This window comes from Oncorhynchus nerka, unplaced genomic scaffold (genome assembly GCF_034236695.1).
Source record: "Oncorhynchus nerka isolate Pitt River unplaced genomic scaffold, Oner_Uvic_2.0 unplaced_scaffold_822, whole genome shotgun sequence".
NCBI lineage: Eukaryota > Metazoa > Chordata > Actinopteri > Salmoniformes > Salmonidae > Oncorhynchus > Oncorhynchus nerka.
Window position 1 is genome coordinate 104801 of NW_027040440.1, and position 69717 is coordinate 174517.

Sequence of the window (69717 nt, forward strand, 5' to 3'; positions counted from 1 at the left end):
ATCTAGGGTGTAATCATTAGTTCAGTCTTCCCTGCATCTAGCTGATCTAGGGTGTAGTCATTAGTCCAACAGTATCACCTCTTACCTGCATCTAGCTGATCTAGGGTGTAATCATTAGTCCAACAGTATCACCTCTTACCTGCATCTAGCTGATCTAGGGTGTAATCATTAGTCCAATAGTATCACCTCTTACCTGCATCTAGCTGATCTAGGGTGTAATCATTAGTCTAGTCTTACCTGCATCTAGCTGATCTAGGGTGTAGTCATTAGTCCAACAGTATCACCTCTTACCTGCATCTAGCTGATCTAGGGTGTAATCATTAGTCCAACAGTATCACCTCTTACCTGCATCTAGCTGATCTAGGGTGTAGTCATTAGTCCAACAGTATCACCTCTTACCTGCATCTAGCTGATCTAGGGTGTAGTCATTAGTCCAACAGTATCACCTCTTACCTGCATCTAGCTGATCTAGGGTGTAGTCATTAGTCCAACAGTATCACCTCTTACCTGCATCTAGCTGATCTAGGGTGTAATCATTAGTCCAACAGTATCACCTCTTACCTGCATCTAGCTGATCTAGGGTGTAGTCATTAGTCCAACAGTATCACCTCTTACCTGCATCTAGCTGATCTAGGGTGTAATCATTAGTCCAACAGTATCACCTCTTACCTGCATCTAGCTGATCTAGGTGTAATCATTAGTCCAACAGTATCACCTCTTACCTGCATCTAGCTGATCTAGGGTGTAGTCATTAGTCCAACAGTATCACCTCTTACCTGCATCTAGCTGATCTAGGGTGTAATCATTAGTCCAACAGTATCACCTCTTACCTGCATCTAGCTGATCTAGGGTGTAATCATTAGTCCAACAGTATCACCTCTTACCTGCATCTAGCTGATCTAGGGTGTAATCATTAGTCCAGTCTTCCATGCATCTAGCTGATCTAGGGTGTAGTCATTAGTCCAACAGTATCACCTCTTGCCTGCATCTAGCTGATCTAGGGTGTAGTCATTAGTCCCACAGTATCACCTCTTGCCTGCATCTAGCTGATCTAGGGTGTAGTCATTAGTCCAGTCTTCCCTGCATCTAGCTGATCTAGGGTGTAGTCATTAGTCCAACAGTTGCAAACGAGAGTTTATATTGGACCCATTCAGGTATGTTTATCCCTGTTTCGTTTCTTTCTGTTTAATAAGAAACATAAGCAAATGAATACACCCCCTGATTAGGTGTAAACAAGGTTCACTTTCATAACTCTCTCCTCTTGTCACCTTTTCCCTTCGCTTGTGGACTTCAGAACACATCAGCTGTATGTGACCAGAGGACATCTCTCCAAAAAGTACCATCTTTGTCCCCATGTGCAGTTACAAACCGTAATCTGTCTTTTTTATGGCGGTTTTTGGAGCAGTGGCTTCTTCCTTGGTGAGCGGCATTTCAGGTTATGTCGATATAGGACTCGTTTTACTGTGGATATAGATACTTTTGTACCTGTTTCCTCCAGCATCTCCACAAGGTCCTTTGCTTTTGTTCTGGGATTGATGTGCACTTTTCGCACCAAAGTACGTTCATCTCTAGGAGACAGAATGTGTCCCCTCCTGAGCGGTATGACGGCTGCGTGGTCCCATGGTGTTTATACTTGCGTACTATTGTTTGTACAGATGAACGTGGTACCTTCAGGTGTTTGGAAATTGCTTCCAAGGATGAACTAGACTTGTGGAGGTCTACCAATTTTTTTCTGAGGTCTTGGCTGATTTCTTATGATTTTCCCATGATGTCAAGCAAAGAGGCACTGAGTTTGAAGGTAGGCCTTGAAATACATCCACAGGTACACCTCCAATTGACTCAAATTATGTCAATTAGCCTATCGGAAGCACATACCAACACTAGATGAGGCTGAGGTACTACAGTTACTCCATACCAACACTAGATGAGGCTGAGGTACTAGTTACTCCATACCAACACTAGATGAGGCTGAGGTACTAGTTACTCCATACCAACACTAGATGAGGCTGAGGTACTAGTTACTCCATACCAACACTAGATGAGGCCGAGGTACTAGTTACTCCATACCAACACTAGATGAGGCTGAGGTACTAGTTACTCCATACCAACACTAGATGAGGCTGAGGTACTAGTTACTCCATACCAACACTAGATGAGGCTGAGGTACTAGTTACTCCATACCAACACTAGATGAGGCTGAGGTACTAGTTACTCCATACCAACACTAGATGAGGCTGAGGTACTAGTTACTCCATACCAACACTAGATGAGGCTGAGGTACTAGTTACTCCATACCAACACTAGATGAGGCTGAGGTACTAGTTACTCCATACCAACACTAGATGAGGCTGAGGTACTAGTTACTCCATACCAACACTAGATGAGGCTGAGGTACTAGTTACTCCATACCAACACTAGATGAGGCTGAGGTACTAGTTACTCCATACCAACACTAGATGAGGCTGAGGTACTAGTTACTCCATACCAACACTAGATGAGGCTGAGGTACTAGTTACTCCATACCAACACTAGATGAGGCTGAGGTACTAGTTACTCCATACCAACACTAGATGAGGCTGAGGTACTAGTTACTCCATACCAACACTAGATGAGGCTGAGGTACTACAGTTACTCCATACCAACACTAGATGAGGCTGAGGTACTAGTTACTCCATACCAACACTAGATGAGGCTGAGGTACTAGTTACTCCATACCAACACTAGATGAGGCTGAGGTACTAGTTACTCCATACCAACACTAGATGAGGCTGAGGTACTAGTTACTCCATACCAACACTAGATGAGGCTGAGGTACTAGTTACTCCATACCAACACTAGATGAGGCTGAGGTACTAGTTACTCCATACCAACACTAGATGAGGCTGAGGTACTAGTTACTCCATACCAACACTAGATGAGTCTGAGGTACTAGTTACTCCATACCAAAACTAGATGAGGCTGAGGTACTAGTTACTCCATACCAACACTAGATGAGGCTGAGGTACTAGTTACTCCATACCAACACTAGATGAGACTGAGGTACTACAGTTACTCCATACCAACACTAGATGAGGCTGAGGTACTAGTTACTCCATACCAACACTAGATGAGGCTGAGGTACTAGTTACTCCATACCAACACTAGATGAGGCTGAGGTACTAGTTACTCCATACCAACACTAGATGAGGCTGAGGTACTACAGTTACTCCATACCAACACTAGATGAGACTGAGGTACTACACTTACTCCATACCAACACTAGATGAGACTGAGGTACTAGTTACTCCATACCAACACTAGATGAGGCTGAGGTACTAGTTACTCCATACCAACACTAGATGAGACTGAGGTACTACAGTTACTCCATACCAACACTAGATGAGGCTGAGGTACTACAGTTACTCCATACCAACACTAGATGAGACTGAGGTACTAGTTACTCCATACCAACACTAGATGAGGCTGAGGTACTACAGTTACTCCATACCAACACTAGATGAGGCTGAGGTACTACAGTTACTCCATACCAACACTAGATGAGGCTGAGGTACTAGTTACTCCATACCAACACTAGATGAGACTGAGGTACTACAGTTACTCCATACCAACACTAGATGAGGCTGAGGTACTAGTTACTCCATACCAACACTAGATGAGGCTGAGGTACTAGTTACTCCATACCAACACTAGATGAGGCTGAGGTACTAGTTACTCCATACCAACACTAGATGAGTCTGAGGTACTAGTTACTCCATACCAACACTAGATGAGGCTGAGGTACTAGTTACTCCATACCAACACTAGATGAGGCTGAGGTACTAGTTACTCCATACCAACACTAGATGAGGCTGAGGTACTAGTTACTCCATACCAACACTAGATGAGGCTGAGGTACTAGTTACTCCATACCAACACTAGATGAGGCTGAGGTACTAGTTACTCCATACCAACACTAGATGAGGCTGAGGTACTAGTTACTCCATACCAACACTAGATGAGGCTGAGGTACTACAGTTACTCCATACCAACACTAGATGAGGCTGAGGTACTAGTTACTCCATACCAACACTAGATGAGGCTGAGGTACTACAGTTACTCCATACCAACACTAGATGAGGCTGAGGTACTAGTTACTCCATACCAACACTAGATGAGGCTGAGGTACTAGTTACTCCATACCAACACTAGATGAGGCTGAGGTACTAGTTACTCCATACCAACACTAGATGAGGCTGAGGTACTACAGTTACTCCATACCAACACTAGATGAGGCTGAGGTACTAGTTACTCCATACCAACACTAGATGAGGCTGAGGTACTAGTTACTCCATACCAACACTAGATGAGGCTGAGGTACTAGTTACTCCATACCAACACTAGATGAGGCTGAGGTACTAGTTACTCCATACCAACACTAGATGAGGCTGAGGTACTAGTTACTCCATACCAACACTAGATGAGGCTGAGGTACTACAGTTACTCCATACCAACACTAGATGAGGCTGAGGTACTAGTTACTCCATACCAACACTAGATGAGGCTGAGGTACTACAGTTACTCCATACCAACACTAGATGAGACTGAGGTACTACAGTTACTCCATACCAACACTAGATGAGGCTGAGGTACTAGTTACTCCATACCAACACTAGATGAGGCTGAGGTACTACAGTTACTCCATACCAACACTAGATGAGACTGAGGTACTAGTTACTCCATACCAACACTAGATGAGGCTGAGGTACTAGTTACTCCATACCAACACTAGATGAGGCTGAGGTACTAGTTACTCCATACCAACACTAGATGAGGCTGAGGTACTAGTTACTCCATACCAACACTAGATGAGGCTGAGGTACTAGTTACTCCATACCAACACTAGATGAGGCTGAGGTACTACAGTTACTCCATACCAACACTAGATGAGGCTGAGGTACTAGTTACTCCATACCAACACTAGATGAGACTGAGGTACTACAGTTACTCCATACCAACACTAGATGAGGCTGAGGTACTACAGTTACTCCATACCAACACTAGATGAGGCTGAGGTACTAGTTACTCCATACCAACACTAGATGAGGCTGAGGTACTAGTTACTCCATACCAACACTAGATGAGGCTGAGGTACTAGTTACTCCATACCAACACTAGATGAGGCTGAGGTACTAGTTACTCCATACCAACACTAGATGAGGCTGAGGTACTAGTTACTCCATACCAACACTAGATGAGGCTGAGGTACTAGTTACTCCATACCAACACTAGATGAGGCTGAGGTACTACAGTTACTCCATACCAACACTAGATGAGGCTGAGGTACTAGTTACTCCATACCAACACTAGATGAGGCTGAGGTACTAGTTACTCCATACCAACACTAGATGAGGCTGAGGTACTACAGTTACTCCATACCAACACTAGATGAGACTGAGGTACTAGTTACTCCATACCAACACTAGATGAGGCTGAGGTACTAGTTACTCCATACCAACACTAGATGAGGCTGAGGTACTAGTTACTCCATACCAACACTAGATGAGGCTGAGGTACTAGTTACTCCATACCAACACTAGATGAGGCTGAGGTACTAGTTACTCCATACCAACACTAGATGAGTCTGAGGTACTAGTTACTCCATACCAACACTAGATGAGGCTGAGGTACTACAGTTACTCCATACCAACACTAGATGAGGCTGAGGTACTAGTTACTCCATACCAACACTAGATGAGGCTGAGGTACTAGTTACTCCATACCAACACTAGATGAGGCTGAGGTACTACAGTTACTCCATACCAACACTAGATGAGGCTGAGGTACTAGTTACTCCATACCAACACTAGATGAGGCTGAGGTACTAGTTACTCCATACCAACACTAGATGAGGCTGAGGTACTAGTTACTCCATACCAACACTAGATGAGGCTGAGGTACTACAGTTACTCCATACCAACACTAGATGAGGCTGAGGTACTAGTTACTCCATACCAACACTAGATGAGGCTGAGGTACTAGTTACTCCATACCAACACTAGATGAGGCTGAGGTACTAGTTACTCCATACCAACACTAGATGAGGCTGAGGTACTACAGTTACTCCATACCAACACTAGATGAGGCTGAGGTACTAGTTACTCCATACCAACACTAGATGAGGCTGAGGTACTAGTTACTCCATACCAACACTAGATGAGGCTGAGGTACTACAGTTACTCCATACCAACACTAGATGAGACTGAGGTACTAGTTACTCCATACCAACACTAGATGAGGCTGAGGTACTAGTTACTCCATACCAACACTAGATGAGACTGAGGTACTACAGTTACTCCATACCAACACTAGATGAGGCTGAGGTACTAGTTACTCCATACCAACACTAGATGAGGCTGAGGTACTACAGTTACTCCATACCAACACTAGATGAGGCTGAGGTACTACAGTTACTCCATACCAACACTAGATGAGGCTGAGGTACTAGTTACTCCATACCAACACTAGATGAGGCTGAGGTACTAGTTACTCCATACCAACACTAGATGAGGCTGAGGTACTAGTTACTCCATACCAACACTAGATGAGGCTGAGGTACTAGTTACTCCATACCAACACTAGATGAGGCTGAGGTACTAGTTACTCCATACCAACACTAGATGAGGCTGAGGTACTAGTTACTCCATACCAACACTAGATGAGGCTGAGGTACTACAGTTACTCCATACCAACACTAGATGAGGCTGAGGTACTAGTTACTCCATACCAACACTAGATGAGACTGAGGTACTACAGTTACTCCATACCAACACTAGATGAGGCTGAGGTACTAGTTACTCCATACCAACACTAGATGAGGCTGAGGTACTAGTTACTCCATACCAACACTAGATGAGGCTGAGGTACTAGTTACTCCATACCAACACTAGATGAGGCTGAGGTACTAGTTACTCCATACCAACACTAGATGAGGCTGAGGTACTAGTTACTCCATACCAACACTAGATGAGACTGAGGTACTAGTTACTCCATACCAACACTAGATGAGGCTGAGGTACTAGTTACTCCATACCAACACTAGATGAGGCTGAGGTACTACAGTTACTCCATACCAACACTAGATGAGGATGAACGGCAACACCACCACACAACTGAAATGTTCGGTCTGTTGAATATTTCATCAATGGATTTCTTGGCTGAATGAAAAGGGACACACACACAATAATGGGAATTTATCCATTTAATGACTTCACCATCCAAAGGGTCATTAATAACTTCACCATCCAAAGGGTAATTAATAACTTCACCGTCCAAAGGGTAATTAATAACTCCACCATCCAAAGGGTAATTAATAACTTCACCATCCAAAGGGTCATTAATAACTTCACCATCCAAAGGGTCATTAATAACTCCACCATCCAAAGGGTAATTAATAACTTCACCATCCAAAGGGTCATTAATAACTCCACCATCCAAAGGGTCATTAATTAATAACTTCACCATCCAAAGGGTCATTAATTAATAACTTCACCATCCAAAGGGTCATTAATAACTTCACCATCCAAAGGGTCATTAATAACTTCACCATCCAAAGGGTCATTAATAACTTCACCATCCAAAGGGTAATTAATAACTTCACCATCCAAAGGGTAATTAATAACTTCACCATCCAAAGGGTCATTAATAACTTCACCATCCAAAGGGTCATTAATTAATAACTTCACCATCCAAAGGGTCATTAATAACTTCACCATCCAAAGGGTCATTAATAACTTCACCGTCCAAAGGGTCATTAATTAATAACTTCACCATCCAAAGGGTCATTAATTAATAACTTCACCATTCAAAGGGTCATTAATTAATAACTTCACCGTGCTCAAAGAGATATTCAACGTCTGCTTTTTGTTTTACCAATAGGTGAAGTCATTGGAAAGCCTCCCTGGTCTTTGTGGTTGAATCTGTGTTTGGGACTCACTGCTCGACTGAGGGACGTTACAGACAATTGTATGTGTTGGGGTACAGAGATAATTTATTTTAATAACTACCTCATGTTAAACACTATTATTACACACAGTGTGAGTCCCTGATGTGAATAAAAAAAACAGTTTTACTCTTGAACTCTTGATGCTTGTTCTAGGTCCCAAGAAACAAAGAGATCTTCTGTTGAATCTGACAATTAATCTTAATGGTTGTACAGTCGTCTCAAATAAAACTGTGAAGGACCTCGGCGTTACTCTGGACCCTGATCTCTCTTTTGAAGAACATATCAAGACCATTTCAAGGACAGCTTTTTTCCATCTAGGTAACATTGCAAAAAATCAGAAACTTTCTGTCCAAAAATGATGCTACTTTCCGGCTACCCGGATAAAGCACTAGATAAACTTCAGTTTGATTTGATCATATTACTCCAGTGCTAGCCTCCCTACACTGGCTTCCTGTCAAAGCAAGGGCTGATTTCAAGGTTTTACTGCTAACCTACAAAGCATTACATGGGCTTGCTCCTACCTCTCTCTCTGATTTGGTCCTGCCATACATACCTACACGTACGCTACGGTCACAAGACGCAGGCCTCCTAATTGTCCCTAGAATTTCTAAGCAAACAGCTGGAGGCAGGGCTTTCTCCTATAGAGCTCCATTTTTATGGAACGGTCTGCCTACCCATGTCAGAGACGCAAACTCGGTCTCGACCTTTAAGTCTTTACTGAAGACTCATCTCTTCAGTGGGTCATATGATTGAGTGTAGTCTGGCCCAGGAGTGGGAAGGTGAACGGAAAGGCTCTGGAGCAACGAACCGCCCTTGCTGTCTCTGCCTGGCCGGTTCCCCTCTTTCCACTGGGATTATCTGCCTCTAACCCTATTACAGGGGCTGAGTCACTGGCTTACTGGGGCTCTCTCATGCCGTCCCTGGAAGGGGTGCGTCACCTGAGTGGGTTGATTCACTGATGTGGTCATCCTGTCTGGGTTGGCGCCCCCCCTTGGGTTGTTCCATGGCGGAGGTCTTTGTGGGCTATACTCAGCCTTGTCTCAGGATGGTAAGTTGGTGGTTGAAGATATCCCTCTAGTGGTGTGGGGCCTGTGCTTTGGCAAAGTGGGTGGGATTATATCCTTCCTGTTTGGCCCTGTCCGGGGGTGTCCTCGGATGGGGCCACAGTGTCTCCTGACCCCTCCTGTCTCAGCCTCCAGTATTTATGCTGCAGTAGTTTATGTGTCGGGGGGCTAGGGTCAGTTTGTTATATCTGGAGTACTTCTCCTGTCCTATTCGGTTTCCTGTGTGAATCTAAGTGTGCGTTCTCTAATTCTCTCTCTCTCTCGGAGGACCTGACCCCTAGGACCATGCCCCAGGACTACCTGACATGATGACTCCTTGCTGTCCCCAGTCCACCTGGCCGTGCTGCTGCTCCAGTTTCAACTGTTCTGCCTTATTATTATTCGACCATGCTGGTCATTTATGAACATTTGAACATCTTGGCCATGTTCTGTTATAATCTCCACCCGGCACAGCCAGAAGAGGACTGGCCACCCCTCATAGCCTTGTTCCTCTCTAGGTTTCTTCACAGCCAGAAGAGGACTGGCCACCCCACATAGCCTGGTTCCTCTCTAGGTTTCTTCCTAGGTTTTGGCCTTTCTAGGGAGTTTTTCCTAGCCACTGTGCTTCTACACCTGCATTGCTTGCTGTTTGGGGTTTTAGGCTGGGTTTCTGTACAGCACTTTGAGACATCAGCTGATGTAAGAAGGGCTTTATAAATACATTTGATTTGAACTTGCCACAACAACAAAGGGTTTGAATACTTATTGACTCAAGACATTTCAGCGTTTCCTTTTTTAATGAACTTGTTAAAAATGTAGACAAACATAATTCCACTTTGACGTTATGGGGTGTTGTGTGTCTGCCAGGGAGGGGGTTACTACAGGATGGTGAGGAGGGGGTTACTACAGGATGGTGAGGGGGGTTACTACAGGATGGTGAGGGGGGATGGTGAGGGGGGTTACTACAGGATGGTGAGGGGGGTGACTACAGGATGGTGAGGGGGTTACTACAGGATGGTGAGGGGGGGTTACTACAGGATGGTGAGGGGGTTACTACAGGATGGTGAGGGGGGTTACTACAGGATGGTGAGGGGGGGTTACTACAGGATGGTGAGGGGGGGTTACTACAGGATGGTGAGGGGGGTTACTACAGGATGGTGAGGGGGTTACTACAGGATGGTGAGGGGGGGTTACTACAGGATGGTGAGGGGGGTTACTACAGGATGGTGAGGGGGTTACTACAGGATGGTGAGGGGGGTTACTACAGGATGGTGAGGGGGGTTACTACAGGATGGTGAGGGGGTTACTACAGGATGGTGAGGGGGTTACTACAGGATGGTGAGGGGGGGTTACTACAGGATGGGGGGGGGTTACTACAGGATGGGTTACTACAGGATGGTGGGGGGTTACTACAGGATGGTGGGGGGGGGTTACTACAGGATGGGAGGGGGTTACTACAGGATGGTGAGGAGGGTTACTACAGGATGGGAGGGGGGTTACTACAGGATGGTGAGGGGGTTACTACAGGATGGGGAGGGGGGATACTACAGGATGGTGGGGGGTGGGGGTGGGGGGTTACTACAGGATGGTGAGGGGGCTACTACAGGATGGTGAGGGGGTTACTACAGGATGGTGGGGGGTTACTACAGGATGGTGGGGGGTTACTACAGGATGGTGAGGGGGTTACTACAGGATGGTGAGGGGGTTACTACAGGATGGTGAGGGGGGTTACTACAGGGGGGTTTACTACAGGATGGTGAGGGGGGTTACTACAGGATGGGAGGGGGTTACTACAGGATGGTGAGGGGGTTACTACAGGATGGGGAGGGGGATACTACAGGATGGTGAGGGGGTTACTACAGGATGGGGAGGGGGGGTTACTACAGGATGGTGAGGGGGGTTACTACAGGATGGTGAGGGGGTTACTACAGTGAGGGGGGTTACTACAGGATGGTGAGGGGGGTTACTACAGGATGGGGAGGGGGTTACTACAGGATGGTGAGGGGGTTACTACAGGATGGGGAGGAGGGGGTTACTACAGGGGGGTTTACTACAGGATGGTGAGGGGGGATACTACAGAATGGGATGGGGGGATACTACAGAATGGTGAGGGGGGGTTACTACAGGATGGTGAGGGGGGTTACTACAGGATGGGGGGGGGGTTACTACAGGATGGTGAGGGGGGTTACTACAGGATGGGGAGGGGGTTACTACAGGATGGGGTTTACTACAGGATGGGAGGGGGGATACTACAGAATGGTGAGGGGGGATTACTACAGAATGGTGAGGGGGTTACTTTACTACAGGATGGTGAGGGGGGGGTTACTACAGGATGGTGAGGGGGGGATTACTACAGGATGGTGAGGGGGTTACTACAGAATGGGAGAGGGGGGTTACTACAGGATGGTGAGGGGGTTACTACAGGGGGGAGGGGGGATACTACAGGATGGTGGGGGGGTTACTACAGGATGGTGAGGGGGTTACTACAGGATGGGGAGGGGGGTTACTACAGGATGGTGAGGGGGGTTACTACAGGATGGTGAGGGGGGTTACTACAGGATGGGGAGGGGGATACTACAGAATGGTGAGGGGGGATTACTACAGGATGGTGAGGGGGGGTGACAGGATGGTGAGGGGGGGGTTACTACAGGATGGTGAGAGGGGGGGGGTTACTACAGAATGGTGAGGGGGTTACTACAGGATGGTGAGGGGGGTTACTACAGGATGGTGAGGGGGGGTTACTACAGGATGGTGAGGGGGGGGTTACTACAGGATGGTGAGGGGGAGGGGGTTACTACAGGATGGTGAGGGGGGTTACTACAGGATGGGGAGGGGGGTTACTACAGGATGGTGAGAGAGGGGGGGGTTACTACAGGATGGTGAGAGAGTTACGGGGGGTTACTACAGGATGGTTACTACAGGAGGGGGGGTTACTACAGGATGGTGAGAGGGGGGGGGTTACTACAGGAGGGGGGTTACTACAGGAGGGGGGTTACTACAGGATGGTGAGAGAGGGGGGGTTCGTGTCATCACTCTCCTGGAGCAGATTAATGCTTAAATGTTAAAATGACATTTTATTTGTCTTTAATTTTTTTATAAACAAATTGACAAAACATCTTTATAGAGGAAAAACCAAGTTTGTGTTAACACCATCCAGTCACCATTTGTCATCACCATAAACCATCATCACCATCATCATCATCACCATCACCATCATCACCATCATCACCATCATCATCATCATCACCATCATCACCATCATCACCACCATCATCACCATCATCACCATCATCATCATCATCACCATCATCATCACCATCATCATCACCATCATCATCATCATCACCATCATCATCACCATCATCACCATCACCATCATCATCACCATCATCAACACCATCATCATCATCATCCTCAGTGTCTTCATCGTCCACCTGTAAGGATCCTTAAAGGAGCTTCACATAGTGTTACGACCTCACTACGACAGCTGACATAACAGCCTCGTTGTTAATAAATAAAATACCCAGAGTTCAGTCTGGCGAGTCCATCTGAGTGCACGACCCTCTTAACCCCTGGCCAGTCTCTTGTTGCCATGGTATCAGCCAGTCAATTGTGTGTGTGTGTGTGTGTCAGTGTGTGTGTGTGTGTGTGTGTGTGTGTCAGTGTGTGTGTGTGTGTGTGTGTGTCAGTCGATGCGGTTTCCACAGATAGTGAAGCGGTCGATCTCCAATAGGAGATCCGTTGCCGCGGAGATGTCCTTGTCGCCGTCCTCGCCGTCGGGCGTGGTCAGGAAGTGATCGTCTGATTGGCTGGTTGGCAGAGTGGAGGCGGGACTCTCTTGCTGGTGGTTGGTTGGCTGACAAGTGACTGACGCTGAAGACACGACCCCCTCTTCTACGATTGGCTCACCTTGTGGGGTTAGCAACCGTTAGCATGAAGATTCTATTTTTCTTTATTTAAACGGTTCTGAACAACAATGATATTTATGTCAGGAAGACTAGAACAATCAGCAGGGAGGAGAGAAGAGGAGGAGGAGGGGGAGGAGGAGGGGGGAGGAGAGGGAGGAGGGGGAGGGGGGAGGAGAGAAGAGGAGGAGGAGGGGGAGGAGGGAGGGGGGAGGAGGGGGAGGAGGGGGAGGAGGAGGGAAGAGGAGGAGGAGGGGGAGGAGGAGAGAAGAGGAGGAGGAGGGGGAGGAGGAGGAGGGGGGGAGGGGGAGGAGGGGGAGGAGGAGGAGGAGGAGGGGGAGGAGGAGGAGGAGGAGAGAAGGAGGAGGGGGAGGAGGAGGAGGAGGGGGGGAGGAGGAGGAGGGGGAGGAGGAGAGAAGAGGAGGAGGAGGGGGGGAGGGGAGGGGGAGGAGAAAAGAGGAGGAGGAGGGGAGGAGGAGAGAAGAGGAGGAGGAGGGGGGGGAGGAGGAGGAGGGGGAGGAGGGGGAGGAGGAGAGAAGAGGAGGGAGGAGGGGGGGAGGGAGGGGGAGGAGAAAAGAGGGAGGAGGAGGAGGGGGAGGAGGAGGATGGGGGAGGAGGAAGGGGAGGGAGGAGGAGGAGGAGGGAGGAGGGGGGGAGGAGGAGGAGGAGGAGGGAGGAGGAGAGAAGGGGAGGAGGAAGGGGAGGAGGAGGAGAGAAGGGGAGGAGGAAGGGGAGGAGGAGGAGGAAGGGGAGGAGGGGGAGGAGGAGGGGGAGGAGGGGGAGGGGAGGAGGAGGGGGAGGAGGGGGAGGAGGAGGGAGGAGGAGGAGGGGGAAGGAGGGGGAGGAGGAGGGGAGGAGGAGAGAAGAGGAGGAGGATGGGGAGGAGGAAGGGGAGGAGGGGGTGGTGTGTGTGTTACCTGGAGGGGGTGTGTGTTACCTGGAGGGGGTGTGTGTTTACCTGGAGGGGGGTGTGTGTTACCTGGAGGGGGGTGTGTGTTACCTGGAGGGGTGGTGTGTGTTACCTGGTGGGGTGGTGTGTGTTACCTGGAGGGGGTGTGTGTTTACCTGGAGGGGTGGTGTGTGTTACCTGGTGGGGTGGTGTGTGTTACCTGGTGGGGTGGTGTGTGTGTTACCTGGTGGGTGTGGTGTGTGTTTACCTGGAGGGGTGGTGTGTGTTACCTGGAGGGGTGGTGTGTGTTACCTGGAGGGGTGGTGTGTGTTACCTGGAGGGGTGGTGTGTGTTACCTGGTGGGGTGGTGTGTTTACCTGGTGGGTGTGTGTGTGTTACCTGGTGGGGTGGTGTGTGTTACCTGGAGGGGTGATGTGTGTTACCTGGGGGGTGGTGTGTTACCTGGGGGGTGGTGTGTGTTACCTGGTGGGGTGGTGTGTGTACCTGGGGGGTGGTGTGTGTTACCTGGAGGGGTGGTGTGTGTTACCTGGTGGGGTGGTGTGTGTGTTACCTGGGGGTGTGTTACCTGGAGGGGTGGTGTGTGTTACCTGGAGGGGTGGTGTGTTTACCTGGAGGGGTGGTGTGTGTTACCTGGAGGCGTGGTGTGTTACCTGAGGGGTGGTGTGTGTTACCTGGAGGGGTGGTGTGTGTTACCTGGAGGGGTGGTGTGTGTTACCTGGAGGCGTGGTGTGTGTTACCTGGAGGGGTGGTGTGTGTTACCTGGAGGGGTGGTGTGTGTGTTACCTGGAGGGGTGGTGTGTGTTACCTGGAGGGGTGGTGTGTGTGTACCTGAGGGGTGGTGTGTGTTACCTGGAGGGGTGGTGTGTGTACCTGGAGGGGTGGTGTGTGTTACCTGGAGGGGTGGTGTGTGTGTTACCTGGAGGGGTGGTGGTGTTACCTGGGGGAGGTGTGTGTGTGTTACCTGGAGGGGTGGTGTGTGTTACCTGGAGGGGGTGGTGTGTGTGTGTACCTGGGGTGGTGGTGTGTGTTTTACCTGGAGGGGTGTGTGTGTGTTTACCTGGAGGGGGTGTGTGTGTTTGTGTGTTACCTGGAGGGGTGGTGTGTGTTACCTGGAGGGGTGTGGTGTGTGTGTTTACCTGGAGGGGTGGTGTGTGTGTTACCTGGAGGGGTGTGTGTGTTTTACCTGGAGGGGTGGCGTGTGTGTTACCTGGAGGGGTGGTGTGTGTTACCTGGAGGGGTGGTGTGTGTGTTACCTGGAGGTGGTGTGTGTGTTACCTGGAGGGGTGGTGTGTGTTACCTGGAGGGGTGGTGTGTGTTTACCTGGAGGGGTGGTGTGTGTTACCTGGAGGGGTGGTGTGTGTGTGTGTTACCTGGAGGGGTGGTGTGTTACCTGGAGGGGTGGTGTGTGTGTTACCTGGAGGGGTGGTGTGTGTTACCTGGAGGGGTGGTGTGTGTGTGTACCTGGAGGGGTGGTGTGTGTGTGTTACCTGGAGGGGTGGTGTGTGTTACCTGGAGGGGTGGTGTGTGTTACCTGGTGGGGTGGTGTGTGTTACCTGGAGGGGTGGTGTGTGTTACCTGGTGGGGTGGTGTGTGTTACCTGGAGGGGTGGTGTGTGTTACCTGGAGGGGTGGTGTGTGTTACCTGGAGGGGTGGTGTGTGTTACCTGGAGGGGTGGTGTGTGTTACCTGGAGGGTGGTGTGTGTTACCTGGTGGGGTGGTGTGTGTTACCTGGTGGGGTGATGTGTGTTACCTGGGGGTGGTGTGTGTTACCTGGGGGTGGTGTGTGTTACCTGGAGGGGTGGTGTGTGTTACCTGGGGGGTGGTGTGTGTGTTACCTGGGGGGTGGTGTGTGTTACCTGGGGGGTGGTGTGTGTTACCTGGAGGGGTGGTGTGTGTTACCTGGGGGGTGGTGTGTGTTACCTGGGGGGTGGTGTGTGTTACCTGGAGGGGTGGTGTGTGTGTTACCTGGGGGTGTGTGTGTTACCTGGAGGGGGGTGTGTGTGTGTTACCTGGAGGGGTGGTGTGTGTTACCTGGAGGGGTGGTGTGTGTTACCTGGAGGGTGGTGTGTGTTACCTGGAGGGGTGGTGTGTGTGTTACCTGGAGGGTGGTGTGTGTTACCTGGAGGGGTGGTGTGTGTGGTGTTTACCTGGAGGCGTGGTGTGTTACCTGGAGGGGTGGTGTGTGTTACCTGGAGGGGGTGTGTGTGTTACCTGGGGGGTGGGGTGTGTTACCTGGAGGGGTGGTGTGTGTGTTACCTGGAGGGGTGGTGTGTGTTACCTGGGGGTGGTGTGTGTTTACCTGGAGGGGTGGTGTGTGTTACCTGGTGGGGTGGTGTGTGTTACCTGGGGGTGTGTGTTACCTGGAGGGGTGGTGTGTGTGTTACCTGGAGGGGTGGTGTGTGTTACCTGGAGGGGTGGTGTGTGTTACCTGGAGGGGTGGTGTGTGTGTTACCTGGAGGGGTGGTGTGTGTTACCTGGAGGGGTGGTGTGTGTTACCTGGAGGCGTGGTGTGTTACCTGGAGGGGTGGTGTGTGTTACCTGGAGGGGTGGTGTGTGTTACCTGGAGGCGTGGTGTGTTACCTGGAGGGGTGGTGTGTGTTACCTGGAGGGGTGGTGTGTGTTACCTGGAGGGGTGGTGTGGTGTGTTACCTGGAGGGGTGGTGTGTGTTACCTGGGGGGGTGGTGTGTGTTACCTGGAGGGGTGGTGTGTGTTACCTGGTGGGGTGGTGTGTGTGTTACCTGGGGGGTGGTGTGTGTTACCTGGAGGGGTGGTGTGTGTTACCTGGAGGGGTGGTGTGTGTTACCTGGAGGGGTGGTGTGTGTTACCTGGAGGGGGTGGTGTGTGTTACCTGGAGGGGGGTGTGTGTGTTACCTGGAGGGGGGTGTGTGTGTTACCTGGAGGGGTGTGTGTGTTACCTGGAGGGGAGGTGTGTGTGTGTGTACCTGGGGGTGGTGTGTGTGTTACCTGGGGGTGTGTGTGTGTTACCTGGAGGGGTGTGTGTGTTTTACCTGGAGGGGGGTGTGTGTTACCTGGAGGGGTGGTGTGTGTGTTACCTGGAGGGGTGGTGTGTGTTACCTGGAGGGGTGGTGTGTGTGTACCTGGAGGGGAGTGGTGTGTGTTACCTGGAGGGGTGGTGTGTGTTACCTGGAGGGGTGGTGTGTGTGTTACCTGGAGGGGTGGTGTGTGTTACCTGGGGGTGTGTGTGTGTGTTACCTGGAGGGGTGGTGTGTGTTACCTGGAGGGGTGGTGTGTGTTACCTGGTGGGGTGGTGTGTGTTACCTGGTGGGTGGTGGTGTGTGTTACCTGGAGGGGTGGTGTGTGTTACCTGGAGGGGTGGTGTGTACCTGGAGGGGTGGTGTGTGTTACCTGGAGGGGTGGTGTGTGTGTTACCTGGAGGGGTGGTGTGTGTTACCTGGAGGGGTGGTGTGTGTTACCTGGAGGGGTGGTGTGTGTTACCTGGAGGGGTGGTGTGTGTTTACCTGGAGGGGTGGTGTGTTACCTGGAGGGGTGGTGTGTGTTTACCTGGAGGGGTGGTGTGTGTTACCTGGAGGCGTGTGTGTGTTACCTGGAGGGGTGGTGTGTTACCTGGAGGGTGGTGTGTGTTACCTGGAGGGGGTGGTGTGTGTTACCTGGAGGGTGGTGTGTGTTACCTGGAGGGGTGGTGTGTTACCTGGAGGGGTGGTGTGTGTTACCTGGAGGGGTGGTGTGTGTGTTACCTGGAGGGTGGTGGTGTGTGTTACCTGGAGGGGTGGTGTGTGTGTACCTGGAGGGGTGGTGTGTGTTACCTGGAGGGGTGGTGTGTGTGTGTACCTGGAGGGGTGGTGTGTGTGTTACCTGGAGGGGTGGTGTGTGTTACCTGGAGGGGTGGTGTGTGTTACCTGGAGGGGTGGTGTGTGTTACCTGGAGGGGTGGTGTGTGTGTTACCTGGAGGGGTGGTGTGTGTGTTACCTGGAGGGGTGGTGTGTGTTACCTGGAGGGGTGGTGTGTGTTACCTGGTGGGGTGGTGTGTGTGTACCTGGAGGGGTGGTGTGTGTGTTACCTGGAGGGGTGGTGTGTGTTACCTGGAGGGGTGGTGTGTGTGTGTTACCTGGAGGGGTGGTGTGTGTTACCTGGAGGGGTGGTGTGTGTTACCTGGAGGGGTGGTGTGTGTGTTACCTGGAGGGGTGGTGTGTGTGGTGTGTTACCTGGGGGTGGTGTGTGTGTTACCTGAGGGGTGGTGTGTGTGTTACCTGGAGGGGTGGTGTGTGTTACCTGGAGGGGTGGTGTGTGTTACCTGGAGGGGTGGTGTGTGTTTACCTGGAGGGGTGGTGTGTGTTACCTGGAGGGTGGTGTGTGTGTTACCTGGAGGGGTGGTGTGTGTTACCTGGAGGGGTGGTGTGTGTGTTACCTGGTGGGTGGTGTGTGTGTTACCTGGAGGGGTGGTGTGTGTGTGTTACCTGGAGGGGTGGTGTGTGTTACCTGGTGGGGTGGTGTGTGTTACCTGGAGGGGTGGTGTGTGTTACCTGGAGGGGTGGTGTGTGTGTTACCTGGAGGGGTGGTGTGTGTGGTTACCTGGAGGGGTGGTGTGTGTGTTACCTGGAGGGGGTGTGTGTGTGTTACCTGGAGGGGTGGTGTGTGTGTTACCTGGAGGGGTGGTGTGTGTGTTACCTGGAGGGGTGGTGTGTGTGTTACCTGGAGGGGTGGTGTGTGTTACCTGGAGGGGTGGTGTGTGTTACCTGGAGGGGTGGTGTGTGTTTACCTGGAGGGGGGTGTGTGTTACCTGGAGGGGGGTGTGTGTGTTACCTGGAGGGGAGGTGTGTGTTACCTGGAGGGGTGGTGTGTGTTACCTGGAGGGTGGTGTGTGTGTTACCTGGAGGGGAGGCGTGTGTGTTACCTGGAGGGGTGGTGTGTGTACCTGAGGGGTGGTGTTACCTGGAGGGGTGGTGTGTGTGTTACCTGGAGGGGTGGTGTGTGTGTTACCTGGAGGGGTGGTGTGTGTTACCTGGAGGTGGTGTGTGTGTGTGTTACCTGGAGGGGTGGTGTGTTACCTGGAGGGGTGGTGTGTGTTACCTGGTGGGGTGGTGTGTGTTACCTGGTGGGTGTGTGTGTGTTACCTGGAGGGGTGTGTGTGTTACCTGGAGGGTGGTGTGTGTGTGTTACCTGGAGGGGTGGTGTGTGTTACCTGGAGGGGTGGTGTGTGTTACCTGGAGGGGTGATGTGTGATACCTGGGGGTGGTGTCACTGTTACCTGGGGGTGGTGTGTGTGTTACCTGGAGGGGTGGTGTGTGTGTTACCTGGGGGTGGTGTGTGTTACCTGGAGGGGTGGTGTGTGTTACCTGGTGGGGTGGTGTGTGTGTTACCTGGGGGTGTGTGTGTTACCTGGAGGGGTGGTGTGTGTGTTACCTGGAGGGGTGGTGTGTGTTACCTGGAGGGGTGGTGTGTGTTACCTGGAGGCGTGGTGTGTTACCTGGAGGGTGGTGTGTGTTACCTGGAGGGGTGGTGTGTGTTACCTGGAGGGGTGGTGTGTTACCTGGAGGGGTGGTGTGTGTTACCTGGAGGGGTGGTGTGTGTTACCTGGAGGGGTGGTGTGTTACCTGGAGGGGTGGTGTGTGTTACCTGGAGGGGTGGTGTGTGTTACCTGGAGGGGTGGTGTGTGTGTTACCTGGAGGGGTGGTGTGTGTTACCTGGAGGGGTGGTGTGTGTGTGTTACCTGGAGGGGTGGTGTGTGTTACCTGGAGGGGTGGTGTGTGTTACCTGGAGGGGTGGTGTGTGTTACCTGGAGGGGTGGTGTGTGTGTTACCTGGAGGGGTGGTGTGTGTGTTACCTGGAGGGGTGGTGTGTGTGTTACCTGGAGGGGTGGTGTGTGTGTGTACCTGGAGGGGTGGTGTGTGTTTCCTGGAGGGGTGGTGTGTGTTACCTGGTGGGGTGGTGTGTGTTACCTGGAGGGGTGGTGTGTGTGTTACCTGGTGGGTGGTGTGTGTTACCTGGTGGGGTGTGTGTGTTACCTGGTGGGGTGGTGTGTGTTACCTGGAGGGGTGGTGTGTGTTACCTGGAGGGGTGGTGTGTGTTACCTGGTGGGGTGGTGTGTGTTACCTGGAGGGGTGGTGTGTGTTACCTGGAGGGGTGGTGTGTGTTTACCTGGAGGGGTGGTGTGTGTTACCTGGAGGGGTGGGTGGTGTGTTACCTGGAGGGTGGTGTGTGTGTTACCTGGAGGGGTGGTGTGTTTACCTGGAGGGGTGGTGTGTGTGTTACCTGGGGGTGGTGTGTGTTTACCTGGGGGTGGTGTGTGTGTGTTACCTGGGGGTGGTGTGTGTTTACCTGGGGTGGTGGTGTGGGTCTGTGTGCTCTAGAGTTGGAACGGCTGGAGGCAGCAGAGGGGGGAGACTGGAACAGCTTCTCCTCCATATGGGCTTCTTTAACGAACACACAGGACGTCCCCAGCAACACGATACTGTTCAGTACCTTCAGAGAGATCATCCTCACACACACACACACACACACACACACACACACACACACACACACACAGGACGTCCCCAGCAACACGATACTGTTCAGTACCTTCAGAGAGATCATCCTACACACACACACACACACACACACACAGGACGTCCCCAGCAACACGATACTGTTCAGTACCTTCAGAGAGATCATCCTACACACACACACACACACACACACACACACACACACAGGACGTCCCCAGCAACACGATACTGTTCAGTACCTTCAGAGAGATCATCCTACACACACACACACACACACACACACACACACACACACACAGGACGTCCCAGCAACACGATACTGTTCAGTACCTTCAGAGAGATCATCCTACACACACACACACACACACACACACACACACACACACACAATACACACACACAGGACGTCCCCAGCAACACGATACTGTTCAGTACCTTCAGAGAGATCATCCTGACACACACACACACACACACACACACACACACACACACACACACAGGACGTCCCCAGCAACACGATACTGTTCAGTACCTTCAGAGAGATCATCCTACACACACACACACACACACACACACACACACACACACACACACACAGGACGTCCCCAGCAACACGATACTGTTCAGTACCTTCAGAGAGATCATCCTACACACACACACACACACACACACACACACAGGACGTCCCCAGCAACACGATACTGTTCAGTAGACATCTTACCCCAGGTAGAAGAGACACACATCTTACCCCAGGTAGAAGAGAAGACATCTTACCCCAGGTAGAAGAGAAGACATCTTACCCCAGGTAGAATAGAAGACATCTTACCCCAGGTAGAAGAGAAGACATCTTACCCCAGGTAGAAGAGACACACATCTTACCCCAGGTAGAAGAGAAGACATCTTACCCCAGGTAGAATAGAAGACATCTTACCCCAGGTAGAAGAGACACACATCTTACCCCAGGTAGAAGAGAAGACATCTTACCCCAGGTAGAAGAGAAGACATCTTACCCCAGGTAGAAGAGAAGACATCTTACCCCAGGTAGAAGAGAAGACATCTTACCCCAGGTAGAAGAGAAGACATCTTACCCCAGGTAGAAGAGACACACATCTTACCCCAGGTAGAAGAGAAGACATCTTACCCCAGGTAGAATAGAAGACATCTTACCCCAGGTAGAAGAGACACACATCTTACCCCAGGTAGAAGAGAAGACATCTTACCCCAGGTAGAAGAGAAGACATCTTACCCCAGGTAGAATAGAAGACATCTTACCCCAGGTAGAAGAGACACACATCTTACCCCAGGTAGAAGAGAAGACATCTTACCCCAGGTAGAAGAGACACACATCTTACCCCAGGTAGAAGAGCAGACATCTTACCCCAGGTAGAAGAGAAGACATCTTACCCCAGGTAGAAGAGACACACATCTTACCCCAGGTAGAAGAGAAGACATCTTACCCCAGGTAGAAGAGAAGACATCTTACCCCAGGTAGAAGAGAAGACATCTTACCCCAGGTAGAAGAGAAGACATCTTACCCCAGGTAGAAGAGAAGACATCTTACCCCAGGTAGAAGAGAAGACATCTTACCCCAGGTAGAAGAGAAGACATCTTACCCCAGGTAGAAGAGAAGACATCTTACCCAGGTAGAAGAGAAGAACACACATGAAGGAGAGAGATCCTGGATCTTCACTGAGCTGGTCACCACCTGATCAACTGAAACAGACACACACACACACCAATATCCCTGTCAACAACCCTGTCTCCTCCCCAGACCTGGGATCAATACCAGCCTAATCAATAATAACCCTGTCTCCTCCCCCAGACCTGGGATCAATACCAGCCTAATCAATAATAACCCTGTCTCCTCCCCAGACCTGCTAAATACCAGCCCAATCAATAATAACCCTGTCTCCTCCCCCAGACCTGGGATCAATATCAATATCAGCCCAATCAATATAACCCTCTCACTCCCCCAGACCTGGGATCAATATCAATACCAGCCCAATCAATAATAACCCTGTCTCCTCCCCCAGACCTGGGATCAATATCAATACCAGCCCAATCAATAATAACCCTGTCTCCTCCCCAGACCTGGGATCAATACCAGCCTAATCAATAACCCTGTCTCCTCCCCCCAGACCTGGGTTAAATACCAGCCAATCAATAACCCTGTCTCTCCCCCAGACCTGGGATCAATATCACCAGCCCAATCAATAATAACCCTGTCTCCCCCAGACCTGGGATCAATACCAGACAAATCAATAATAACCCTGTCTCCTCCCCAGACCTGGGTTCAATATCAGCCTAATCAACACAACCCTGTCCCTCCCCCAGACCTGGGTTTAATATCAGCCTAATCAATAATAACCCTGTCTCCTCCCTGCAGATCCACCCTTAATGAGCTGTAAATACTAGTTGAACCCAGGCAGACCCAGCCTTAAAGAGCTGTAAATACTAGTTGAACCCAGGCAGACCCAGCCTTAAAGAGCTGTAATACTAGTTGAACCCAGGCAGACCCAGCCTTAAAGAGCTGTACCTACTAGTTGAACCCAGGCAGACCCAGCCTTAAAGAGCTGTCAATACTAGTTGAACCCAGGCAGACCAGCCTTAAAGAGCTGTAATACTAGTTGAACCCAGGCAGACCCAGCCTTAAAGAGCTGTAATACTAGTTGAACCCAGGCAGACCCAGCCTTAAAGAGAGCTGTAATTACTAGTTGAACCCAGGCTACAGACCCAGCCTTAAAGAGCTGTAAATACTAGTTGAACCCAGGCAGACCCAGCCTTAAAGAGCTGTAAATACTAGTTGAACCCAGGCAGACCCAGCCTTAAAGAGCTGTAATACTAGTTGAACCCAGGCCTGCAGACCCAGCCTTAAAGAGCTGTAAATACTAGCTGAACCCAGGCCTGCAGACCCAGCCTTAAAGAGCTGTAAATACTAGTTGAACCCAGGTCTGTAGACCCATCCTTAAAGAGCTGTAATACTAGGGTTGAACCCAGGCCTACAGACCCAGCCTTAAAGAGCTGTAAATACTAGTTGAACCCAGGCAGACCCAGCCTTAAAGAGCTGTAAATACTAGTTGAACCCAGGCCTGCAGACCCAGCCTTAAAGAGCTGTAAATACTAGTTGAACCCAGGCAGACCCAGCCTTAAAGAGCTGTAAATACTAGTTGAACCCAGGCAGACCCAGCCTTAAAGAGCTGTAAATACTAGCTGAACCCAGGCCTACAGACCCAGCCTTAAAGAGCTGTAAATACTAGTTGAACCCAGGCAGACCCTGCCTTAAAGAGCTGTAAAATACTAGTTGAACCCAGGCAGACCCAGCCTTAAAGAGCTGTAAAATACTAGTTGAACCCGTCTCTTACCAGCAGAGCTAAAGGCAGTGGAATGAAGCCCATTCTCCTGAGACTGAGTCACTGTAGTCTGTATAGGCCTGGTAAACAAACACACACACACCATATGGATAATGACATCAGTAAATCAATACAATATATTCCATTATCAATCATCATCATCATCATCATCAATATTCATGTTTAAATCTCACGTTTTTCTGTCTGCTGATGACGAGGTCAAACGCCAGGCTGGCCCGGTACTCCCAGTAGACCTGGATCACATAGATGAGGTGAACAGATGAGCTCTAATATATCGGGCACCCCTAGATGAGGTGAACAGATGAGCTCTAATATATCACACCCTGGATGAGGTGAACAGATGAGCTCTAATATATCGGCACCCTGGATGAGGTGAACAGATGAGTTTCAATATATCGGCACCCTGGATGAGGTGAACAGATGAGCTCTAATATATCGGCACCCTGGATGAGGTGAACAGATGAGCTCTAATATATCGGCACCCCTGGATGAGGTGAACAGATGAGCTCTAATATATCGGCACCCCTGGATGAGGTGAACAGATGAGCTCTAATATATCGGCACCCTGGATCACATAGATGAGGTGAACAGATGAGCTCTAATATATCGGCACCCTGGATGTGGTGAACAGATGAGCTCTAATATATCGGCACCCTGATGAGGTGAACAGATGAGCTCTAATATATCGGCACCCTGGATGAGGTGAACAGATGAGCTCTAATATATCGGCACCCTGGATGAGGTGAACAGATGAGCCTAATATATCGGCACCCTGGATGAGGTGAACAGATGAGCTCTAATATATCGGCACCCTGGATGAGGTGAACAGATGAGCTCTAATATATCGGCACCCTGGATGAGGTGAACAGATGAGCTCTAATATATCGGCACCCTGGATGTGGTGAACAGATGAGCTCTAATCGATCGTCTAATGAATTAAGAGTAACTAGAGTAACCACCCTAGTCACACCCAGACCTAACCAAATGACAGAATAAAAGGCTCTCCAAGGTCAGGGCGTGACACCTGTAGACACACCCCCAGGAGAGGACGGGCGGAGGGAGGGAGGGACACTCACGTCTGCAGTGATGTCGTTATACTAACCCTAAACCACACCCCCAGGAGAGGAGGGAGGGAGGGAGGGAGGGGGAGGGAGGGAGGACGGACAGACAGACACTTACGTCTGCAGTGATGTCGTTATACTAACCCTAAACCACACCCCCAGGAGAGGACGGAGGGAGGGAGGGAGGGGGAGGGGGAGGGAGGGAGGGAGGGAGGGGGAGGGAGGGAGGGGGAGGGAGGAGGGAGGGAGGAGGGAAGGAGGGGGAGGGGGGGGGAGGGGGAGGGGGAGGGGGGACAGACAGACACTTACGTCTGCAGTGATGTCGTTATACTAACCCTAAACCACACCCCCAGGAGAGGAGGGAGGGAGGGAGGGAGGGACACTTACGTCTGCAGTGATGTCGTTATACTAACCCTAAACCACACCCCCAGGAGAGGACGGAGGGAGGGAGGAGGAGGGAGGGGAGGGAGGGGAGGGACACTTACGTCTGCAGTGATGTCAAGATACTAACCCTAAACCCCACCCCAGGAGAGGACGGACGGAGGGAGGGAGGGAGGGAGGGAGGGAGGGAGGGAGGGAGGAAGGGAGGGAGGAGGGAGGGAGGGAGGGAGGGAGGGACCTGGAGGGAGGGGAGGAAGGGAGGAGGGAGGGAGGGGAGGGAGGGAGGGAGGGAGGGAGGGAGGGAGGGAGGGAGGGAGGGAGGAGGGGAGGGAGGGGAGGGAGGGAGGGAGGGGGAGGGAGGGAGGAGGGAGGGAGGGAGGGGAGGGAGGGAGGGAGGGAGGGAGGAGGGACGGAGGGAGGGAGGGAGGGACGGAGGGAGGGAGGGACGGAGGGAGGGAGGAGGGAGGGACGGAGGAGGGAGGGAGGGAGGGAGGGAGGGACGGAGGGAGGGAGGAGGGAGGGACGGAGGGAGGGAGGGAGGGAGGGACGGAGGGAGGGAGGGACGGAGAGAGGGAGGGACGGAGGAGGGAGGGACGAGGGAGGGAGGGAGGGACGGAGGGAGGGAGGGAGGGAGGGAGGGAGGGAGGGACCTGAGAGAGAGGGAGGGACGGAGGGAGGGAGGGACGGAGAGAGGGAGGGACGGAGGGAGGGAGGGACGGAGGGAGGGAGGGAGGAGGGAGGGAGGGACGGAGGGAGGAAGGAGGGAGGGACGGAGGGAGGAAGGGAGGGACGGAGGGAGGGACACTTACGTCTGCGGTGATGTCGTTAAACTTGGTGATGAAGGCGTGCTTGACGACATCCACGGTAACCTCAGACGCTATCACCATGACGACGTCAGGAAACAGCACCCACAGGTGGTCTGTCATTAGAAATCAAATCATATTAACCGATCAGTACATTATCAATACAACACTAATCATTCATATTAACCGATCAGTACATTATCAATACATCACTAATCATTCATATTAACCGATCAGGAAATGATCAATACAACACTAATCATTCATATTAACCGATCAGGACATTATCAATACATCACTAATCAATAATGAAATCATCAGTACATTATCAATACATCACTAATCATTCATATTAACCGATCAGTACATTATCAATACAACACTAATCATTCATATTAACCGATCAGTACATTATCAATACATCACTAATCATTCATATTAACCGATCAGGACATTATCAATACATCACTAATCATTCATATTAACCGATCAGTACATTATCAATACAACACTAATCAATCATATTAACCGATCAGGAAATGATCAATACAACACTAATCATTCATATTAACCGATCAGTACATTATCAATACATCACTAATCAATAATGAAATCATCAGTACATTATCAATACATCACTAATCATTCATATTAACCGATCAGGACGTTATCAATACAACACTAATCATTCATATTAACCGATCAGTACATTATCAATACATCACTAATCAATAATGAAATCATCAGGACATTATCAATACAACACTAATCATTCATATTAACCGATCAGTACATTATCAATACATCACTAATCATTCATATTAACCGATCAGGACATTATCAATACAACACGAATCATTCATATTAACCGATCAGTACATTATCAATACAACACTAATCATTCATATTAACCGATCAGGACATTATCAATACAACACGAATCATTCATATTAACCGATCAGGACATTATCAATACAACACGAATCATTCATATTAACCGATCAGGACATTATCAATACATTATTAATACATCACTAAATCAATAACATCAGCGATTGATACATTTTCAATACAGACACCCAGTCGATACGAGTCCACAGGTTATGAACAGTGCTGATAACCTGTCTGTCCTCTGGTCAATGTAATTATGTAATTATCTAACCTGTCTGTCCTCTGGTCAATGTAATTATGTAATTATCTAACCTGTCTCTCCTCTGGTCAATGTAATTATGTCATTATCTAACCTGTCTCTCCTCTGGTCAATGTAATTATGTAATTATCTAACCTGTCTGTCCTCTGGTCAATGTAATTATGTAATTATCTAACCTGTCTCTCCTCTGGTCAATGTAATTATGTAATTATCTAACCTGTCTCTCCTCTGGTCAATGTAATTATGTAATTATCTAACCTGTCTCTCCTCTGGTCAATGTAATTATGTAATTATCTAACCTGTCTCTCCTCTGGTCAATGTAATTATGTAATTATCTAACCTGTCTCTCCTCTGGTCAATGTAATTATGTAATTATCTAACCTGTCTCTCCTCTGGTCAATGTAATTATGTAATTATCTAACCTGTCTCTCCTCTGGTCAATGTAATTATGTAATTATCTAACCTGTCTGTCCTCTGGTCAATGTAATTATGTAATTATCTAACCTGTCTCCCCTCTGGTCAATGTAATTATGACAAAGTAATACAACAGCCGAACTGACAACTAACTCCTATGCTGTGAAAATCTCCCCTGAACACTGAATGTTTCAGTCTTACCAATAGATCAAGATCTCAGCTGGCTGCTGGCCCACCTATAGCCTTACCACCCTCTCAGCTAGCCACCTGGCCCACCTTAAGCCTTACCACCATCTCAGCTGGCCGCCTGGCCCACCTTTAGGCTTACCAATAGATCAAGATCTCAGCTAGCCACCTGGCCCACCTTTAGCCTTATCACCCTCTCAGCTAGGCACCTGGCCCACCTTTAGCCTTATCACCCTCTCAGCTAGCCACCTGGCCCACCTTTAGCCTTATCACCCTCTCAGCTAGGCACCTGGCCCACCTTTAGCCTTATCACCCTCTCAGCTAGCCACCTGGCCCACCTTTAGCCTTATCACCCTCTCAGCTAGCCACCTGGCCCACCTTTAGCCTTATCACCCTCTCAGCTAGGCACCTGGCCCACCTTTAGCCTTATCACCCTCTCAGCTAGCCACCTGGCCCACCTTTAGCCTTACCAATAGACCACCCTCTCAGCTAGCCACCTGGCCCACCTTTAGCCTTACCAATAGACCACCCTCTCAGCTAGCCACCTGGCCACCTTTAGCCTTACCAATAGACCACCCTCTCAGCTAGCCACCTGGCCCACCTTTAGCCTTACCAATAGACCACCCTCTCAGCTAGCCACCTGGCCCATCTTTAGCCTTACCAATAGATCAAGATCTCAGCTGGCCGCCTGGCCCACCTTTAGCCTTATCACCCTCTCAGCTAGCCACCTGGCCCACCTTTAGCCTTATCACCCTCTCAGCTAGCCACCTGGCCCACCTTTAGCCTTATCACCCTCTCAGCTGGCCGCCTGGCCCACCTTTAGCCTTATCACCCTCTCAGCTGGCCGCCTGGCCCACCTTTAGCCTTATCACCCTCTCAGCTAGCCGCCTGGCCCACCTTTAGCCTTATCACCCTCTCAGCTAGCCACCTGACCAACCTTTAGCCTTACCAATAGACCACCCTCTCAGCTAGCCACCTGGCCCACCTTTAGCCTTACCAATAGACCACCCTCTCAGCTAGCCACCTGGCCCACCTTTAGCCTTACCAATAGACCACCCTCTCAGCTAGCCACCTGGCCCACCTTTAGCCTTACCAATAGACCACCCTCTCAGCTAGCCACCTGGCCCACCTTTAGCCTTATCACCCTCTCAGCTGGCCGCCTGGCCCACCTTTAGCCTTACCAGAACCCAGTCCTACTCCAACACACCAGAACCCAGTCCTGCTCCAACACACCAGAACCCAGTCCTGCTCCAACACACCAGAACCCAGTCCTGCTCCAACACACCAGAACCCAGACCTGCTCCAACACACCTTTTTCGCAGGCAGGCAGGGCAGGGCAGGGCAGGCAGGCAGGCAGGCAGGCAGGCAAGCAGACACAGGCAGACAGACGTACAGGCAGACAGACGTACAGGCAGACAGACAGACACAGGCAGACAGACAGACAGGCAGACAGACAGACAGACAGACAGACAGACAGACAGACAGACAGACAGACAGACAGACAGACAGACAGACAGACAGTAGTTACCAGGATTCCATGAGAACTGCTCCATGTTCCGTAGACAGACAATGAGTAACAGAACATAGTTAGTGAACCTCTCCTTTATGTCTGAGGAGAGAGAGAGGGAGGAGGGGATAGAGAGAGGAGGAGGGAGAGAGGGGAGGAGAGAGAGAGAGGAGGGGATAGAGAGAGGGGAGGGGATAGAGAGGGGAGGAGGGGATAGAGAGGGGGAGAGAGAGAGGAGGGGAGAGAGAGGAGGGGAGAGAGAGGGGAGGAGGGGATAGAGAGGAGGGAGAGAGGGGAGGAGAGAGAGAGAGGAGGAGGAGGGGATAGAGAGGGGAGGAGGGGATAGAGAGGGGGAGAGAGAGAGGGAGGGGGAGAGAGAGGAGGGGAGAGAGAGGGGGAGGAGGGGATAGAGAGGAGGGAGAGAGGGGAGGAGAGAGAGAGAGGAGGAGGAGGGGATAGAGAGGGGAGGAGGGGATAGAGAGGGGGAGAGAGAGAGGAGGGAGAGAGGAGGAGGAGGGAGAGAGGGAGGAGAGAGAGAGAGGAGGAGGAGGGGATAGAGAGAGGGGAGGGGAGGGGAGAGAGAGGGAGGAGGGGAGAGGGGATGTAATAGAGAGAGGGTGGGGTGATGGAGCGAAAGAGATGGGGGAGAATAGGAGAGGGGGCGAGAGAGGGAGAGAGAGAGAGCGATAGAGAGCGAGAATAGGAGAGGGTGGGGTGATGGAGAGAGAGAGAGGGGGAGGAGGGGGAGAGAGAGAGGGTGGGGCGATAGAGAGAGAGAGAATAGGAGAGAGAGGGTGGGGTGATAGAGAGAGAGAGGGGGAGGAGGGGGAGAGAGAGAGGGGGAGGAGGGGGAGGAGAGGGGGAGGAGGGGGAGAGAGAGGGTGGGGCGATAGAGAGAGAGAATAGGAGAGAGAGGGTGGGGTGATGGAGAGAGAGAGGGGGAGGAGGGGGAGAGAGAGAGGGTGGGGGGAGAGAGAGAGAGAATAGGAGAGAGAGGGTGGGGTGATGGAGAGAGAGGGGGAGGAGGGGGAGAGAGAGAGGGGGAGGAGGGGGAGAGAGAGGGTGGGGTGGGTGGGGCGATAGAGGGAGAGAGCGAGAATAGGAGAGAGAGGGTGGGGTGGGGGGGAGAGAGAGGGGGAGGAGGGGGAGAGAGAGAATAGGAGAGAGAGGGTGGGGTGATGGAGAGAGAGAGGGGGAGGAGGGGGAGAGAGAGAGGGTGGGGCGATAGAGAGAGAATAGGAGAGAGAGGGTGGGGTGATGGAGAGAGAGAGGGGGAGGAGGGGGAGAGAGAGAGGGTGGGGTGATGGAGAGAGAGAGAGGGGGAGGGGGAGGGGGGGGAGAGAGAGGGTGGGGTGATGGAGAGAGAGAGAGGGTGGGGCGATAGAGAGAGAGAATAGGAGAGAGAGGGTGGGGTGATGGAGAGAGAAAGGGGGAGGAGGGGGAGAGAGAGAGGGTGGGGCGATAGAGAGAGAGAATAGGAGAGAGAGGGTGGGGTGATGGAGAGAGAGAGGGGGAGGAGGGGGAGAGAGAGAGGGTGGGGCGATAGAGAGAGAGAGGGGAGGGGGAGGGGGGGGAGAGAGAGAGGGTGGGGTGATGGAGAGAGAGAATAGGAGAGAGAGGGTGGGGTGATGGAGAGAGAGAGGGGAGAGAGAGGGGGAGAGAGAGAGAGGGTGGGGTGATGGAGAGAGAGAGAGGGGGAGGAGGGGGAGAGAGAGAGGGTGGGGTGATGGAGAGAGAGAGAGGGGGAGAGAGAGAGAGGGGGGGCGATAGAGAGAGAGAATAGGAGAGAGAGGGTGGGGTGATGGAGAGAGAGAAAGGGGGAGGAGGGGGAGAGAGAGAGAGGGTGGGGTGATGGAGAGAGAGAAAGGGGGAGGAGGGGAGAGAAGAGCAGAATTACTGTTATATTTACCTCAATAACAACCCAGGTGGAATAAAAAAGTTTTAATGTCAGAATATGACCACCAGGGTTAGAGAGGTCAGGGGTCAGAGAGAGGCGCCAAGGGGTCAGAGGTCAGGGAGAGGCGCCAAGGGGTCAGAGGTCAGGGGTAGTTATACTCACCACTGTTAGACATCTGAAAGAGGTTGTTAGAAGTCAGAGGTAAGGGGTTAGAGGTCAAGGGTTAGAGGTCAGGGGTAGTTATACTCACCACTGTTAGACATCTGAAAGAGGTTGTTAGAAGTCAGAGGTTAGAGGTCAGAGGTTAGAGGTCAGGGGTAGTTATACTCACTGTTAGACATCTGAGAGGTTGTTCTTCTCACATCTGAAAGAGGTTGTTCTTCTCAAAAACTTCAAACACACTCTGGGTGGGTGTCTCCACGGTGTTACAGAGAAACACAACGGTCACTGATCTGGGTGGGTGTCTCAGAGAAACACAACAGTCACTGCTCTGGGTGGGTGTCTCAGGGTGTTACAGAGAAACACAACAGTCACTGATCTGGGTGGGTGTCTCAGGGTGTCTCAGAGAAACACAACAGTCACTGATCTGGGTGGGTGTCTCAGGGTGTCTCAGAGAAACACAACAGTCACTGATCTGGGTGGGTGTCTCAGGGTGTCTCAGAGAAACACAACGGTCACTGATCTGGGTGGGTGTCTCAGAGAAACACAACAGTCACTGATCTGGGTGGGTGTCTCAGGGTGTTACAGAGAAACACAACAGTCACTGATCTGGGTGGGTGTCTCAGGGTGTTACAGAGAAACACAACAGTCACTGATCTGGGTGGGTGTCTCAGGGTGTCTCAGAGAAACACAACAGTCACTGATCTGGGTGGGTGTCTCAGGGTGTTACAGAGAAACACAACAGTCACTGATCTGGGTGGGTGTCTCAGGGTGTTACAGAGAAACACAACAGTCACTGATCTGGGTGGGTGTCTCAAGACACAACGGTCACTGATCTGGGTGGGTGTCTCAGGGTGTTACAGAGAAACACAACAGTCACTGATCTGGGTGGGTGTCTCAGAGAAACACAACGTCACTGATCTGGGTGGGTGTCTCAGGGTGTCTCAGAAAACACAACAGTCACTGATCTGGGTGGGTGTCTCAGGGTGTCTGGGTGGGTGTCTCAGGGGTGTCAGAGAAACACAACAGTCACTGATCTGGGTGGGTGTCTCAGAGAAACACAACAGTCACTGATCTGGGTGGGTGTCTCTCAGAGAAACAGGATCTGTGTTACAGAGAAACACAACAGTCACTGATCTGGGTGGGTGTCTCAGGGTGTTACAGAGAAACACAACAGTCACTGATCTGGGTGGGTGTCTCAGGGTGTCTCAGAGAAACACAACGGTCACTGATCTGGGTGGGTGTCTCAGGGTGTCTCAGAGAAACACAACGGTCACTGATCTGGGTGGGTGTCTCAGGGTGTCTCAGAGAAACACAACAGTCACTGATCTGGGTGGGTGTCTCAGGGTGTTACAGAGAAACACAACAGTCACTGATCTGGGTGGGTGTCTCAGGGTGTCTCAGAGAAACACAACAGTCACTGATCTGGGTGGGTGTCTCAGGGTGTCTCAGAGAAACACAACAGTCACTGATCTGGGTGGGTCTCAGGGTCTCAGGGGTGTTAGGGTGTTAGAGAAACACAACAGTCACTGATCTGGGTGGGTGTCTCAGGGTGTCTCAGAGAAACACAACAGTCACTGATCTGGGTGGGTGTCTCAGGGTGTCTCAGAGAAACACAAACACTGATCTGGGTGGGTGTCTCACGGTCACTGATCTGGGTGGGTGTCTCAGAGAAACACAACAGTCACTGATCTGGGTGGGTGTCTCAGGGTGTCTCAGAGAAACACAACAGTCACTGATCTGGGTGGGTGTCTCAGGGTCACTGTCTGGGTGGGTGTGTCAGAGAAACACAACAGTCACTGATCTGGGTGGGTGTGTCACAACAGTCACTGGGTGTCTCAGAGAAACACAACAGTCACTGATCTGGGTGGGTGTCTCAGGGTGTTACAGAGAAACACAACAGTCACTGATCTGGGTGGGTGTCTCAGGGTGTCTCAGAGTGTGTGTGTGTGTGTGTGTATGTCTCAGTGTGTGTGTGTGTGTATGTCTCAGTGTGTGTGTGTCTCAGTGTGTGTGTGTGTGTGTGTCTCAGTGTGTGTGTGTCTCAGTGTGTGTGTGTGTGTGTATGTCTCAGTGTGTGTGTGGACTCACATTGTTTGACATCATGATGGTGAGTAGAGACTTGTTGTGAGAGTTGAAGGCAACGTCTCAGAGTAGTGGCCTGGACCATGATGAGGATAGCATGAAGAACTGACACACACTCAGGAAAACAGCCTGATACACACACACACACAGTGTGTGTACACAACCTGACTACACACTCAGGAAAACAATCTGATAGACACACACACACACACCTGGACCAACCCGACTGACACACTCAGGAAAACAGCCTGATACACACACCAACACAACCTGACTACACACTCAGGAAAACAGCCTGATACACACACCAACACAACCTGACTACACACTCAGGAAAACAGCCTGACACACACACAACACAACCCTGACTATACACACTCAGGAAAACAGCCTGATACACACACCAACACAACCTGACTACACACACAGGAAAACAGCCTGATACACACACCAACACAACCTGACTACACACTCAGGAAAACAGCCTGATACACACACACACACACACAACACAACCACACACACACACACCACTACACACTCAGGAAAACAGCCTGATAACACACACCAACACAACCTGACTACACACTCAGGAAAACAGCCTGATACACACACACAACACAACCTGACTACACACTCAGGAAAACAGCCTGATACACACACCAACACAACCTGACACACACTCAGGAAAACAGCCTGATACACACACCAACACAACCTGACTACACACTCAGGAAAACAGCCTGATACACACACCCCAACACAACCTGAGGTACAACACATACACTCAGGAAAAGACAGGAAGTGATACACACACCAACACAACCTGACTACACACTTAGGTTCAGTAAAAGGATACACACAGGAAGTGGGTTACAACTACTAACCTGGTTCAGTAAGTAAGATACAGACAGGAAGTGGGTTACACTACTATCCCGTCAGGTTCAGTAAGTGATACAGACAGGAAGTGAGTTACAACTCCTATACACAACTCTTTAGGTTCAGTAAGTAAGGATACAGACAGGAAGTGGGTTACAACTACTACACAGGTTCAGTAAAATACAGACAGGAAGTGGGTTACAACTACTATCCCGTCTCTCTTTAGGTTCAGTAAGTAAGGATACAGACAGGAAGTGAGTTACAACTCCTATACCGTCTCTCTTTAGGTTCAGTAAGTAAGGATACAGACAGGAAGTGAGAGACAACTGCTATACCGTCTCTCTTTAGGTTCAGTAGGTAAGGATAGAGACAGGAAGTGAGTTACAACTCCTATACCGTCTCTCTTTAGGTTCAGTAAGTAAGGAAACAGACAGGAAGTGAGTTACAACTCCTATACCGTCTCTCTTTAGGTTCAGTAAGTAAGGATACAGACAGGAAGTGGGTTACAACTACTATACCGTCTCTCTTTAGGTTCAGTAAGTAAGGATACAGACAGGAAGTGGGTTACAACTACTATACCGTCTCTCTTTAGGTTCAGTAAGTAAGGATACAGACAGGAAGTGGGTTACAACTACTATCCCGTCTCTCTTTAGGTTCAGTAAGTAAGGATACAGACAGGAAGTGAGTTACAACTCCTATACCGTCTCTCTTTAGGTTCAGTAAGTAAGGATACAGACAGGAAGTGAGAGACAACTGCTATACCGTCTCTCTTTAGGTTCAGTAGGTAAGGATAGAGACAGGAAGTGAGTTACAACTCCTATACCGTCTCTCTTTAGGTTCAGTAAGTAAGGAAACAGACAGGAAGTGAGTTACAACTCCTATACCGTCTCTCTTTAGGTTCAGTAAGTAAGGATACAGACAGGAAGTAGGTTACAACTCCTATACCGTCTCTCTTTAGGTTCAGTAGGTAAGGATACAGACAGGAAGTAGATTACAACTCCTATACCGTCTCTCTTTAGGTTCAGTAAGTAAGGATACAGACAGGAAGTGAGTTACAACTCCTATACCGTCTCTCTTTAGGTTCAGTGAGTAAGGATACAGACAGGAAGTGAGTTACAACTCCTATACCGTCTCTCTTTAGGTTCAGTAAGTAAGGATACAGACAGGAAGTGAGTTACAACTACTATACCGTCTCTCTTTAGGTTCAGTAAGTAAGGATACAGACAGGAAGTGAGTTACAACTCCTATACCGTCTCTCTATAGGTTCAGTAAGTAAGGATACAGACAGGAAGTGGGTTACAACTCCTATACCGTCTCTCTTTAGGTTCAGTAAGTAAGGATACAGACAGGAAGTGAGTTACAACTCCTATACCGTCTCTCTTTAGGTTCAGTAGGTAAGGATACAGACAGGAAGTAGATTACAACTCCTATACCGTCTCTCTTTAGGTTCAGTAAGTAAGGATACAGACAGGAAGTGAGTTACAACTCCTATACCGTCTCTCTTTAGGTTCAGTGAGTAAGGATACAGACAGGAAGTGAGTTACAACTCCTATACCGTCTCTCTTTAGGTTCAGTAAGTAAGGATACAGACAGGAAGTGAGTTACAACTACTATACCGTCTCTCTTTAGGTTCAGTAAGTAAGGATACAGACAGGAAGTGAGTTACAACTCCTATACCGTCTCTCTATAGGTTCAGTAAGTAAGGATACAGACAGGAAGTGGGTTACAACTCCTATACCGTCTCTCTTTAGGTTCAGTAAGTAAGGATACAGACAGGAAGTGAGTTACAACTCCTATACCGTCTCTCTTTAGGTTCAGTAGGTAAGGATAGAGACAGAAAGTGAGTTACAACTCCTATACCGTCTCTTTAGGTTCAGTAGGTAAGGATACAGACAGGAAGTGAGTTACAACTCCTATACCGTCTCTTTAGGTTCAGTGAGTAAGGATACAGACAGGAAGTAGGTTACAACTACTATACCGTCCCTCTTTAGGTTCAGTAAGTAAGGATACAGACAGGAAGTGGGTTACAACTCCTATACCGTCTCTCTTTGGGTTCAGTAAGTAAGGATACAGACAGGAAGTGGGTTACAACTCCTATACCGTCTCTCTTTAGGTTCAGTGAGTAAGGATACAGACAGGAAGTGAGTTACAACTCCTATACCGTCTCTCTTTAGGTTCAGAAAATAAGGATACAGACAGGAAGTGAGAGACAACTCCTATACAGTCTCTCTTTAGGTTCAGTAAGTAAGGATACAGACAGGAAGTGAGTTACAACTACTATACCGTCTCTCTTTAGGTTCAGTAAGTAAGGATACAGACAGGAAGTGGGTTACAACTCCTATACCGTCTCTCTTTAGGTTCAGTAAGTAAGGATACAGACAGGAAGTGAGAGACAACTGCTATACCGTCTCTCTTTAGGTTCAGTAGGTAAGGATAGAGACAGGAAGTGAGTTACAACTCCTATACCGTCTCTCTTTAGGTTCAGTAAGTAAGGATACAGACAGGAAGTGAGGTACAACTCCTATACCGTCTCTCTTTAGGTTGAGTAAGTAAGGATACAGACAGGAAGTGAGGTACAACTCCTATACCGTCTCTCTTTAGGTTCAGTAAGTAAGGATACAGACAGGAAGTGAGTTACAACTCCTATACCGTCTCTCTTTAGGTTCAGTAAGTAAGGAAACAGACAGGAAGTGGGTTCAAACTGCTATACCGTCTCTCTTTAGGTTCAGTAAGTAAGGATAGAGACAGGAAGTGAGTTACAACTCCTATACCGTCTCTCTTTAGGTTCAGTAAGGATACAGACAGGAAGTGAGTTACAACTCCTATACCGTCTCTCTTTAGGTTGAGTAAGTAAGGATACAGACAGGAAGTGAGGTACAACTCCTATACCGTCTCTCTTTAGGTTCAGTAAGGATACAGACAGCAAGTGAGGTACAACTCCTATACCGTCTCTCTTTAGGTTCAGTAAGTAAGGATACAGACAGGAAGTGAGCGACAACTCCTATACCGTCTCTTTAGGTTTAGTAAGTAAGGATACAGACATATAGAACAGCCATGAGGAAGTGAGGAACAACTCCTATATGAGCTCTCTTCTCCTCTTTAGGTTCAGTAAGGATACAGACAGGAAGTGAGAGACAACTCCTATATGAGCTCTCTTCTCCTCTTTAGGTTCAGTAAGGATACAGACATATAGAACAGCCATGAGGAAGTGAGGAACAACTCCTATATGAGCTCTCTTCTCCTCTTTAGGTTCAGTAAGGATACAGACATATAGAACAGCCATGAGGAAGTGAGGAACAACTCCTATATGAGCTCTCTTCTCCTCTTTAGGTTCAGTAAGGATACAGACAGGAAGTGAGGAACAACTCCTATATGAGCTCTCTTCTCCTCTTTAGGTTCAGTAAGGATACAGACAGGAAGTGAGGAACAACTCCTATATGAGCTCTCTTCTCCTCTTTAGGTTCAGTAAGGATACAGACATATAGAACAGCCATGAGGAAGTGAGGAACAACTCCTATATGAGCTCTCTTCTTCTCTTTAGGTTCAGTAAGGATACAGACATATAGAACAGCCATGAGGAAGTGAGGAACAACTCCTATATGAGCTCTCTTCTTCTCTTTAGGTTCAGTAAGGATACAGACATATAGAACAGCCATGAGGAAGTGAGGAACAACTCCTATATGAGCTCTCTTCTCCTCTTTAGGTTCAGTAAGGATACAGACAGGAAGTGAGGAACAACTCCTATATGAGCTCTCTTCTCCTCTTTAGGTTCAGTAAGGATACAGACAGGAAGTGAGGAACAACTCCTATATGAGCTCTCTTCTCCTCTTTAGGTTCAGTAAGGATACAGACAGGAAGTGAGGAACAACTCCTATATGAGCTCTCTTCTTCTCTTTAGGTTCAGTAAGGATACAGACATATAGAACAGCCATGAGGAAGTGAGGAACAACTCCTATATGAGCTCTCTTCTTCTCTTTAGGTTCTGTAGCAGTCCAGTAGAGAGCGTCCAGAATGTCCTGACCAAACGAAGAGAACAGCCTGTCTGCTACCTGCAGACACACACACACACACACACACACACACACACACACACGGTTAGTCTACCTGTAGGGAACACGCACACACACACACACACACACACACACACACACACACACACACACACACACACACGGTTAGTCTACCTGTAGGGAACACGCACACACACACACACACACACACACACACACACACACACACAGTTAGTCTACCTGTAGGGAAAACAAATGCACAAACACACAGTTAGTCGGTTGTGCGTGTGTGTCTCAGTGTAAAGCTGCAGGTAGAGGTGAGGTATTAAAAGCTGCAGGTAGAGGTGAGGTATTAAAAGCTGCAGGTTCAGGGGAGGTATGAAAAGCTGCAGGTAGAGGTGAGGTATTAAAAGCTGCAGGTTCAGGTGAGGTATTAAAAGCTGCAGGTAGAGGTGAGGTATTAAAAGCTGCAGGTACAGGTGAGGTATTAAAAGCTGCAGGTAGAGGTGAGGTATTAAAAGCTGCAGGTACGGGTGAGGTATTAAAAGCTGCAGGTACAGGTGAGGTATTAAAAGCTGCAGGTAGAGGTGAGGTATTAAAAGCTGCAGGTAGAGGTGAGGTATTAAAAGCTGCAGGTAGAGGTGAGGTATTAAAAGCTGCAGGTAGAGGTGAGGTATTAAAAGCTGCAGGTAGAGGTGAGGTATTAAAGCTGCAGGTACAGGTGAGGTATTAAAAGCTGCAGGTAGAGGTGAGGTATTAAAAGCTGCAGGTAGAGGTGAGGTATTAAAAGCTGCAGGTAGAGGTGAGGTATTAAAAGCTGCAGGTAGAGGTGAGGTATTAAAAGCTGCAGGTACAGGTGAGGTATTAAAAGCTGCAGGTAGAGGTGAGGTATTAAAAGCTGCAGGTAGAGGTGAGGTATTAAAAGCTGCAGGTAGAGGTGAGGTATTAAAAGCTGCAGGTACAGGTGAGGTATTAAAATCTGCAGGTAGAGAGAGGTGAGGTATGAAAAGCTGCAGGTAGAGGTGAGGTATTAAAAGCTGCAGGTACAGGTGAGGTATGAAAAGCTGCAGGTAGAGGTACAGGTGAGGTATGAAAAGCTGCAGGTAGAGGTACAGGTGAGGTATTAAAAGCTGCAGGTAGAGGTGAGGTATTAAAAGCTGCAGGTAGAGGTACAGGTGAGGTATTAAAAGCTGCAGGTAGAGGTGAGGTATTAAAAGCTGCAGGTACAGGTACAGGTGAGGTATTAAAGGCTACAGGTACAGGTGAGGTATTAAAAGCTGCAGGTAGAGGTGAGGTATTAAAAGCTGCAGGTAGAGGTGGTGAGGTATTAAAAGCTGCAGGTACAGGTGAGGTATTAAAAGCTGCAGGTAGAGGTGAGGTATTAAAAGCTGCAGGTAGAGGTGAGGTATTAAAAGCTGCAGGTACAGGTGAGGTATTAAAAGCTGCAGGTACAGGTGAGGTATTAAAAGCTACAGGTAGAGGTGAGGTATTAAAAGCTGCAGGTAGAGGTGAGGTATTAAAAGCTGCAGGTACAGGTACAGGTGAGGTATTAAAAGCTACAGGTAGAGGTGAGGTATTAAAAGCTGCATGTAGAGGTACAGGTGAGGTATTAAAAGCTGCAGGTACAGGTGAGGTATTAAAAGCTGCAGGTAGAGATACAGGTGAGGTATTAAAAGCTGCAGGTGCAGGTGAGGTATTAAAAGCTGCAGGTACAGGTGAGGTATTAAAAGCTGCAGGTAGAGGTGATGTATTAAAAGCTGCAGGTACAGGTGAGGTATTAAAAGCTGCAGGTAGAGGTGAGGTATTAAAAGCTGCAGGTACAGGTGAGGTATTAAAAGCTGCAGGTAGAGGTGAGGTATGAAAAGCTGCAGGTAGAGGTAGAGGTGAGGTATTAAAAGCTGCAGGTAGAGGTGAGGTATTAAAAGCTGCAGGTTCAGGTGAGGTATTAAAAGCTGCAGGTAGAGGTGAGGTATTAAAAGCTGCAGGTAGAGGTGAGGTATTAAAAGCTGCAGGTAGAGGTGAGGTATTAAAAGCTGCAGGTAGAGGTGAGGTATTAAAAGCTGCAGGTAGAGGTGAGGTATTAAAAGCTGCAGGTAGAGGTAGAGGTGAGGTATTAAAAGCTGCAGGTAGAGGTGAGGTATTAAAAGCTGCAGGTAGAGGTGAGGCATTAAAAGCTGCAGGTAGAGGTGAGGCAGGTAGAGGTGAGGTATTAAAAGCTGCAGGTACAGGTGAGGTATTAAAAGCTGCAGGTAGAGGTGAGGTATTAAAAGCTGCAGGTAGAGGTGAGGTATTAAAAGCTGCAGGTAGAGGTGAGGTATTAAAAGCTGCAGGTAGAGGTGAGGTATTAAAAGCTGCAGGTACAGGTGAGGTATTAAAAGCTGCAGGTACAGGTGAGGTATTAAAAGCTGCAGGTAGAGGTGAGGCATTAAAAGCTGCAGGTTCAGGTGAGGTATTAAAAGCTGCAGGTACAGGTGAGGCATTAAAAGCTGCAGGTACAGGTGAGGTATTAAAAGCCGCAGGTAGAGGTGAGGTATTAAAAGCTGCAGGTAGAGGTGAGGTATTAAAAGCTGCAGGTACAGGTGAGGTATGAAAAGCTGCAGGTAGAGGTGAGGTATTAAAAGCTGCAGGTAGAGGTGAGGTATTAAAAGCTGCAGGTAGAGGTGAGGAGGTATTAAAAGCTGCAGGTAAAGGCAGGGAGGTATTAAAAGCTGCAGGTAGAGGTGAGGTATTAAAAGCTGCAGGTAGAGGTGAGGTATTAAAAGCTGCAGGTAGAGGTGAGGTATTAAAAGCTGCAGGTACAGGTGAGGTATTAAAAGCTGCAGGTAGAGGTGAGGAATTAAAAGCTGCAGGTAGAGGTGAGGTATTAAAAGCTGCAGGTTCAGGTGAGGTATTAAGCTGGGTAGAGTACAGGTGAGGTATTAAAAGCTGCAGGTAGAGGTGAGGCATTAAAAGCTGCAGGTAGAGGTGAGGTATTAAAAGCTGCAGGTACAGGTGAGGTATTAAAAGCTGCAGGTAGAGGTGAGGTATTAAAAGCTGCAGGTAGAGGTGAGGTATTAAAAGCTGCAGGTAGAGGTGAGGTATTAAAAGCTGCAGGTACAGGTGAGGTATTAAAAGCTGCAGGTACAGGTGAGGTATTAAAAGCTGCAGGTACAGGTGAGGTATTAAAAGCTGCAGGTAGAGGTGAGGTATTAAAAGCTGCAGGTAGATGATATATAGTTTGATGACAGACTGTTCTCTGATCAGTTGATACATCATGCTGTAGTCTCAGTGTGTTACCTCTAGATAATATATAGATTGATGACAGACTGTTCTCTGATCAGTTGATACATCATGCTGTAGTCTCAGTGCGTTACCTCCAGCATGTTGTAGATAATATAGAGTTTGATGACAGACTGTCCTCTGATCAGGTGATACATCATGCTGTAATCCACGTAGCTCATCATGACGTAACACAACACCACGATGAAACCCTTCAACAGATCACAGACCTGAGCTGGTTGGAGGAGAGGAGACCCACTGTGGAGGGGAGGAGAGAGAGAAGAGTTAGCATGATGAAACCCTTCAACACATCACAGACCTGGAGGAGAGGAGAGGAGAGAGGAGAGGAGAGGAGAGGAGAGGAGGAGAGGAGAGGAGAGGAGAGAGAGGAGAGGAGAGGAGAGGAGAGGAGAGGAGAGGAGAGGAGACCTGGAGGAGACTGTGGAGGGAGGAGAGAGAGAAGAGTTAGCATGATGAAACCCTTCAACACATCACAGACCTGGAGGAGAGGAGAGGAGAGGAGAGGGAGAGGAGAGAGAGGAGAGGAGAGGAGAGGAGAGGAGACCCACTGTGGAGGAGAGGAGAGGAGAGGAGAGGGAGACCCACTGTGGAGGAGAGGAGAGAGAGAGAGTTAGCATGATGAAACCCTTCACCACATCACAGACCTGAAGGAGAGGAGAGGAAACCCTTCAGAGAGGAGAGGAGAGGGAGAGGAGAGGAGAGGAGGAGAGAGAGAGGAGAGGAGAGGAGGAGACCCACTGTGGAGGAGAGGAGAGGAGAGGAGAGGAGAGGAGAGGGAGAGAGACCCACTGTGGAGGAGAGGAGAGGAGAGAGGAGAGAGGGGAGAGAGGTTAGATGATGATACCCTTCAACACCCACTGTGGAGGAGAGAGAGAGAGGAGAGGAGAGGAGAGGAGAGGAGAGGAGAGGAGAGGAGAGGAGAGAAGAGTTAGCACTGTGGAGGAGAGGAGAGGAGAGGAGACCCACTGTGGAGGAGAGGAGAGGAGAGGAGACCCAGGAGAGGAGACATGATGAAACCCTTCACTGTGGAGGAGAGGAGGAGAGAGGAGAGGAGAGGAGAGGAGAGGAGAGAGAGAGAGAGAGAAGAGTTAGCATGATGAAACCCTTCAACACATCACAGACCTGGAGGAGAGGAGAGGAGACCCACTGTGGAGGAGAGGAGAGGAGAGGAGAGGAGAGGAGAGGAGAGGAGAGGAGAGGAGAGAGGAGAGGAGAGGAGAGGAGACCCACTGTGGAGGAGAGGAGAGAGAGAAGAGTTAGCATGATGAAACCCTTCAACACATCACAGACCTGGAGTTAGCATGGATGAGCTGGAGGTCTGAGGAGTCTGAGAGGGTAGAGGAGAGGAGAGACCACAGCAGGTGGAGGGTCAGGAGACCCAGTGTCTGATGAGGTGTGTGTAGGAGAGGAGAGACCACTGTGGAGGGGAGGGGCCAGTGGAGGAGAGGAGAGGAGAGGTAGAGGAGAGGAGACCACTGTGGGAGGTAGTCTGAGGGGCAGGAGAGAGAGAGAGAGTTAGCATGATGAAACCCTTCAACACCACAGACAGGAGGAGAGTCAGAGGAGAGGTGAGGAGAGGAGAGGAGACCACAGCAGGGGGGGTGGAGGAGAGGAGAGGAGAGGGAGAGGAGAGGAGAGGAGAGGAGAGGAGAGGAGAGCAGAGGAGAGGAGAGGAGACTGTGGAGGAGAGGAGACCCAGACCACAGGAGGGTAGGGAGTAGTCTGAGGAGGTGTGAGGTGAGTTAGAGACCCACAGCAGGGGGAGAGGAGAGTCTGATGAGGTGAGGAGAGGAGAGACCAGGAGCAGGAGACCCAGTGGAGGAGAGAGGAGGGAGAGGAGAGGAGAGGAGAGAGAGGAGAGGAGAGGAGACCCAGCTGTGGAGGGTCAGGAGTCTGAGAAGAGTTAGCATGATGAAACCCTTCAGACACATCACAGACCTGGGGAGAGGAGAGGAGAGGAGAGGAGAGGAGGAGAGGAGAGGAGGAGAGGAGAGGAGAGGAGAGTCTGAGAGGAGAGGAGAGGAGACCCACTGTGGAGGGAGGAGACCACAGAGGGGAGGAGGGTCAGGAGAGGAGAGGTGTGGAGGGTGGAGACCTCAGAGGGGAGCAGGGTAGGGTCAGAGGAGAGGAGACCCACTGTGGAGGGGAGGTGAGAGAGAAGAGTTAGGTGATGAAACCCTTCAACACATCACAGACCTGGAGGAGAGGAGAGGAAAGTCTGAGAGGTCAGGAGAGGAGGAGAGCCCACTGTGGAGGAGAGGAGAGGAGGAGGAGGAGAGAGAGAGGAGAGGAGAGGAGAGAGAGAGGAGAGGTGAGGGTAGGGTCAGTAGTCTGGAGAGGTGAGGAGAGGAGAGGAGAGGAGAGGAGAGGAGAGGTAGAGGAGAGGAGACCCACTGTGGAGGGAGGAGAGAGAGAAGAGTTAGCATGATGAAACCCTTCAACACATCACAGACCTGGAGGAGAGGAGAGGAGGAGAGGAGAGGAGAGGAGAGTCTGAGAGGTGTGAGGGGAGAGGAGACCCACTGTGGAGGAGAGGAGAGGAGACCCACTGTGGAGGGGAGGAGAGAGAGAGAGTTAGCATGATGATACCCTTCAACACATCACAGACCTGGAGGAGAGGAGAGGAGAGTCTGAGAGTGTGAGGAGACCCAGGAGAGGGGCGGAGAGGAGAGGGAGGAGAGGGAGGAGAGGAGAGGAGAGGAGACCCACTGTGGAGGGGAGGAGAGACCAGCATGATGAAACCCTTCACCACATCACAGACCTGGAGGAGAGGAGGAGAGGAGAGGAGAGGAGAGGAGAGGAGAGGAGAGGAGAGGAGAGGAGAGGAGAGGAGACCAGGAGAGGAGAGGGTGGAGGAGAGGAGAGAGAGAAGAGTTAGCATGATGAAACCCTTCACCACATCACAGACCTGGAGGAGAGGAGAGGAGAGGAGAGGAGAGGAGAGGAGAGGAGAGGAGAGGAGGGAGAGGAGACCCACAGGAGAGGAGAGGAGAGGGAGAGGAGACCCAGTGGAGGAGAGGAGAGTGAGAAGAGTTAGCATGATGAAACCCTTCAACACATCACAGACCTGGAGGAGAGGAGAGGAGACCCAGGTGTGGAGGAGAGGAGAGGAGAGGAGAGGAGAGGAGAGGAGGAGAGGAGAGGACAGCATCAGACCCACTGTGGAGGAGAGGAGAGGAGACCCACTGTGGGGAGAGAGAGAAGAGTGTAGCATGATGAAACCCTTCAACACATCACAGACCTGGAGGAGAGGAGAGGAGAGGAGAGGAGAGGAGAGGAGAGGAGAGGAGACCCACTGTGGAGGAGAGGAGACCCACTGTGGAGGGGAGGAGAGGAGAGGAGAGGAGAGGAGAGGAGACCCACTGTGGAGGGGAGGAGAGGAGAGGAGAGAGAGGAGAGGAGACCCACTGTGGAGGGGAGGAGAGAGAAAGAGTTAGCATGATGAAACCTTCAACACATCACAGACCTGGAGGAGAGGAGAGGAGAGGAGAGGAGAGGAGAGGAGAGGAGAGAGGAGAGGAGAGGTAGAGGAGAGGAGAGGAGACCCACTGTGGAGGAGAGGGAGAGGAGAGGAGAGGAGAGGAGAGGAGAGGAGAGAGAGGAGAGGAGAGGGAGAGGAGAGGAGACCCACTGTGGAGGAGAGGAGAGGAGAGGAGAGGAGAGGAGAGGAGAGGAGACCCACTGTGGAGGAGAGGAGAGAGAGAAGAGTTAGCATGATGAAACCCTTCACCACATCACAGACCTGGAGGAGAGGAGAGGAGAGGAGAGGAGACCCACTGTGGAGGAGCAGAGGAGACCACTGTGGAGGGGAGGAGAGAGAGAAGAGTTAGCATGATGAAACCCTTCAACACATCACAGACCTGGAGGAGAGGAGAGGAGAGGAGAGGAGAGGAGAGGAGAGGGAGAGAGAGGAGAGGAGAGGAGAGGAGAGGAGACCCACTGTGGAGGAGAGGTTAGGAGAGGTTAGAGGAGACCCACTGTGGAGAGGGAGAGGAGAGGTAGAGGAGAGCAGAGGAGAGGAGACCCACTGTGGAGGGGAGGAGAGAGAGAAGAGTTAGCATGATGAAACCTTCAACACATCACAGACCTGGAGGGAGAGGAGAGGAGAGGAGAGGAGAGGAGAGGTGAGAGGAGAGGAGAGGAGGAGAGAGGGAGGAGGGGAGGAGAGGAGAGGAGAGGAGAGGAGACCCACTGTGGAGGAGAGAGAGAGGAGAGGAGAGGAGGGAGAGGAGAGGAGAGGAGGAGGAGACCAGTGGGAGGGAGAGAAGAGTTAGCATGATGAAACCCTTCAACACATCACAGACCTGGAGGGAGAGGAGAGGGGAGAGGAGAGGAGAGGAGAGGAGAGGAGGAGGAGAGAGGAGAGGAGAGGAGGGAGAGGAGAGGAGAGTTAGAGGATGAAGACCCACTGTGGAGGAGAGGAGGAGAGAGAGGAGAGGAGAGGAGAGGAGAGGAGAGGAGTGGAGAGGGAGGAGAGGAGAGGAGAGGAGAGGAGAGGAGAGGAGAGGAGAGGAGAGGAGAGGAGAGGAGAGAGAGGAGAGGAGAGGAGACCCACTGTGGAGGAGAGGAGAGAGAGAAGAGTTAGCATGATGAAACCCTTCACCACATCACAGACCTGGAGGAGAGGAGAGAGAGGAGAGGAGAGGAGAGGTGGAGGAGAGGAGAGGAGAGGAGAGGAGAGGAGAGGAGAGGAGAGGAGAGGAGAGGAGAGGAGAGGAGAGGAGACCCACTGTGGAGGAGAGGAGAGGAGAGAAGAGTTAGCATGATGAAACCCTTCAACACATCACAGAGGAGGAGAGGAGAGGAGAGGAGAGGAGAGGAGAGGAGAGGGAGGAGAGGAGAGGTCTGAGACCCACTGTGGAGGAGAGGAGAGGAGAGGAGAGGAGAGGAGAGGAGACCCAGTCTGAGAGGAGAGGAGAGGAGAGGAGACCCACAGGGAGGAGAGGAGAGAGAGAAGAGTTAGCATGATGAAACCATTCAACACATAGCAGACCTGGAGGAGAGGAGAGGAGTCCACTGTGGAGGAGAGGAGAGGGAGAGGAGACCTCAGACCAGGAGCAGGGAGTAGGAGAGGAGAGGAGAGGAGTCTGAGGAGACCCACTGTGTGCAGAGAGAGAGAGAAGAGTTAGAGTTAGCATGATGAAACCCTTCAACACATCACAGACCTGGAGTTAGGATGAGCTGGAGGTCTGGAGTCTGATGAGGTGTGTAGGTTGTTACCTCAGACCACAGCAGGGTAGAGTCAGTAGTCTGATGAGGTGTGTGTAGGTGTGTTACCTCAGACCACAGCAGGGTAGGGTCAGTAGTCTGATGAGGTGTGTGTAGGTGTGTTACCTCAGACCACAGCAGGGTAGAGTCAGTAGTCTGATGAGGTGTGTGTAGGTGTGTTACCTCAGACCACAGCAGGGTAGTAGGGTCAGTAGTCTGATGAGGTGTGTGTAGGTGTGTTACCTCAGACCACAGCAGGGTAGGGTCAGTAGTCTGATGAGGTGTGTGTAGGTGTGTTACCTCAGACCACAGCAGGGTAGGGTCAGTAGGTGGACGAGGGGCCAGTAGGACTCTTAGAGGCAGCAGGGTGAACAGTAGTCAGGAAGGCATCCAGACACAGGAAGAACCCAAACAGCATCAACTACACAGAGAGACAGAGGTATTTAGTTCACTAAGGTGACTGTTTATTTCACTTACAGCATCAACTACACAGAGAGACAGAGATTTAGTTCACTACGTGTGGGACTGTTTATAAATCAACTAAAGTAAACACGCAGTTAGTTAGCTGTACAGCATCAACTAGGCTAGTCTAGTTTAGGGGTGTGTTTGTTTAGTTAGTTACACAGAGAGACAGAGATTTAGTTGTATGAGTAGTAGGCAACTAGTCAGAGTTTAGTTCACTAGGGGTGTGTTTGGTTAGTTAGTTAGCTGCATCAACTAGCAGAGACAGGCTAGTTCACTGTGGTGACTGTTTAGTTTCCCTTTAGCATCAACTACACAGAGACAGTTTTAGTTGTGTTTTAGTTAGTTAGTTAGCTGTATAGTAGTAGGCTAGTCTAGTTTAGGGGTGTGTTTGGTTAGTTAGTTAGTTAGCTGTATAGTAGTAGGCTAGTCTAGTTAGTGTGTTTGTTAGTTAGTTAGTTAGTTTAGCTGCATAGCAGTAGGCTAGTCTAGTTTAGGGGTGTGTTTGGTTTGAGTTAGTTAGCTAGCTGCATAGTAGTAGGCTAGTCTAGCTTAGGGGTGTGTTTGGTTAGTTAGTTAGTTAGCTGTATAGTAGTAGGCTAGTCTAGTTTAGGGGTGTGTTTGGTTAGTTAGTTAGTTAGCTGTATAGTAGCAGGCTAGTCTAGTTTAGGGGTGTGTTTGGTTAGTTAGTTAGTTAGCTGTATAGCAGCAGGTAGTCTAGTTTAGGGGGTGTGTTTGTTAGTTAGTTAGCTGTATAGCAGCAGGCCAGTCTAGTTTAGGGGTGTGTTTGTTAGTTAGTTAGCTGTATAGTAGTAGGCTAGTCTAGTTAGGGGTGTTTGGTTAGTTAGTTAGTTAGTGTATAGTAGTTCCAGTTTAGGGTGGTGTTTGTTAGTTAGTTAGCTGTATAGTAGTAGGCTAGTCTAGTTTAGGGTGTGTTTGGTTAGTTAGTTAGTTAGCTGTATAGCAGTAGGCTAGTCTAGTTTAGGGGTGTTTGGTTAGTTAGTTAGTTAGCTGTATAGTAGTAGGCTAGTCTAGTTTAGGGGTGTGTTTGGTTAGTTAGTTAGTTAGCTGTATAGTAGTAGGCTAGTCTAGTTTAGGGGTGTGGTTAGTTAGTTAGTTAGCTGTATAGTAGTAGGCTAGTCTAGTTTAGGGGTGTGTTTGGTTAGTTAGTTAGTTAGCTGTATAGTAGTAGGCTAGTCTAGTTTAGGGGTGTGGTTAGTTAGTTTTAGCTGGTTGTTTGAGTTAGTTAGTTAGCTGTATAGCAGTAGGCCAGTCTAGTTTAGGGGTGTGTTTGGTTAGTTAGTTAGTTAGCTGTATAGTAGTAGGCTAGTCTAGTTTAGGGTGTTTGGTTAGTTAGTTAGTTAGTTGGCAATGTATAGTAGTAGGCTAGTCTAGTTTAGGGGTGTGTTTGGTTAGTTAGTTAGTTAGCTGTATAGTAGTAGGCTAGTCTAGTTTAGGGGTGTGTTTGGTTAGTTAGTTAGTTAGGCTGTATAGTAGCAGGCCAGTCTAGTTTAGGGTGTGTTTGGTTAGTTAGTTAGTTAGCTGTATAGTAGTAGGCTAGTCTAGTTTAGGGGTGTTGTTTGGTTAGTTAGTTAGTTAGTTAGCTGTATAGTAGTAGGCCAGTCTAGTTTAGGGGTGTGTTTGGTTAGTTAGTTAGTTAGCTGTATAGTAGTAGGCTAGTCTAGTTTAGGTGTGTTTGTTTGGTTAGTTAGTTAGCTGTATAGTAGTAGGCCAGTCTAGCTTTAGGGGTGTGTTTGGTTAGTTAGTTAGTTAGCTGTATAGTAGTAGGCTAGTCTAGTTTAGGGGTGTGTTTGGTTAGTTAGTTAGTTAGCTGTATAGTAGTAGGCTAGTCTAGTTTAGGGTGTGTTTGGTTAGTTAGTTAGTTAGCTGTATAGTAGTAGGCTAGTCTAGTTTAGGGTGTGTTTGGTTAGTTAGTTAGTTAGCTGTATAGTAGTAGGCTAGTCTAGTTTTAGGGGTGTGTTTGGTTAGTTAGTTAGTTAGCTTGTATAGTAGTAGGCTAGTCTAGTTTAGGGTGTGTTTGGTTAGTTAGTTAGTTAGCTGTATAGTAGTAGGCTAGTCTAGTTTAGGGTGTGTTTGGTTAGTTAGTTAGTTAGCTGTATAGTAGTAGGCTAGTCTAGTTTAGGGTGTGTTTGGTTAGTTAGTTAGCTGTATAGTAGTAGGCTAGTCTAGTTTAGGGGTGTGTTTGGTTAGTTAGTTAGCTGTATAGTAGTAGGCTAGTCTAGTTTAGGGTGTGTTTGGTTAGTTAGTTAGCTGTATAGTAGTAGGCTAGTCTAGTTTAGGGTGTGTTTGGTTAGTTAGTTAGTTAGCTGTATAGTAGTAGGCTAGTCTAGTTTAGGGTGTGTTTGGTTAGTTAGTTAGTTAGCTGTATAGTAGCAGGCTAGTCTAGTTTAGGGGTGTGTTTGGTTAGTTAGTTAGCTGTATAGTAGTAGGCTAGTCTAGTTTAGGGGTGTGTTTGGTTAGTTAGTTAGTTAGCTGTATAGTAGTAGGCTAGTCTAGTTTAGGGGTGTGTTTGGTTAGTTAGTTAGTTAGCTGTATAGTAGCAGGCTAGTCTAGTTTAGGGTGTGTGTTTGGTTAGTTAGTTAGTTAGCTGTATAGTAGTAGGCTAGTCTAGTTTAGGGTGTGTTTGGTTAGTTAGTTAGTTAGCTGTATAGCAGTAGGCTAGTCTAGTTTAGGGGTGTGTTTGGTTAGTTAGTTAGTTGTATGTAGTAGTAGGCTAGTCTAGTTTAGGGGTGTGTTTGGTTAGTTAGTTAGTTAGCTGTATAGTAGTAGGCTAGTCTAGTTTAGGGGTGTGTTTGGTTAGTTAGTTAGTTAGCTGTATAGTAGTAGGCTAGTCTAGTTTAGGGGTGTGTTTGGTTAGTTAGTTAGTTAGCTTAGTTATAGTAGTAGGCTAGTCTAGTTTAGGGGTGTGTTTGGTTAGTTAGTTAGTTAGCTGTATAGTAGTAGGCTAGTCTAGTTTAGGGGTGTGTTTGGTTAGTTAGTTAGCTGTATAGTAGTAGGCTAGTCTAGTTTAGGGGTGTGTTTGGTTAGTTAGTTAGCTGTATAGTAGCAGGCTAGTCTAGTTTAGGGGTGTGTTTGGTTAGTTAGGTTAGCTGTATAGCAGTAGGCTAGTCTAGTTTAGGGGTGTGTTTGGTTAGTTAGTTAGTTAGCTGTATAGCAGTAGGCTAGTCTAGTTTAGGGGTGTGTTTGGTTAGTTAGTTAGTTAGCTGTATAGTAGTAGGCTAGTCTAGTTTAGGGGTGTGTTTGGTTAGTTAGTTAGCTGTATAGTAGTAGGCTAGTCTAGTTTAGGGTGTGTTTGGTTAGTTAGTTAGCTGTATAGTAGTAGGCTAGTCTAGTTTAGGGGTGTGTTTGGTTAGTTAGTTAGCTGTATAGTAGTAGGCTAGTCTAGTTTAGGGGTGTGTTTGGTTAGTTAGTTAGCTGTATAGTAGTAGGCTAGTCTAGCTTAGGGGTGTTTGGTTAGTTAGTTAGTTAGCTGTATAGTAGTAGGCTAGTCTAGTTTAGGGGTGTGTTTGTTAGTTAGTTAGTTAGCTGTATAGTAGCAGGCTAGTCCAGTTTAGGGGTGTGTTTGGTTAGTTAGTTAGCTGTATAGTAGTAGGCTAGTCTAGTTTAGGGGTGTGTTTGGTTAGTTAGTTAGCTGTATAGTAGTAGGCTAGTCTAGTTTAGGTGTGTTTGGTTGTCAGTTAGTTAGCTGTATAGTAGTAGGCTAGTCTAGTTTAGGGTGTGTTTGGTTAGTTAGTTAGTTAGCTGTATAGTAGTAGGCTAGTCTAGTTTAGGGGTGTGTTTGGTTAGTTAGTTAGTTAGCTGTATAGTAGTAGGCTAGTCTAGTTTAGGGGTGTGTTTGGTTAGTTAGTTAGCTGTATAGTAGTAGGCTAGTCTAGCTTAGGGGTGTGTTTGGTTAGTTAGTTAGTTAGCTGTATAGTAGTAGGCTAGTCTAGTTTAGGGGTGTGTTTGGTTAGTTAGTTAGCTGTATAGTAGTAGGCTAGTCTAGCTTTAGGGTGTGTTTGGTTAGTTAGTTAGCTGTATAGTAGTAGGCTGCTCTAGTTTAGGGGTGTGTTTGGTTAGTTAGTTAGTTAGCTGTATAGCAGTAGGCTAGTCCAGCTTAGGGGTGTGTTTGGTTAGTTAGTTAGTTAGCTGTATAGTAGTAGGCTAGTCCTAGTTTAGGGGTGTGTTTGGTTAGTTAGTTAGCTGTATAGTAGTAGGCTAGTCTAGTTTAGGGTGTGTTTGGTTAGTTAGTTAGTCTGTATAGTAGTAGGCTAGTCTAGTTTAGGGGTGTGTTTGGTTAGTTAGTTAGTTAGCTGTATAGTAGTAGGCTAGTCTAGTTTAGGGGTGTTTGGTTAGTTAGTTAGTTAGCTGTATAGTAGTAGGCTAGTCTAGTTTAGGGTGTGTTTGGTTAGTTAGTTAGCTGTATAGTAGTAGGCTAGTCTAGTTTAGGGTGTGTTTGGTTAGTTAGTTAGCTGTATAGTAGTAGGCTAGTCTAGTTTAGGGGTGTGTTTGGTTAGTTAGTTAGTTAGTTAGCTGTATAGTAGTAGGCTAGTCTAGTTTAGGGTGTGTTTGGTTAGTTAGTTAGTTAGCTGTATAGTAGTAGGCTAGTCTAGTTTAGGGTCTGTTTGGTTAGTTAGTTAGTTAGCTGTGTAGTAGGCTAGTCTAGTTTAGGGTGTGTTTGGTTAGTTAGTTAGCTGTATAGTAGTAGGCTAGTCTAGTTTAGGGTGTGTGTTTGGTTAGTTAGTTAGTTGCTAGTAGTAGGCTAGTCTAGTTTAGGGGTGTGTTTGGTTAGTTAGTTAGTTAGCTGTATAGTAGCAGGCCAGTCTAGTTTAGGGGTGTGTTTGGTTAGTTAGTTAGCTGTATAGTAGTAGGCTAGTCCAGTTTAGTGTGTTTGGTTAGTTAGTTAGTTAGCTGTATAGTAGTAGGCTAGTCTAGTTTAGGGGTGTGGTTAGTTAGTTAGCTGTATAGTAGTAGGCTGTCTAGGTTTAGGGGTGTTTGTTAGTTAGTTAGCTGTATAGTAGTAGGCTAGTCTAGTTTAGGGGTGTGTTTGGTTAGTTAGTTAGTTAGGCTGTATAGTAGTAGGCTAGTCTAGTTTAGGGTGTGTTTGGTTAGTTAGTTAGTTAGCTGTATAGTAGTAGGCTAGTCTAGTTTAGGGTGTGTTTGGTTAGTTAGTTAGTTAGCTGTATAGTAGTAGGCTAGTCTAGTTTAGGGGTGTGTTTGTTAGTTAGTTAGCTGTATAGTAGTAGGCTAGTCTAGTTTAGGGTGTGTTTGGTTAGTTAGTTAGCTGTATAGTAGTAGGCTAGTCTAGTTTAGGGTGTGTTTGGTTAGTTAGTTAGTTAGCTGTATAGTAGTAGGCTAGTCTAGTTTAGGGGTGTGTTTGGTTAGTTAGTTAGCTGTATAGTAGTAGGCTAGTCTAGTTTAGGGGTGTGTTTGGTTAGTTAGTTAGTTAGCTGTATAGTAGTAGGCTAGTCTAGTTTAGGGTGTGTTTGGTTAGTTAGTTAGTTAGCTGTATAGTAGTAGGCTAGTCTAGTTTAGGGGTGTGTTTGGTTAGTTAGTTAGCTGTATAGTAGTAGGCTAGTCTAGTTTAGGGGTGTGTTTGGTTAGTTAGTTAGCTGTATAGTAGTAGGCTAGTCTAGTTTAGGGGTGTGTTTGGTTAGTTAGTTAGCTGTATAGTAGTAGGCTAGTCTAGTTTAGGGTGTGTTTGGTTAGTTAGTTAGCTGTATAGTAGTAGGCTAGTCTAGTTTAGGGGTGTGTTTGGTTAGTTAGTTAGTTAGCTGTATAGTAGTAGGCTAGTCTAGTTTAGGGTGTGTTTGGTTAGTTAGTTAGTGTATAGTAGTAGGCTAGTCTAGTTTAGGGGTGTGTTTGGTTAGTTAGTTAGTGTATAGTAGTAGGCTAGTCTAGTTTAGGGTGTGTTGGTTAGTTAGTTAGCTGCAGTAGCATAGTAGTAGGCTAGTCTAGTTTAGGGGTGTGTTTGGTTAGTCTTAGTTTAGTAGGGTGTCTAGTTTAGGGGTGTGTTTGGTTAGTTAGTTAGCTGTATAGTAGTAGGCTAGTCTAGTTTAGGGTGTGTTTGGTTAGTTAGTTAGCTGTATAGTAGTAGGCTAGTCTAGTTTAGGGGTGTGTTTGGTTAGTTAGTTTAGCTGTATAGTAGTAGGCTAGTCTAGTTTAGGGTGTGTTTGGTTAGTTAGTTAGTTAGTTGTAGGGGCTAGTCTAGTTTAGGGGTGTGTTTGGTTAGTTAGTTAGCTGTATAGTAGTAGGCTAGTCTAGTTTAGGGGTGTGTTTGGTTAGTTAGTTAGTTAGTTGTATAGTAGTAGGCTAGTCTAGTTTAGGGTGTGTTTGGTTAGTTAGTTAGTTAGCTGTATAGTAGTAGGCTAGTCTTTTAGGGGTGTGTTTGGTTAGTTAGTTAGTTAGTTGTATAGTAGTAGGCTAGTCTAGTTTAGGGTGTGTTTGGTTAGTTAGTTAGTTAGTTGTATATAGTAGTAGGCTAGTCTAGTTTAGGGTGTGTTTGGTTAGTTAGTTAGCTGTATAGTAGTAGGCTAGTCTAGTTTAGGGGTGTGTTTGGTTAGTTAGTTAGCTGTATAGTAGTAGGCTAGTCTAGTTTAGGGTGTGTTTGGTTAGTTAGTTAGTTAGCTGTATAGTAGTAGGCTAGTCTAGTTTAGGGGTGTGTTTGGTTAGTTAGTTAGCTGTATAGTAGTAGGCTAGTCTAGTTTAGGGGTGTGTTTGGTTAGTTAGTTAGTTAGCTGTATAGTAGTAGGCTAGTCTAGTTTAGGGGTGTGTTTGGTTAGTTAGTTAGCTGTATAGTAGTAGGCTAGTCTAGTTTAGGGGTGTGTTTGGTTAGTTAGTTAGCTGTATAGTAGTAGGCTAGTCTAGTTTAGGGGTGTGTTTGGTTAGTTAGTTAGTTAGCTGTATAGTAGTAGCTAGTCTAGTTTAGGGGTGTGTTTGGTTAGTTAGTTAGCTGTATAGTAGTAGGCTAGTCTAGTTTAGGGTGTGTTTGGTTAGTTAGTTAGCTGTATAGTAGTAGGCTAGTCTAGTTTAGGGTGTGTTTTAGTTAGTTAGTTAGCTGTATAGTAGTAGGCTAGTCTAGTTTAGGGTGTGTTTGGTTAGTTAGTTAGTGTAGTTAGCTGTAGGCCAGTCTAGTTTAGGGTGTGTTTGGTTAGTTAGTTAGCTGTATAGTAGGGCTAGTCTAGTTTAGGGTGTGTTTGGTTAGTTAGTTAGTTGCTGTATAGTAGTAGGCTAGTCTAGTTTAGGGGTGTGTTTGGTTAGTTAGTTAGCTGTATAGTAGTAGGCTAGTCTAGTTTAGGGGTGTGTTTGGTTAGTTAGTTAGCTGTATAGTAGTAGGCTAGTCTAGTTTAGGGGTGTGTTTGGTTAGTTAGTTAGTTGGCTGTATAGTAGTAGGCTAGTCTAGTTTAGGGTGTGTTTGGTTAGTTAGTTAGTTAGCTGTATAGTAGTAGGCTAGTCTAGTTTAGGGGTGTGTTTGGTTAGTTAGTTAGCTGTATAGTAGTAGGCTAGTCTAGTTTAGGGGTGTGTTTGGTTAGTTAGTTAGCTGTATAGTAGTAGGCTAGTCTAGTTTAGGGTGTGTTTGGTTAGTTAGTTAGTTAGCTGTATAGTAGTAGGCTAGTCTAGCTTAGGGGTGTGTTTGGTTAGGTTAGTTAGTTAGCTGTATAGTAGTAGGCTAGTCTAGTTTAGGGGTGTGTTTGGTTAGTTAGTTAGTTAGCTGTATAGTAGTAGGCTAGTCTAGTTTAGGGTGTGTTTGGTTAGTTAGTTAGTTAGCTAGTAGCAGGCTAGTCTAGTTTAGGGTGTGTTTGGTTAGTTAGTTAGCTGTATAGTAGTAGGCTAGTCTAGTTTAGGGTGTGTTTGGTTAGTTAGTTAGCTGTATAGTAGTAGGCTAGTCTAGTTTAGGGGTGTGTTTGGTTAGTTAGTTAGTTAGCTGTATAGTAGTAGGCTAGTCTAGCTTAGGGTGTTTGGTTAGTTGTTAGTTAGTTAGCTGTATAGTAGGCTAGTCTAGTTTAGGGGTGTGTTTGGTTAGTTAGTTAGTTAGCTGTATAGTAGTAGGCTAGTCTATCTTAGGGGTGTGTTTGGTTAGTTAGTTAGTTAGCTGTATTATAGTAGGCTAGTCTAGTTTAGGGGTGTGGTTGGTTAGTTAGTTAGTTAGCTGTATAGTAGTAGGCTAGTCTAGTTTAGGGGTGTGTTTGGTTAGTTAGTTAGTTAGCTGTATAGTAGTAGGCTAGTCTAGTTTAGGGGTGTGTTTGGTTAGTTAGTTAGCTGTATAGTAGTAGGCTAGTCTAGTTTAGGGGTGTGTTTGGTTAGTTAGTTAGTTAGCTGTATAGTAGTAGGCTAGTCTAGTTTAGGGGTGTGTTTGGTTAGTTAGTTAGCTGTATAGTAGTAGGCTAGTCTAGTTTAGGGGTGTGTTTGGTTAGTTAGTTAGCTGTATAGTAGTAGGCTAGTCTAGTTTAGGGGTGTGTTTGGTTAGTTAGTTAGTTAGCTGTATAGTAGTAGGCTAGTCTAGTTTAGGGGTGTGTTTGGTTAGTTAGTTAGTTAGTTAGCTGTATAGTAGTAGGCTAGTCTAGCTTAGGGGTGTGTTTGGTTAGTTAGTTAGTTAGCTGTATAGTAGTAGGCTAGTCTAGCTTAGGGTGTGTTTGGTTAGTTAGTTAGTTAGCTGTATAGTAGTAGGCTAGTCTAGTTTAGGGGTGTGTTTGGTTAGTTAGTTAGTTGGCTGTATAGTAGTAGGCTAGTCTAGTTTAGGGTGTGTTTGGTTAGTTAGTTAGCTGTAGTATAGTAGTAGGGGTGTAGTCTTAGTTTAGGGGTGTGTTTGGTTAGTTAGTTAGCTGTATAGTAGTAGGCTAGTCTAGTTTAGGGGTGTGTTTGGTTAGTTAGTTAGCTGTATAGTAGTAGGCTAGTCTAGTTTAGGGGTGTGTTTGGTTAGTTAGTTAGTTAGCTGTATAGTAGTAGGCTAGTCTAGTTTAGGGGTGTGTTTGGTTAGTTAGTTAGTTAGCTGTATAGTAGTAGGCTAGTCTAGTTTAGGGGTGTGTTTGGTTAGTTAGTTAGCTGTATAGTAGTAGGCTAGTCTAGCTTAGGGGTGTGTTTGGTTAGTTAGTTAGTTAGTTAGTTAGTTAGTTAGTTAGTTAGTTAGTTGTATTGAAGTAGGCTAGTCTAGCTTAGGGGTGTGTTTGGTTAGTTAGTTAGCTGTATAGTAGTAGGCTAGTCTAGTTTAGGGTGTGTTTTGGTTAGTTAGTTAGTTAGCTGTATAGTAGTAGGCTAGTCTAGTTTAGGGTGTGTTTGGTTAGTTAGTTAGTTAGCTGTATAGTAGTAGGCTAGTCTAGTTTAGGGGTGTGTTTGGTTAGTTAGTTAGCTGTATAGTAGTAGGCCAGTCCAGTTTAGGGGTGTGTTTGGTTAGTTAGTTAGCTGTATAGTAGTAGGCTAGTCTAGCTTAGGGTGTGTTTTAGTTAGTTAGTTAGCTGTATAGTAGTAGGCTAGTCTAGTTTAGGGGTGTGTTTGGTTAGTTAGTTAGTTAGCTGTATAGTAGTAGGCTAGTCTAGTTTAGGGGTGTGTTTGGTTAGTTAGTTAGCTGTATAGTAGTAGGCTAGTCTAGTTTAGGGGTGTGTTTGGTTAGTTAGTTAGCTGTATAGTAGTAGGCTAGTCTAGCTTAGGGGTGTGTTTGGTTAGTTAGTTAGTTAGTTAGTTAGTTAGTTAGTTGTATTGAAGTAGGCTAGTCTAGCTTAGGGGTGTGATTGATATTTGTTTCTTTCCTTCAGCTCAGCCCCTTTTCCTGCCCCCCTTTACCGTGTGTTTGCAAATAAACCCTGAGTGTTTATCGGTAATTTAGTTGTCTGTGGGAGGAAGAGTGGGAGGAGGGGGAGGAAGAGTGGGAGGAGGGGGAGGAAGAGCGGGAGGGAGGGGGAGGAAGAGTGGGAGGGGGAGGAAGAGCGGGAGGAGGGGGAGGAAGAGCAGGGGGAGGAAGAGTGGGAGGAGGGGGAGGAAGAGTGGGGGGGAGGAAGAGTCCACACTGAGGAGGAAGAGCGGGAGGAGGGGGGAGGAAAAGTGGGAGGAGGAAGAGCTAAAGAGAGTCGGTCAACCTCAACCAAGGTGGTGTGTGTGTGTGTGTGTGTGTGTGTGTGTGTGTGTGTGTGTGTGTGTGTGTGTACCTTCTCTAGTTCCTTGGGGATCCGGAGGCAGGTATAGACCCTCTCTCGTCTTTCTGTGTATTTAGCCTCATTGTGTTCCAGGAAGTATCCTCGGGTCAGCTCCGCCCCCATGAACCTCGCTAGGGACAGATCTACACACACACACACACACACACACACACACACACACACACACACACACACACACACATCAATCCGTCTATCTACAGCTGTCCACACTGCCCCCTCAATCTGTCCACACTGCTCCTCAATCTGTCCACACTGCTCCTCAATCTGTCCACACTGCTCCTCAATCTGTCCACACTGCTCCTCAATCTGTCCACACTGCTCCTCAATCTGTCCACACTGCTCCTCAATCTGTCCACACTGCTCCTCAATCTGTCCACACTGCTCCTCAATCTGTCCACACCTCACCTCAATCTGTCCACACTGCTCCTCAATCTGTCCACACCTCACCTCAATCTGTCCACACTGCTCCTCAATCTGTCCACACCTCACCTCAATCTGTCCACACTGCTCCTCAATCTGTCCACACTGCTCCTCAATCTGTCCACACTGCTCCTCAATCTGTCCACACTGCCCCTCAATCTGTCCACACCTCACCTCAATCTGTCCACACCGCTCCTCAATCTGTCCACACCGCTCCTCAATCTGTCCACACTGCTCCTCAATCTGTCCACACCTCACCTCAATCTGTCCACACTGCTCCTCAATCTGTCCACACTGCTCCTCAATCTGTCCACACTGCCCTCAATCTGTCCACACTGCTCCTCAATCTGTCCACACTGCTCCTCAATCTGTCCACACCTCACCTCAATCTGTCCACACCTCTCCTCAATCTGTCCACACCTCTCCTCAATCTGTCCACACCGCTCCTCAATCTGTCCACACTGCTCCTCAATCTGTCCACACTGCTCCTCAATCTGTCCACACCTCTCCTCAATCTGTCCACACCTCTCCTCAATCTGTCCACACTGCTCCTCAATCTGTCCACACTGCTCCTCAATCTGTCCACACTGCTCCTCAATCTGTCCACACTGCTCCTCAATCTGTCCACACCTCTCCTCAATCTGTCCACACCGCTCCTCAATCTGTCCACACTGCTCCTCAATCTGTCCACACTGCTCCTCAATCTGTCCACACTGCTCCTCAATCTGTCCACACTGCTCCTCAATCTGTCCACACTGCTCCTCAATCTGTCTAGGAGCTAGCTACAACAACCTAGTTAGCTGGCTAGCTGTAACCCTGCATTAAGTAACTAACGTTAGCTACTAGCTAGCTGGCTGTGTTTGTTAACTAGCTACTACCACTACTAGCACCACCGCTACTACCACTACTAGCACCACCGCTACTACTACCACCACCGCTACTACTACTACTACTACCACCACTACTACTACCACCACCACCACCACCACTACTACTACTACTACTACTACTGCTACTACCACTACTACTACTACTACTACTACTATTACTGCTACTACCACTATTACTACTACTGCTGCTACTACTACTACTGCTACTATTAATGCTACTATCATACTACTACTGCTACTATTACTACTACTGCTACTATTACTGCTACTGCTACTATTACTACTACTGCTACTATTACTACTACTGCTACTATTACTGCTACTATTACTGCTACTGCTACTATTACTACTACTGCTACTATTACTACTACTGCTACTATTACTGCTACTATTACTGCTACTACCACTACCACTACCACTACTACTACTACTACTATTACTACTACTCCTACTATTACTACTACTACTACTACTACTACTACTACTACTACCATCCCCACCACCGTTATCTGGCTGGCTGTGTAACTAACTACATACTGTTGTTTGGATGCTTAATATCCGTAATTAATGTAGTATTTGATCAATTGGCCACACCAGCTACCCGGCTGTGTTTGTTTGTGGACGGGGCTCCGTTGGTACTCACCTGAACCAGTACCTGGGCTTGAAACGAGACCAGAGAGCTCTCCTCTCCTCAAACAGAGGTTCTGGTTCAGTACTCACCAGACAGACTCCGTTTCTTGTCCTTCTGGACTTTCTTCTTGTCGTAAAACCCCAGCGTCTCCGTCACCTCGGAGGTCTCCTTCGACCCCCGGCTCTCACTACCTCCCTCCATCCGTCTCTCCTTGCCTTCTTTCTCCGGTTCGTTCTCCTCTCCCCGAGCCGTTGCTAAGGAGTCCGCCATCTTGTTCTACGGCTCGGCTGACATACGGGCGCGTCACTTACGTGGCTCCGTCACCACGTAGCGCCAGAGACACGCATATACTGTGTGTCTACCTGAAGTCAGACACCATAGAGAAGGATAGAGGCCTCTAGTAGACAAAAGGCTATCTTTAACATGGGAAGCCCCATTGAGACGTGATGGGGAGAGCTTTTGCAGAGACAGGGATGGTGGTTGGAAGAGCGAGGCTTGTTTGAAATTGAAAAGTGTCGTGGTAGCTTTTGATAAAGAATAACATCGAGACGAAGCAGCTGCATTGTAAATGGGATGTACTGTTGAGCGCTACATCCCGAGGGGTTCCTGCTGATTGTACGGAGTTGTGACAACCGGTTAAATGGCGTCCCTTGAGAAAGCAAGAACAAGATAGTACTAAACAAAATAATAATAGTTCTTTGTTACTTCTTTTTGATTTTTATGAATCTTAATGTTGTTTTTATTTATATAGTGTTATGTTATGATTATGTATTTGTGTTGTTCCAAATGTCTGAATACAAATTACCGCTTGTGCAGAATAGTCCTTTAGTAGAATATACAGGATAGTAGTCTATATAGGATAGTAGTCTATACAGGGTAGTAGTCTATACAGGATAGTAGTCTATATAGGGTAGTAGTCTATATAGGATAGTAGTCTATACAGGACAGTAGAATATATAGGATAGTAGTCTATACAGGATAGTAGTCTATATAGGATAGTAGTCTATACTAGGATAGTAGTCTATACAGGATAGTAGTCTATACAGGATAGTAGTCTATACAGGATAGTAGTCTATACAGGATAGTAGTCTATACAGGATAGTAGTCTATACAGGATAGTAGTCTATATAGGATAGTAGTCTATACAGGATAGTAGTCTATACAGGATAGTAGTCTATATAGGATAGTAGTCTATATAGGCAGTCTATATAGGATACTATAGGATAGTAGTCTATATAGGATAGTAGTCTATACAGGATAGTAGTCTATACAGGATAGTAGTCTATACAGGACAGTAGAATATATAGGATAGTAGTCTATATAGGGTAGTAGTATATATAGGATAGTAGTCTATACAGGACAGTAGAATATATAGGATAGTAGTCTATACAGGATAGTAGTCTATATATAGGATAGTAGTATATACAGGATAGTAGTCTATATAGGATAGTAGTATATATAGGATAGTAGTCTATATAGGACAGTAGTCTATACAGGATAGTAGTCTATACAGGATAGTAGTCTATATAGGATCTATAGGTTCATATAGGATAGTAGTCTATATAGGATAGTAGTCTATATAGGATAGTAGTCTATATAGGATAGTAGTCTATATAGGATAGTAGTCTATATAGGATAGTAGTCTATATAGGATAGTAGTCCATATAGGATAGTAGTCCATATAGGATAGTAGTCCATATTAGTAGATATATAGTAGTCCATACAGGATAGTAGTCCATATAGGATAGTAGTCTATATAGGATAGTAGTCTATACAGGATAGTAGTCTATATAGGATAGTAGTCTATATAGGATAGTAGTCTATAGGATCTAGGATATAGGATAGTAGGATCTATATAGGATAGTAGTCTATATAGGATAGTAGTCTATAGGTCTATATAGTAGTTATAGGGCTAGTAGTTCATATAGGATAGTCCATAGTCTATATAGGATAGTAGTCTATATAGGATAGTAGTCTATATAGGATAGTAGTCTATATAGGATCTATAGGATAGTAGTCTATATAGGATAGTAGTCTATATAGGATAGTAGTCTAGTAGTCTATATAGGTCCATAGATAGTAGTCTATACAGGATAGTAGTCTAGGATAGTAGTCTATACAGGTTCATAGTAGTCTATATAGGATAGTAGTCTATACAGGATAGTAGTCTATATAGGATAGTAGTCTATATAGGATAGTAGTCTATATAGGATCTATAGGTTCATATAGGATAGTAGTCTATATAGGATAGTAGTCTATATAGGATAGTAGTCTATATAGGATAGTAGTCTATATAGGATCCAGTAGTCTATACAGGATAGTAGTCTATATAGGTCATAGTAGTCTATAGGATCCATATAGGATAGTAGTCTATATAGGATAGTAGTCTATAGGATAGTAGTCTATATAGGATAGTAGTCTATATAGGATAGGATAGTAGTCTATATAGGATAGTAGTCTATATAGGATAGTAGTCTATATAGGATAGTAGTCTCATAGTGTAGGATAGTAGTCTATATAGGATAGTGGTCTATATAGGATCTATAGGATAGTAGTCTATATAGGATAGTAGTCTATAGAGGATAGTAGTCTATATAGGATAGTAGTCTATACAGGATAGTAGTCTATACAGGATAGTAGTCTATATAGGATAGTAGTCTATATAGGATAGTAGTCTATATAGGATATAGTCTATATAGTCTATACAGGATAGTAGTCTATATAGGATAGTCTATATAGGATAGTAGTCTATACAGGATAGCTATATAGGATAGTAGTCTATATAGTAGTCTATATAGGATAGTAGTCTATATAGGATAGTAGTCTATATAGGATAGTAGTCCATATAGGATAGTAGTCTATACAGGATAGTAGTCTATAGGATAGCAGTCTATATAGGATAGTAGTCTATAGGATAGTAGTCTATATAGGATAGTAGTCTATATAGGATAGTAGTCTATATAGGATAGTAGTCTATATAGGATAGGATAGTAGTCTATATAGGATAGTAGTCTATAGGTTCATATAGGATAGTAGTCTATATAGGATAGTAGTCTATATAGGATAGTAGTCTATATAGGATAGTAGTCTATATAGGATAGTAGTCTATATAGGATAGTAGTCTATATAGGATAGTAGTCTATATAGGATAGTAGTCTATATAGGATAGTAGTCTATATAGGATAGTAGTCTATATAGGATAGTAGTCTATATAGGATAGTAGTCTATATAGGATCTATAGGTTCATATAGGATAGTAGTCTATATAGGATAGTAGTCTATATAGGATAGTAGTCTATATAGGATAGTAGTCTATACAGGATAGTAGTCTATACAGGATAGTAGTCTATATAGGATAGTAGTCTATACAGGATAGTAGTCTATATAGGATAGTAGTCTATATAGGATAGTAGTCTATAGGATAGTAGTCTATAGGATAGTAGTCTATATAGGATAGTAGTCTATATAGGATAGTAGTCTATATAGGATAGTAGTCTATATAGGATAGTAGTCTATATAGGATAGTAGTCTATATAGGATCAGTATAGGTTCTATATAGGATAGTAGTCTATATAGGGTAGTAGTCTATATAGGATAGTAGTCTATATAGGATAGTAGTTCATATATAGTAGTCTATACAGGATAGTAGTCATATAGGTCCATAGGATAGTCTATACAGGATAGTAGTCTATATAGGATAGTAGTCTATATAGTAGTCTATACAGGATAGTAGTCTATATAGGATCTAGTAGGATCTATACAGGATAGTAGTCTATATAGGATAGTAGTCTATATAGGATAGTAGTCTATATAGGATAGTAGTCTATATAGGATAGTAGTCTATATAGGATAGTAGTCTATATAGGATAGTAGTATAGTAGTCTATATAGGATAGTAGTCTATACAGGATAGTAGTCTATACAGGATAGTAGTCTATATAGGATAGGATCTATAGTCTCATATAGGATAGTAGTCTATATAGGATAGTAGTCTATATAGGATAGTAGTCTATATAGGATCTAGGATATAGGATAGTAGTCTATACAGGATAGTAGTCTATATAGGATAGTAGTCTATATAGGATAGTAGTCTATATAGGATAGTAGTCTATATAGTCCATATAGTAGTCTATACAGGATAGTAGTCCATATAGGATAGCAGTCTATAGGATAGCAGTCTATATAGGATAGTAGTCTATATAGGATAGTAGTCTATAGGATAGTAGTCTATATAGGATAGCAGTATATAGGATACAGGATAGGTCTATATAGGATAGTAGTCTATATAGGATCTATAGGTTCATATAGGATAGTAGTCTATACAGGGTAGTAGTGTATAGGATAGTAGTCTATAGGATCTATATAGGTTCATATAGGATAGTAGTCTATACAGGATAGTAGTCTATATAGGATATAGGTCTATATAGGATAGTAGTCTATATAGGATAGTAGTCTATATAGGATCTATAGGTTCATAGGATAGTAGTCTATACAGGATATATAGGATAGTCTATATAGGATAGTAGTCTATATAGGATAGTAGTCTATATAGGATAGTAGTCTATATAGGATAGTAGTCTATATAGGATCTAGGTCTATATAGGATAGTAGTCTATATAGGATAGTAGTCTATATAGGATAGTAGTCTATATAGGATAGTAGTCTATATAGGATAGTAGTCTATAGGATAGTAGTCTATAGGATAGTAGTCTATATAGGATAGTAGGTCTATAGTCCATAGGATAGGATAGTCTATAGGATATATAGGATAGTAGTCTATATAGGATAGTAGTCTATATAGGATCTATAGGTTCATATAGGATAGTAGTCTATATAGGATAGTAGTCTATACATAGTAGGTCTATATAGGATAGTAGTCTATACAGGATAGTAGTCTATAGTAGTCTATATAGGATCTATAGGTTCATATAGGATAGTAGTCTATATAGGATAGCAGTCAGGGATAGTAGTCTATATAGGATAGTAGTCTATAGGATAGTAGTCTATATAGGATAGTAGTCTATATAGGATAGTAGTCTATAGGATAGTAGTCTATATAGGATAGTAGTCTATATAGGATAGTAGTCTATATAGGAGGATAGTAGGATAGTAGTCTATATAGGATAGTAGTCTATATAGGATCTATAGGTAGTCTATATAGGATAGTAGTCTATATAGGATAGTAGTCTATATAGGATCTATAGGATAGTCAGGACATATAGGATAGTAGTCTATATAGGATAGTAGTCTATATAGGATAGTAGTCTATATAGGATAGTAGTCTATACAGGATAGGATCTATATAGGATAGTAGTCTATATAGGATAGTAGTCTATATATAGTAGTCTATATAGGATCTATATAGTAGGTCTATATAGGATATATATAGGATAGTAGTCTATATAGGATAGTAGTCTATATAGGATAGTCTATATAGGATAGTAGTCTATATAGGACAGAGTCTATAGGATCCTATACAGGATAGTTCATATAGGATAGTCTATATAGGATAGTCTATACAGGATAGTAGTCTATATAGGATAGTAGTCTATATAGGATCCATAGTTCATATATAGGATAGTAGTCTATACAGGGTAGTAGTCTATACAGGATAGTAGTCTATACAGGATAGTAGTCTATACAGGATAGTAGGGATAGTCTATAGGTTCAGGATAGTAGTCTATACAGGATAGTAGTCTATAGGATAGTATATAGGATCTATAGGTTCATATAGGATAGTAGTCTATATAGGATAGTAGTCTATATAGGATAGTAGTCTATATATATAGGATAGTAGTCTATATAGGATAGTAGTCTATAGGATAGTAGTCTATATAGGATAGTAGTCTATATAGGATAGTAGTCTATATAGGATAGTAGTCTATATAGGATAGTAGTCTATAGGATAGTAGTCTATATAGGATAGTAGTCTATATAGGATAGCAGTCTATATAGGATCTAGGTTCATATAGTCTATACAGGATAGTAGTCTATACTATATAGGATAGTAGTCTATATAGGATAGTAGTCATATAGGATAGTAGTCTATATAGGATAGTAGTCTATATAGGATCTAGGTTCATATAGTAGTCTATATAGGATAGTAGTCTATATAGGATAGTAGTCTATATAGGATCAGGATAGTAGTCTATATAGGATAGTAGTCTATAGGATAGGATAGGATCTAGTTCATATATAGGATAGTAGTCTAGGATAGTAGGATAGTAGTCTATATAGGATAGTAGTCTATATAGGATAGTAGTCTATATAGGATAGTAGTCTATATAGGATCTATAGGTTAGTCTATATAGGATAGTAGTCTATATAGGATAGGATAGTCTATATAGGATAGTAGTCTATACAGGATAGTAGTCTATATAGGATAGTAGTCTATACATATAGGATAGTAGTCTAGTAGTCCATAGGATAGTAGTCTATATAGGTCTATAGGATAGTAGTCTATAGGATCTATATAGGTCCATATAGGATAGTAGTCTATACAGGATAGTATATAGGATAGTAGTCTATATAGGATAGTAGTCTATATAGGATAGTAGTCTATATAGGATAGTAGTCTATATAGGATCTATAGGATAGTAGTCTATATAGGATAGTAGTCTATATAGGATAGTAGTCTATAGGATAGTAGTCTATATAGGATCTATAGTCTATATAGGATAGTAGTCTATATAGGATAGTAGTCTATACAGGATAGTAGTCTATATAGGATAGTAGTCTATATAGGATAGTAGTATATATAGGATAGTAGTCTATATAGGATAGTAGTCTATATAGGATAGTAGTCTATACAGGATCTATAGGTTCATATAGGATAGTAGTCTATACAGGATAGTAGTCTATATAGGATAGTAGTCTATATAGGATAGTAGTCTATATAGGATAGTAGTCTATATAGGATAGTAGTCTATATAGGATAGTAGTCTATATAGGATCTATAGTAGTCTATATAGGATAGTAGTCTATACAGGATAGTAGTCTATATAGTAGTCTATATAGGATAGTAGTCTATATAGGATAGTAGTCTATAGGATCATATAGGATAGTAGTCTATATAGGATAGTAGTCTATATAGGTCTATATAGTCTATATAGGATAGTAGTCTATATAGGATAGTAGTCTATATAGGATAGGATATAGGATAGTAGTCTATATAGGATAGTAGTCTATATAGGATAGTAGTCTATATAGGATAGTAGTCTATATAGGATCTATAGTCTATATAGGATAGTAGTCTATATAGGATAGTAGTCTATATAGGATCTATAGGTTCATAAAGGATAGGATAGTAGTCTATATAGGATAGTAGTCTATATAGGATATAGGTAGGATCTATATAGGATAGTAGTCTATATAGGATAGTAGTCTATATAGGATAGTAGTCTATATAGGATCTAGTTATATAGGATCTATATAGGATAGTAGTCTATATAGGATAGTAGTCTATATAGGATCTAGTAGTCTATATAGGATAGTAGTCTATATAGGATAGTAGTCTATATAGGATCTAGTAGTCTATATAGGATAGGGTCTATACAGGATAGTAGTCTATATAGGATAGTAGGATCTATATAGGATAGTAGTCTATATAGGAGTCTATATAGGATAGTAGTCTATATAGGATAGTAGTCTATATAGGATAGTAGTCTATACAGGAGTATATAGGATAGTCTATATAGGATAGAGTCTATAGGATAGTAGTTATATATAGTAGTCTATATAGGATAGTCTATATAGGATAGTAGTCTATATGGGATTCATATAGGATAGTAGTCTATATAGGATAGCAGGTATATAGGATAGCAGTCTATATAGGATAGTAGTCCATATAGGATAGTAGTCCATATAGGATAGTAGTCTATACAGGATAGTAGTCTATACAGGATAGTAGTCTATATAGGATAGTAGTCTATATAGGATCTATAGGTTCATATAGGATAGTAGTCTATACAGGATAGTAGTCTATATAGGATAGTAGTCTATATAGGATAGTAGTCTATATAGGATAGTAGTCTATATAGGATAGTAGTCTATACAGGATAGTAGTCTATATAGGATAGTAGTCTATATAGGATAGTAGTCTATATAGGATAGGATAGTCTATATAGGATAGTCTATACAGTCTATATAGGATAGTATATAGGATCTATATAGGATAGTAGTCTATATAGGATAGCAGTCTATATAGGATAGTAGTCTATATAGGATAGTAGTCTATATAGGATCTATAGGTTCATATAGGATAGTAGTCTATACAGGATAGTGTATACAGGATAGTAGTCTATAGGATAGTCTATATAGGATAGTAGTCTATATAGGATAGTAGTCTATATAGGATCTAGTAGGATAGTAGTCTATACAGGGTAGTAGATAGGATAGTAGTCTATATAGGATAGTAGTCTATACAGGATAGTATATAGGATCCATATAGGATAGTAGTCTATATAGGGTAGTCTATATAGGATAGTAGTCTATATAGGTCTATAGGTCCATATAGGATAGTAGTCTATACAGGATAGTAGTCTATATAGGATAGGAGTCTATACAGGATAGTAGTCTATACAGGATAGTTCTATATAGGATAGTAGTCTATATAGGATAGTAGTCTATACAGGATAGTAGGTCTCATATAGGATAGTAGTCTATACAGGATAGTCTATACAGGATAGTAGTCTATATAGGATCTATAGGTTCATATAGGATAGTAGTCTATACAGGATAGTCTATACAGGATAGTAGTCTATATAGTAGTCTATACAGGATAGTAGTCTATATAGGATCTAGTAGTTCATATAGGATAGTAGTCCATACAGGATAGTAGTATATAGGATAGTAGTCTATATAGGATAGTAGTCCATATGGGATAGTAGTCCATAGGATAGTAGTCTATATAGGGCAGTAGAACTATAGGGATAGTAGTCTATATAGGATAGTAGTCCATATAGGATAGTAGTCTATATAGGATAGTAGTCTATACAGGATAGGTCCATATAGGATAGTAGTCTATATAGGATAGTAGTCTATAGGATAGTAGTCTATACAGGATAGTAGTCTATATAGGATCTATAGGTTCTATACATATAGTCTATACAGATAGTAGTCCATATAGGATAGTAGTCTATATAGGATAGTAGTCCATAGGATAGTAGTCTATATAGGATAGTAGTATATAGGATAGTAGTCTATACAGGATAGTAGTCTATATGGATAGTAGTCTATATAGGATAGTAGTCATATAGGATAGTAGTCTATACAGGGTAGTAGAACTATAGGATCAGGGTAGTAGTCTATACAGGATAGTAGTCTATACAGGATAGTAGTCTATATAGGATAGTAGTCTATATAGGATAGTAGTCTATATAGGATAGTAGTCTATATAGGATCTATAGGTTCATATAGGATAGTAGTCTATACAGGGTAGTAGTCTATATAGGATAGTAGTCTATATAGGATAGTAGTCTATATAGGATAGTAGTCTATATAGGATAGTAGTCTATATAGGATAGTAGTCTATACAGGGTAGTAGTCTATATAGGATAGTAGTCTATATAGGATCTATAGGTTCATATAGGATAGTAGTCTATACAGGGTAGTAGTGTATATAGGATAGTAGTCTATATAGGATCTATAGGTTCATATAGGATAGTAGTCTATACAGGATAGTAGTCTATATAGGATAGTAGTCTATATAGGATAGTAGTCTATAGGATAGTAGTCTATACAGGATAGTAGTCTATATAGGATAGTAGTCTATACAGGATAGTAGTCTATACAGGATAGTAGTCTATATCGGATCTATAGGTTCATATAGGATAGTAGTCTATACAGGATAGTAGTCTATATAGGATAGTAGTCTATATAGGATAGTAGTCTATATAGGATAGTAGTTCATATAGGATAGTAGTCTATACAGGATAGTAGTCTATATAGGATAGTAGTTCATAGGATAGTAGTCTATAGTAGTAGTCTATACAGGGTAGTAGTCTATATAGGATAGTAGTCTATACAGGGTAGTAGTCTATACAGGATAGTAGTCTATATAGGATAGTAGTCTATATAGGATAGTAGTCTATATAGGATAGTAGTCTATATAGGATAGTAGTCTATACAGGATAGTAGTGTATATAGGATAGTAGTCTATATAGGATAGTAGTCTATATAGGATAGTAGTCTATATAGGATAGTAGTCTATATAGGATCTATAGGTTCATATAGGATAGTAGTCTATACAGGGTAGTAGTCTATATAGGATAGTAGTCTATATAGGATAGTAGGATCTATAGGATCTATAGGTTTCATATAGGATAGTCTATACAGGGTAGTAGTGTATATAGGATAGTAGTCTATATAGGATAGTCTATATAGGATAGTAGTATATAGGATAGTAGTCTATATAGGATAGTAGGTTCATATAGGATAGTAGTCTATATAGGGTAGTAGTCTATATAGGATA

General features: G+C 46.2%; 1 pseudogene; it reads right to left on the bottom strand.

The window, feature by feature from the left end:
- Window positions 1-23648: 23648 nt before the first annotated feature.
- LOC135571057 (transmembrane anterior posterior transformation protein 1 homolog) lies at window positions 23649-59564 on the bottom strand (annotated as a pseudogene).
- Between the last annotated feature and the right edge of the window lie 10153 nt (window positions 59565-69717).